The sequence below is a fragment of the Lutra lutra genome, chromosome 3, assembly GCF_902655055.1.
Source record: "Lutra lutra chromosome 3, mLutLut1.2, whole genome shotgun sequence".
Classification (NCBI taxonomy): Eukaryota; Metazoa; Chordata; class Mammalia; order Carnivora; family Mustelidae; genus Lutra; species Lutra lutra.
Window position 1 is genome coordinate 93,903,344 of NC_062280.1, and position 72,089 is coordinate 93,975,432.

The 72,089-nt window shown below is 38.1% G+C and overlaps 1 long non-coding RNA gene across 2 annotated transcripts; it reads left to right on the forward strand.

Annotated features, from left to right (window-relative positions):
* The first annotated feature begins 19,508 nt into the window (after positions 1 to 19,508).
* Positions 19,509 to 58,084, forward strand: LOC125096065 (uncharacterized). Of its 2 annotated transcripts, none has more exons than XR_007126048.1 (3): positions 19,509 to 19,540; positions 21,388 to 21,569; positions 57,779 to 58,084. It is a non-coding gene; the product is annotated as an uncharacterized LOC125096065 (long non-coding RNA). The 2 variants fall into 2 exon arrangements; XR_007126047.1 differs by lacking the exon at positions 19,509 to 19,540 and adding an exon at positions 20,328 to 20,406.
* Positions 58,085 to 72,089: the final 14,005 nt, after the last annotated feature.

The following is a 72,089-nucleotide window of genomic DNA, read 5'->3' on the forward strand; positions in this document are numbered from 1 at the left end:
CATGTTTAAAAAATGCATTTATTGGTAGCAAACATTGGAACAGGACATCAATATTATAAATTCCCATTCAGAGTTAATCATTCTATCAGAGCTAAGTTTAAATATGCTTTTAATATATGAATGAATAAACTTTGCCGAAAGTACTAGGATTATCAGTTTCCGAGTTTTCTATTGTGTCCATTGTCCTGTGTGTCTGTTTTTATGCCAGTACCACACTGTATTGATGACAGCAGCTTTGTAATCTAGCTTGAAATTGGAGTGTGGTGACTCCAGGTGGCTTAGTTGCTTGCTTGTTTGCTTGCTTGCTTGCTTATCAGTGAGATTATTTATTTATTTTTTATGTAGTTTACACTTGTATTCTAAATGTTTTTTTTCACTTCTTTTTTATTATGATCATATAATGTATTATTTGTTCCAGGGGTACAGGTGAGATCCTTCTGTTTCACACACCACACAGTGCTCACCACAGCGCATACCCTCACCATGCCCATCACGCAGCCACCCCATTCCCTCACCTTTCTCTCCTTCAGAAACCCTCAGTTTGTTTCCTGAGATTACGTATCTCTTTGCTTTGACTCCCTCTCTGGTTTCATCTTGCTTCCTTTTCTTTTTCCTATTCCCCTATGATCCTTTGTCTTGTTTCTTAAATTCCACATATCAGTGAGATGATAGGATAATTGTCCTTCTCTGATTGACTTATTTCACTTAGCATAATACCCTCTAGTTCCATCCATGTCATTCCAAATGGCAAGATTTCATTTTTTGATGGCTGCATAATACTCAATGGTATATATACCCATATAGCTCCATTCATCTGTCGATGGACGTCTGGGCTCTTTGCATACTCTGACTCTTGTGGGTATTGCTGCTATAGACATTGGAGTGCAGGTGACCCTTCAGATCACTACATTTGTATCCTTGGGGAAAATACCCAGCAGTACCATTGCAGGGTTGCAGGGTAGCTCTATTTTCAGCTTCTTGGGGAACTTCCACACTGTTTTCCAAGGTGGCTTCACCAGCTTACTTCCCACCAACCATATAAAAGGGTTCTCCTTTCTCCACATCCTCACCAATACCTGTCTTTTCCTGACTTGTTCATTTTAGCCATTCTGACTGGTGTAAGGTGGTATCTCGTTATGGATTTGACTTGTATTTTCCTAATAGCTAGGGATGTTGAGCACTTTTTAAAGTGTCTGTTGCCCATTTGGATGTCTTCTTTGAAGAAATGTCGGTTCATGTCTTTGGCCTATCTCTTGATTGGATTAATTGTACTATGGGTGTTGAGTTTGGTAAGTTCTTTCTAGATTTTGGATATGAGTCCTTTATCTGATATGTCATTTGGAAATATCTTCTCTCATTCTTTTTGTTTCTTTTGGGGTTTGTTGACTGTTTCCGTTTTTATGTAAAAGCTTGTTAACTTGATGAAATCCCAACTGTTCATTTTTGCTTTTGTTTCCCTCACCTTTGGAGATGTGTCTAGCAAGAAGTTGCTGTGGCTGAGGTCAAAGAAGTTGCTGCCTCTGTTCTCCTAAAGGATCTGGATGAATTCCTGTCTCGCATTGAGGTCTTTCATCGTCTTGGAGTCTATTTTTTGTTTATGGTATAAGAAAATGGTCCAGTTTCATTACTCTGCATATCGCTGTCCCATGTTCCCAGCACATTTATTGAAGACACTTTTTTCCCCCCCATTGGATATCCTTTCCTGCTTTGAGGAACATTAGTTGATCCCGGAGGTGAGGGTCCATTTCTGGTTTCTGTATTCTGTTCCATTGATCTGTGTCTGTTTTTGTGCCAGGATCATACTGTCTTGATATTACAGCTTTGTAATGGAGCTTGAAGTCTGCAATTGTGTTGCCATTAGCATTGGTTTTCTTTTTCAACATCCCTTTGGCTATTTGGGGTCTCTTCTGCTTCCATACAAATTTGGGGATTATTCATTCCAGTTCTGTGAAAAATGCAGATGGTATTTTGATAGGGATTGCACTGAATCTGTGGATTGTTCTAGGTAGCATAGACATTTTCACAATATTTGTTCTTCCAATCCATGACTATGGAACCTTTTTCCATTTCTTTATGTCTTCCTCCATTTCGTTCATGACTATGGTGTGGTTTTCTGAGTACAAATCCTTTGCTTTTTTAGTTAGATGGAGTCCTAAGTATCTTATGGTTTGGGGTGGGATTATACCTGGGATGGACTCCTTAATTTCTCTTTCTACTGTCACATTGTCACTGCAGACAAATGCAAGTGATTTCTGTGCATTGATTTCATATCCTGCCACTTTACGGAATTCCTGGATGAGTTCTAGCAATTTTGGGATGGAGTCTTTTGGGTTTTCCACAGAAAGTATCCTATTGTCTGCAAAGTGTGAGAGTTTGACTTCTTTGCTGATTCAGATGCCTTTTATTCCTTTTTGTTGTCTGATGGCTGAGACTAAGAATTCTAGTACTATGTTGAACAATAGCGATAAGAATGGGCATCCCTGTCGTGTTCCTGACCTGAAGGGAAAAGCTCTCAGTTTTTTCCCATTGAGAGTGATATTCTCTGTGGGTTTCCCATAGATGGCCTTTATGATGTGGAGGTACCCTCTATCCCTCCATGGTGAAGAGTTTTGACCAAGAAGGGGTGCATTAACTTGTCAAATGCTTTTTCTGCATCTATTGAGAGGATCCTATGGTTCTTGTTCTTTCTTCTATCAAGGTAGTGGATTCCATTGATTGATTTGCTGTTGTCGAACCATCCTTGCAGCCCAGGAATAAATTAGATTTGGTCGTGGTGAATCATCCTTTTAATGGGCTGTTGGATCCTATTGGCTAGTATGTTGGTGAGAATATTTGCATCCATATTCATCAGGAAGAGTGGTCCGTAATTCTCCTTTTGGGTGGGGTCTTTGTCTGGTTTTGGGATCAAGGTAATGCTGACCTTATCAAAAGGGTTTGGAAGTAATCCTTCCAGTTCTATTTTTTGGAAACGTTTCAGAAGAAGAGGTATTAAATCTTTAAATGTTTGGTAGAATTCCCCTGGGAAGCCATCTGGTGCTGGGCTCTTGTTTCCTGGAGGATTTTTGATGACTGCTTCAATCTTGTTGCTGATTATAAGTCTCTTCAGGTTTCCTGTTCTTCCCGGTTCAGTTTTGGTCATTTCTATATTTCTGGGAATGCATCTATTTTTTCAAGACTGCCTGATTGGTTGACATAGAGTTGGCATCCTATGTTCTTATACTTGTTTGTATTTGGTGTTGGGTGTGATCTCTCCTTCTTGATTCACGATTTTATTTATTTGGGCCCTTTCTGTGTTCTTTTTGAAAAATCTGACCAGGGGTGTATCAATCTTACTAATTCTTTCAAAGAACCAGCTCCTAGATTCATTGATTTGTTCTACTATTCTTCTGGTTTCTACTTCATTGATTTCTGCTCTAATCTTTATTATTTCTCTTCTCCTTCTGGGTTTAAGCTTTCTCTGCTCCTCTTTCTCCAGTTTCTTTAAGTGTAGGGTTAGGTTGTGTATTTGAGAATTTTCTTGGTTCTTGAGAAATGCTTGTAGTGTTATATACTTACCTCCTAGGACTGCCTTTGCTGCCTCCCAAAGATATTGAACAGTTGTGTTTTCATTCTCCTGTGTTTCCATGAATTTTTAAAATTCATCTTGAATTGACTGGTTGACCCATTCAATCTTTAGTAGGATGCTCTCTAGCCTCCATGTATTTGAGTCCTTTCCACTTTTCCTCTTGTGATTGAGTTTCATTTTCAAAGCATTGTGGTCTGAAAATATGCAGGGAATGATCCCAATCTTCTGGGATGAGAATGAACATGGCAGCTTCCCTATCTCTGGCTCCTCAGTGCACCCTCACAGAAAAGTGGTCAATCCTTCTTGTCTCCCTGGTCTCTGTCTGTACTCTGTGCTCACCGGTCCTATGACCAAGCATTTCTGTCTCTGGCACACACCCCAGTTTGGAGTCTCCAAACCCAGCAGACTCCTGAAGCATGCTCAGGTACCATTCCTCCTGGGAGAGGAAGGGGGGCTCTGTACAGGTGTGCCACTTCTTAGGGCCCTTCTCGAAGAGGAGTGGCCAGAGTGTGCTGTGGAGCACAGTTTCTGGCAACCTCCTACTTAGAGCCCACTCCTGGGCTCACTCTTTGTAGCTGGCTTCCTTGCTCCAATACCTGGGAGCTCTGCTGCCCTCAAACACCCCTGCTTTTCCTGGGACCCCGAGGATCCTGAGACTACACTGTCCCATTGAGGATTTTACCCCCTGTCCAGCTGTCAGAGTGACATCCTTCACCAGAGCAAACTTCTAAAAGTTCTGATTTTGTGCTCTGCTGCCCCTAGCACTTGGCAGTACCCGGCTGACAGAAGCACCCTGTCAGGTGGGTTTTTATCTTCCCACCTATCAGCTTAGACTGACTTTTCTCTACTTCCTACCTTGTGGAAAGTGGTCACTTTTCTGTTTGTTGTATTGCTGCTATTCCTGGAGCCCTGCTTGAATTTGCAGGTGTTCAGAATGGTTTGATAGCTCTCTAGCTAAATTCCTTGTGCCAGATGAAATGAAGGTATCCTACTCCTCTGCCATCTTGAACTCCCTCTCTCTCTTCTTCTTTCTTCAGAATGCTTTGGGTACAGTGGACATGTTAAGATTATTAACTCTTCCAATTAATGAGCTTCCATTTATTTGTGTCATCTTCCAAATATTTGGCCCATACATTCACCCACCAACATACACATATTTTTCCTTCCTTTTCCACCATGTCTTCAGTATACCAGGTCTTACTCATTCTTGGTTATTTTTAGTCTTAGATTTTTTTTTCTTGATGCAATTCTCAGTGGCATTGCTTTCTTAATCTTTTTGTGAGATTTGGTCATCAGTATATAGAAATACAAGTTAGGGCACTTGGGTGGCTCAGTCGGTTAAGTGTCTGCCTTCAGGTCAGGTCATAATCCTGGGGTTTTGAGAATGAGTCCAGCATTGGGCTCTCTGCTCAGCAGGGAGTCTGCTTTTCCCTGACTCTCTGCTGCTCCCCTGCTTATGCTCTCTCTGTCTCTTATTCTCTCTCTGTGTCAAATACACACATTCTTTAAAAAAAGAAATGCAAAATGTCTCCATGTATTGACTTTGTATCCTGCAGCTTTACTGAATTTATTTATTCTAATTTATTCAAATTTGTTTATTTGTTAATAAAATAATTTATTTTTTTTGTGGACTCCTTAGGGATTTCTACATATAGTATCATGTCATCTTCAAATAGTGACAATTTTCTTTTCCTATTTAGATTTCATATCTTGTTTCGTTTTGTTTTGTTTTTGTCTAAATGGTGTGGTGAGGGCTTTCAATATGATGATGAATGAAAGTGGTAATTGTGGCATCTTTATCTTGTTCTTGCTGGTAGTGGGAAAATTTTCAGCATTTCACCCTTGAATATAGCGTCAGCTGTGGGCTTTTCATATAGGGCCTTTGTTTGGTTGAGGTATGTTCCCTCAGTACGCAGATGGTTTAGAGTGTTTATCATAAATGCATATCAAATCTTGTCAAGTGTTCTTTCTGCATCTATTGTAATAATCCTAGGGTTTTTATCTTTTATTTTGTTAAGGTGGTGAGTGCTATTGGTGAATGTATAAATGTGGAATCATCCTTGCATCCCTGGAATAAATCTCACTGGATTACGTTGTGTGATTCTCTGGATAGATTGTTGAGTTGATGTTGCCAATAATCTGTTGAGGATTTTTTGCATCTCTGTTCATGAGGGATATTGGCCTTTCCTTTTCTTGTAGCATCCTTATCTTGTTTCGGTAGCAGGGTACTGCTGCCTTCATGAAATGAGCTTGGATGTATGCCTTTTTCCTTTCATTTTTATGTTTTTTAAAGATTTCATTTATTTATTTGTCAGAGAGAAAGAGAGCATGCACAAGCAGGCAGAGTGGCAGGCAGAGGCAGAGAGATCAGGCTCCTTGCTCCCCACTGAGCAAGGAGATCAGGCTCCTTGCTCCCCACTGAGCAAGGAGCCTGATCGACTCAAGACTCCATCCCAGGACCCTAGGATCATGACCTGAGCTGAAGGCAGTGGCTTAACCCACTGAGCCACACAGGTGTCCCTTTTCTCTCCTTTTTAAAAAACAGTTTGGGAAGGGTTTGCTCTTAATTCTTCTTCTACCATCTGGTTACAACTCCTCAGTGAAACTGTCTGGTCTTGGACATGTGTTTCCTGGGAGGATTTGATTATCAAATCAATCTTTTCACTAATGATCAGTCTGTTCATATATTTTTCTCTTCACAGTTCATTCTAGGTTGTTGTTAGGAACTTATCCATTTCTTCTAGGTTGTCCAAGGTGTTGGCCTCTACTTGCTCATAGTACTCTCTAAAGATCCTTTGTATTTTTATGATAATCCTTGTAATAGCTCAAGTTTCTTTTTTTCAAAAATTTTTTCAGATTTTTAATTTAAATGTAGTTAGCCAAGGTATAAGATTTGATGTAATGGTCAATGATTCATTAGTTCACATAACACCCAAGGCTCATCACAACATGTCCCCTCTTAATACCCATCACCCAACTACCCCGCTCCCCCACCTACCCTCCTCCAGTTTGTTTCCTGTGATTAAGAGTCTCTCATGTTTTGTCTCCCTCTCTGATTTCTTCCCATTCAGTTTTCCCTCCCTTCCCCTGTGGTCCTCCACACTATTCCTTATGTTCCACATATGAGTGATACCATATAATTATTGTCATTCTCTGCTTGATGGATTTCACTTAGCATAACCCCCTCCAGTTCCATCCATGCTGATGCAAATGGTGGGCATTCATGCTTCTGATGGCTGAGTAAAATTCTATGGTATGTATGTACCACATCTTCTTTATCCATTCCTCTGTTGAAGGGCATCTCAGCTCCTTCCACAGTTTGGCTCTTGTGGACATTGGTGCTTTGAACACTGGGGAACATGTGCCCCTTCATTTCACTCCATCTGTATCTTTGGAGTAAATACCCAGGAGTGCAAATGCTGGGTCTTAGGGCAGCTCTACTTTTAACTCTTTGAGGAACCTCCATGCTCTTTTCCAGAGTGACTGCACCAGCTTACATTCCCACCAACAGTGTAAGAGGGTTCCCTTTTCTCCACATCCTCACCAATTGTTGTTGTTTCCTGTCCTATTAATTTTAGCCACCCTAAAGAAGGTGGTATCTCATTGTGGTTTTGAATTCCCTGATGAGAATTGATGTGGAGCATTTTTTCAGGGACTGTGGGCCATTTGTGTGTCTTCTTCGGAGTAGTGTCTCTTCCTGCCTTCTGCCCATTTCTTGAGTGGGTTCTTTGTTTCTTGGATGTTGATTTTGAGAATTCTTTGTAGATCTTGAATACCAGACCTTTATTTGTCATGCCATTTGCAAATATTTTCTCCCTTTCTGTAGGTTGTCTTTTAGTTTTGTTACTTTTTTCTTTTGCTGTGCAGAAGCTTTTTACCTTGATGAACTCCCAATAGTTCATTTTTGCTTTTGTTTCCCTGGCCTTTAGAGACATGTCTTGCAAGAAGTTGCAGTGCCCAAGGTTGAAGAGGTTGTTGTCTATGTTCTCCTCTAGGACTTTGATGTGAGACAGGAATCAATTATCTTTCTTTCATCCTAGTATTTAAGCCCTCTCTCTTTCTTGGTGAGTCTAACTAAAAGTTTGTCAGTGTGGTTTATCTTTCAAAAAATGGCAGCTCATAATTTCACTGATCTTTAGCCTTTTTAGTATTGGGTTTATTTCCACTTCCCTTTTTGTTATTTCCTTCTGTCTTCTGATTTCGGGCTTTGCATTTTTTTTCTTTTTTTCCAATTCTATCCCATGTATATTAGGTTGGTTACTGAAGAGCTTTCAGATGGATTGATGAGGACCTGAATTTCTTTCTTTCTTTTTTTTTTTTTTATTTATCTGACAGACAGAGATCACAAGTAGGCAGAGAGGCAGGCAGAGAGAGAGGAGGAAGCAGGCTCCCTGCTGAGCAGAAAGCCCAATGTGGGGATCGATCTCAGGTCCCTGGGATCATGACCTGAGCCTAAGGCAGAGGCTTTAACCCACTGAGCCACCCAGGTGCCCCAAGGACCTGAATTTCTATGAACTTTCCCCTTAGAGTTACTTTGGCTGCATCCCATAACTTTTCATAGGTTCTCTTTTTCATTTGTCTCATGATACTTTTAAATTTTCTTTTGATTTCTTACTTGACTGTTGGTTGTTTACTAGCATGATATTGAATTTTAATGATATGATGATATATCATATATATTAATATTATATCATATTATCATATATATTATATCATATATATATAATATCATATATATTAATATTATATCATATTAATATATATGATATTAATATATATGATGATATATATTAATATGATAATAATGATAATGATATTGAATATATTTGTGACTATCCTATTTTCTTCTTGTGACTGATTTCTACTTTCATACTGTTGTGGTTGGACAAGATTTGAACCAGAGCATGAAGGGAACATTCAGTTTAAAGGTTAATTTCCTGGGGTATTTTCTGAGGGCAGACCATGACTTCCATGGGGACAGAGGAAAGTTTGGTGAGACTGGGGTCGGGGAGGTGGTCAACCCTTGTTAGAATTATTGATTACTACCATGAAGGCTGTGTACCACTATTCACACTGTAGCCCTGATGGACATGTACTTCCTTACAAACATTTTCCAGGAGGTGCAGGGTGGTCTTCTCTAACAGAAAGGTGCCATATGGGTTCATGGCATGGCCCCAAGTCATAAACTAGGATGTACAGTAAATTGGGGCATCAGAATCTGACTTTCTGTTGGAAATGACAGGAACAGGGCATGGTGAGTTTCATGACAATAGCCAAGGTCCCGAGTGAGCCACTGCATGTTGGTTGTGGGTGGTGTAGCGGGGCCTGTGGATCTGTCTCACCAGAACCTATGGAATTCAGGGACACCCTCCTGTCTGTTGTTGTGTGAAGACAGTTGAAGTTGTCTGAAGACAGGTAGACAGCAGTCTCTGGCCAGGCACAGGGGTCACATTAGACCACCACTAGAGGGAGCCAGTGCTCAGTTTCCATGAAAACCAATCAGGATCTGGTGACTGTGATTCTTAGCCGCAGCATGAGGAGAGGAGGGCAGTAGTGGTGCATACTTCCTAGGGTTGTGGTCAGCACTAAACTGGAGTCCACTGAAGTGAACAGTGCCTGGCACAGAAGGTGCCCAGTCACCGTAGCTGTGGACACTGTGCCCGTGACACTTTCATGCCAGGGCTCCCATGCTGCTGCCTCCTATTTTTTATCATCTTCATGGTCATGAGCCTCTGCTCTTGCCCCATGGGCTCCTGGGGTATTTCCCTCCCTCCATCTGGCCTCATCCTCTGCCTTGTGCAAGCTGATGCCAGGGTAGCCTTCTCAAGGGGCAGCTCTGTCAGTCCCCTGATGGAACACTTCCATGGATCCCCTGTGAAGTGAGGACAATGAGCTACCTTAGAAAGAAGCTGCAGGTCCCCAATCAGGATAGTCCCATCTTCCTTTTTGGCCTGGCCTGCCCTCCCCTCAGTCCCCCTCAGGGAAGCTGTTGTACTTCCTCAGGTGACAGCTCTGACCTTAAAAACTAATATTGTTTTCTGTTAGTTAGTTCATCCTTAGTTCATCCATGCCATGTCTTTCAAACCTCTCAGTGGGTTTTCAGCAGTCCTGCAAGGCTGCCTGCTCAAAGCAGGGATGACCTCAGAGAGCCAGCCTTCCCTGCCACTAACTCCCTGAGTCCTGGAGCCAGCTGCCCCACTAAGCGCTGAGGGACCTGAGCCAGCTCATCCTGAGCCCAGGCTGTGTCGGCAGTGTAGACTGATGTGTGTCAGGAGCAGTGGGCAGGTGGCATGGGCCAGGGGCAGGCAGTTTCTCTTTCTTATTCCTCTGCCCTCTTCCTTCCAGAGGAAGCTCAGAGCAGTTTCCACACCCCACATTACGAGATCTCTTTACCTGTGCCTCCAGCATTCAGCTGGGGAGCTTGGTGGCTTCCCGTTGTTCTGTCTCCCATACCCACAGCCCTGGATCAGGGTAGGAATCGTACCCTTGTCTGTACTTGACCCTCTTCCTATCCCACACTGAACCCACCCACCTTTGTGTCTTCCATGGATGTGCTTAGAAGCAAGCTCGTCCACAGGAAATCTAGTAACCAAATGGATCCAAGTAATGACCACTAAGTTAGTGATCCAGGATAGAGAACAGACCAGCTCTGAAACCTGTCCCACACTCTGTGAGCATCTCATACTAAAACAGAAACACTAATAGTTTTCTGGATTATGACATGGCATCTTTCTCTACTTACACTCTCTTGAATGCATAGGTGCTGATCCTGGATGAAAAGGGACCATGGCTCCCGTGGGCCATCATTAACTGGTAAAATATAAGAATTTAGTGAAATTTGAATTCGAGGTATAGAATGAATAAATATTGATGAGGAAATACTCCCAAGTAAGGCATATGAACATTGTGTATCAAAGCTTTTTCAAATAGGTTACTGAAAGAAAAGTCTTTTTTTTTTTTTTAATTCCATTTGAGTTAGCATACAGTGTTACATTAGTTTCAGGTGTACAATAGTGTGAGTCAGTAATTCTGTATATTACTCACTGCTCATCAAGAAAAGTGTACTCTTAGTCCCCTTCATCTATTTCACTCATCCCTCCATTCACCTCCCCTTTGGTAACAGTCAGTTTTTTCTCTGTTCTTAAGAATCTGTATTTGGGGGGCACCTGGGTGGCTCAGTGGGTTAAGCCTCTGCCTTTGGTTCAGGTCATGATCTCAGAGTCCTGGGATCAAGCCCTGCATTGGGCTCTCTGCTCAGTAGGGAGCCTGCTTCCCCCTCTCTCTCTGCCTGCCTCTCTGCCTACTTGTGATCTCTCTCACTCTCTGTCTGTCAAATAAATAAATAAAATCTTTAAAAAAAAAAAAAAAGAATCACGGAGCGCCTGGGAGGCTCAGTGGGTTATAGCCTCTGTCTTCGGCTCAGGTCATGATCCCAGGACCCTGGGATAGAGCCCCACAACTGGCTGTCTGCTCCGCAGGGAGCCTGCTTCCGCTTCTCTCTCTCTCTGCCTGCCTCTCTGCTTACTTGTGATCTCTGTCTGTCAAATAAATAAATAAAATCTTAAAAAAAAAATCTGTATATTGTTTTGTCTCTGTTTTCTCCTTTATTCATGTATGTTTGTTTCTTCAATTCTACACAAGAGTGACATCATGTGGTATTGTCTTTCTCTGACTGACTGATTTCACTTAGGATAATCCTCTCTAGATGCATCCATGTGGCAGCAAATGACAAGATTTCATTCTTTTTATGGCTGAGTAATATTCCTGTGTGTGTGTGTGTGTGCGTGCACGTGTGTGTGTGTGTGTGTGTGTGTGTGTGTACTTAATTCTCATCTCATTTAGCACTTTATCAATGGACTCTTGGGTTGCTTCCATATTGTGATCTTGTAAATAATGCTGCAAGAAACATAGGGGTGCATGTATCCTTTTGAGTTATTATTTTCATATGCTTTAGGTAAATACCCAGCAGTGTGGTTGCTGGATCCTAGGGTAGCTCTATTTGTAACGTCTTGAGGACCCTTCATACTGTTGTCCAGTGGCTGCAGCAGGTTGCTTTTCCACCAGCCATGCTCAAGGGTCCCCTTCTTCCACATCCTCCCAGCACCTTCTGTTCTTGTGCTATTGATGGGAGCCATTCTGGCAATATGTGCTAATATCTCATTATACTTCTGATTTGCATTTTCCTGAGCCTGGATGATGGTGAACATCTTTTCATAGGACCGTTGGCCATCTGTATTTCTTTGGAGAGATGTCTATTCATGTCTCTGGACAGTTTTTTAGCTGGATTGTTTGATTTTTGATGTTGAGCTGTATCCACTCCACATATTTTGGGCACTATCCCTTTACTGCATAGGATATTTGCAAATATCTTCTTCTTTTTAGTAGGTTGTCTTATTATTATTACTTCTTCCTAGTTCTTCTGCTGTGTGGAAACTTTTATTTTGATATAGTCCCAGTTGTTTATTTTTGCTTTTATTTCCTTCGCCTCAGGAGACAGTCTAGAAAAATGTTGCTTTTGTCCATGTCAGAAAGTGCCATCTTGTAGGATTTTTATGGTTTTAGGTCTTCCATTGAGGTCTTGAATCTGTTTTGAGTTTATGTGCCCATATGGTGTAAGGAAGCAGAGTAATGGCATTCTTCTGTGTATAGCTGTCCAGTTTTCCCAACACCGTTTGTTGTAGAGACTGTCCTTTTCCTTTTTGATATTCTTGTCTGCTTTGGGGTACACTAATTGGCCACACAATTGCGGGTTTGTATCTGAGCTTCTCTCCTGTTCCCTAGGTCACTGCGTGTATTTTTGTGCCAGTGCCATACTCTTAGGATGACTACAGCTTTGTAGTATAACTTGAAATCTGGAATTGTGACTCCTCCAGCTTTGTTTTTCTTTCTCAACATTGCATTGGCTGTTCAGTATCTTTGGTGGTTTGATACAGATTTTTAGGAGTGTTTGCTTGAATTCTTTTTGTTTAACTGAATGTCAATAAGCCAACCTATAGTACATCATTATTTTCAGATGTAGTGTTCAATAATAGAACAGCTGTGTATAACCCCCAGTGCTCATTGCATCATGTGTCCTCCTTAATGCCTATCACCCAGTTATCCCATCCCCCATCCAACTCCTCTCCAGCAACCCTCAGTTTTTTTCTGTAATGAAGAGTCTCTCATAGTTCTCCCTCTCTGATGACTTCCCATTTAGTTTGCCCTCCTTTACCCTCTGATCCTCTGTGGTCCTTCTCCTATTTCACATATGAGTGAACCCATGTGCCAATTGTCTTTCTCTGATAGACTTATTTTGCTGAGCATAATACCCTCCAGTTCCAGGCAGGTGGATGTGATGGTAAGTCTTCAACCTCTCTGATGGCTGAATAATATTCCGTTGTAGATATGATGTTGGAGGCTACAGCATGGTTGGAGTCGAGGATCAAACCAGGCCCTGACTTGTGTCTCCTTCAAAGTCTGGACACCTTGACAAGGTTAAGGACGGGAAAGTTGAGTAACACTAAGAAAGGGTCTGTGCTATGTGTCGTGCGCTCGCCTACGTGACTTCCCACACCCTCTCCCTACAGAAGGAAACAATGTGGTCAGGGTCATGAATTCTTAGTTGGTCCTTGTTGTTCCTGTACCTCCCATAACCCACTCCCTGGTTGATTGTCTACCTGGCATCACGAGGTTTGCTTGTAGTTAATGTAAACTTATAGTAGGAACTTGCGATCATCTGACTAGGTACTGATGTATTACTCCTCCTATTGTGGTCTGCCTTATAAATGATTGTAAGATGTGGAATAAAATCGGCACTGTTGGACATCATCTTCAGTGCTCCTCCTGCCCCCATCTCTTTGTGTCTTAATTTCTTTTCACCATCCTCTTACCCTCACATTTTCCTGGTCGATTTGTCGCGCTAGCCGCGACAATATGAGTCACATCTTCTTTATCCATTCATCTGTCCATGAACATCTGGGCTCTTTCCATAGTTTGGCTAGAGTGGACAATGCTGCAATGAACATTGGGGGACAGGTGCCACTACTTTTCACTCAATCTGAATCTTTGGGGTATATAACAAGTAGTGCAATTGCTGGGTCATAGGGTAGCTCTATTTTTAAATGTTTTTAAGTTCTGGGGTGTCTCCAAGATGGATTCTATCTCAGGAGTTCTGACTCCCATCATCCCCGCTCCTATGGAGTTCCCCTATTGGACACAATGGCTGTTCCATGGAGATTCCCCAGGGCAACACTGGACTAGCAAGTATCTTCAGGGTGTGCCTGCAGGCCATCTGATGTGGCTGAGGAGCCATGAGCAATCCTGAACCCAAACTAAGGTTTTGACTGTGCTGCCTTACTTGCACACAAATAGCAGTGCCTGACTCAGGCCTTCACTACAATCGCTGAGGCAGCTTAGTGAGGACCTTGCCCAGGACACTAGAACACAACACTATGAGGGCACAGAGAAGTCAGGAAATGCGACAAAAGATTCTACATAAGGGTAGGTGATGCAAGGTATTGTTTCACAGCAAACATGACCAAAAACATGTAAAGGACAGAATAGTAAGTAGTTCAACATACTCTATATGACAACAGTGATGGGAAAAGTGAACGATGGGCTCAGAAAGGAGAATGGGTGTTCCAAGAAGCAGGCTGGAGTCATCATGGTGTAGGGGGTGTCTCATGGAGGAAGGGACCAGGAGGCTCATCACGGGTTCCAACAGAGCAGCATCAGGATGTGTGCTCTGCCTGTCCCACGACCCCCGGGGGCCCTGGGGGCATTCTAGCTCCAGAGGATCTACAGTAATGCCAATTGCCCTGAGCAGAGCCTTTGTGGTACGTCTTCTTTGTTCCTAAGTGTGGCTCTTTCTCTGCTTCTGGAGGCTGTTGATTTTCCTTTGTTTTTCTCCAAGCTGTACTATTTTGCACTCTTTTATTGGTGTGGATTCAGTGCTGTTAGTTGACACAAATTCTTCCTGAAAAGAAGTGGAATAGAAGCCATCCTTGTTTCTTAAGTAGAAGTGAATAGATTCCATAGTCATAGCCCTTTCCCAGACCCCTGGGCCTTCACGTGCTCTCCAAGTCCAAGATTTTAGAGAATATTTTCTATTCTTAACAGGTTGAAAGAATTCATTTGGTTTTGAAAAAATTCAATAAAGTCACACTTTTTAGCATTTATACAATGACCTGTAAACATAGAATGAGCAAGCCTTGACAGGATGAAGGAAGAATGGGTTTTGCATTCTTCAATGGAAGTGCTCGCCAGGGGAGCACTATTTGGGGTACTATTTACTCACCGTTGCCCCAGTGCGGCCACTCTTCAGATAGCACATGGCCGAATGTATTCCCATTTACTGGATTCAAGGGAGAATAAGGCCAAAGAAGGTTGGTCCCTGAATTACTTAGCTCCTAAAAACCATCCTCTAATTTATGAGCAATATTTTAAGTTGAGTATATCTTAACTAGATATTAGGGTTAGGGTCAAGTTCAAGTCACATACCTTAACTATGGACAGCTTTGTGTATGTCAGTCTTACCTGCCTAAGGAGTTTTAAAAAAAATACAGTGGGAGAGGATATAGTCACCAAAGCACTGAGCACATGACCTGTCCCCAGAAATAGGTCACTATACATAATGATAGTTTCATCTTAACTGAGGACCAGGAGCTGGTCCTATAGGTACTTGGTGCATAGCAAATGTGGCCAGCTGGCCATCTACCCTCGACAGCCACACCCAGCTCATCCTATCCTCTGCTCAGCTCAAGGGCAGCAAACAGCGGACCAGGTGCAGATGGGACTCCCTCCTGCCAGGCATGGCAAGCTTCTGATAGGTAGAGAAGTGGACCAGCTCACATGAACATGACATGTTCCCTTGGTTCCTTGCTGTCAGCCTCTCCTTTCTGTCACCCTGGTCCTGAATATTTAGCTCCTGGGAAAACTTGGGTTTGCAGATTTCTCTTGATATTTCAAAGTGTATTTCTGTGTTGCCTTTGTTCTCTATCCTTGGGACAGAGATGAAGGCAGGAAAATTCTCCTACTCTGAAAGCAGCCAAAAGAAATATCCAGAAATATCTGAAGTTTTGCAGTTCTCATTGATCGGTTAACTCGGTCTTGGCTGGATGGTCTTGCTGATCTCCTTGGGGGAGGGGCCTGTTGCCATGATTCTCAAATGCCTTTGCCCGAGGTGGAATTGCGCCACCTTTGCCAGGATCCAGGCTAAGTAATCTGTGCCATTTCAGTCTCAGGAGCTTTTGTTTCCTGAAAGCTTTCCATAGAGATCTGGAGGATGGGAATGAAAATGGCAGCCTCCCAATCTCTGGCCCTGTAGGTGCTGAGAGCTCGGGACCCCACTCCTCAGTGCACCCTCAGAGAAAAACTGTGAATTCCTCCCTTCTTCTTTTCCTCCAGCTGCACTCCATGCTCACCCAGCATGTGACTGAGTGTTTCTATCACAGGAACATGGCCCCATTTGGAGTTTCCAAACCCAGCAGTTTCCTGCCATTTGCTCCCATGCCAGGAAGGCAGGGGTCTCCACAGATCTGCCACTTGTGGGAACTCTGCTTGAAGAGCAGTGGCCTGCCTGTGCATCAGATCATGGTTTAAGGTAAGTCCAAGCTGAGAACTGACTCCTTGGCTCTGTTTCTGGAGCCAGCTTCCCTGCTCCAATACCTGGGAGCTCTGCCACCCTCAAAAACCCCTGGGCTTTTTGACCCTGCAGGTCCTGAGACCACACTGTCCTTGCGAGGGCTATATCCCCACTGAGGCTCTGGAGCGACATCCCTTAGTGGAGCAGACTTCTAAAAATTCCGATTTTGTGCTCTGCTGCTCTTCCACTTGCCAGGAGCCAGCCCTTCCCTCCATGGTCTATCTTCCTGTAGGTTGCTTTGGATCCACTTTTCTGCACATCCTACCTTCCGGAAAGTGGTCAATTTTCTGTTCCTAGAATTGCTGCTCTTATTCTCTTCTACCTCCTATTGAGTTTGTAGGTTTTCAGAATGGTTTGATAACAAGCAAAACTCCCGGGACAGGATGATACTTAGATCTCCTACACCTCTGCCATCTTGCTCCTCCCTCCACACGTAGTGTTTTATTCTATCCTTTTCCTTACTTTTCTGAAGGGAAAATGGAGTGGTGACTGGAGCTTGGTTTCTGATTTGAAGGAATGGGAAATGAGATTTGAAAGAGCAGTGTTCATGCTGATGTGGTGCTCTGTGCCCAGTGAGTGAGGGTTTGAAGCTTAGAATTGGAAGCATTGGTGTTCAGGAAGGATATGGTCTGAGTTTCTTCCACACAGAGTCGCTCAGTTTGTCTGCCTAAATAGACCTGTTTCTGCTTTTTGAAGGGCAGTTTGAAGATGGCTCAAAACCCTATGGCGCTGGAGGAATGATCTGGAAGGGACACATCAGTAGACCAGTGTAGACAAACCCAGGGAATTCCAGAAACAATGAACACATTTCTGAGACTGAAGTTTGCTTCTCTGTGATAGCATTGCACTGGGGTGGAAAGCAGTCTCTGGGTCTTAGGAGTCACCATGTCAGCAGGTGTGAGTCTGGCAGGGCAGTCAGATCAGAGAGCTGGGAGACTGTGAGGCCATGGTGGTGGGCCTTTGCTGTTGATGCACAGGCCAACTTGTTCCAAGGACAGGGCTCTGCTTCCTGGCCAGGTTTCCTGCTGCAGATGTGATAGGAAATTTGCCTCCTGTTGGGTTCTCCAGCCCTCATTTCAGCGGGGGGCTTGGTGGGAAGTAACCCACAGACAGCATTATGGATTCTTGCCCAGTATGCCTCTTGCTTCCTCAGACGAGGCACCGCAGGTGTCTTCTGCCTGGTGTCTGTGAATTCAGCCAGCAGAAGCTCTTCTTCCAGAGCCACACCCATGAGAAATCCTCCACTTTCCTGTGCTGTGTGCAAGAGGCTGGTTTTCATTTGGAACTGAAATCTCAGCTCCCACCATGAGGTATACATAAAGCCTGATTAGAGACACTTCTTTTGTAAATGATCATAAACTTCTATTTCAAGTGATTAATTGAGAAAAGGATTTTAGTTATGAACAAGATTTTAGCTAGTTATAAATATAAAATCTAAGACCCCATCAAAGATACCACTCTTTCTTCTTATAATTTCTCTTCTCAGAGAAATAAGAGCTGGTGGATGAAATCTTCTTTTTTTTTCCCAATATGCACAATATTGACTAGATTGAGTTATAAATTCTTCATTATTTTAGAAAACAATGTTTATTAAAAAGTTTATTTTTATTTCATGTAGAACGGATTTAAATTTAATCACCTCACTTTTGTTTGGCCTCAATCCATACAATCATTTTCTTTATTTGAGATACTGATATGATGAAAAATATGATGACATAATACAGAATTATACTTACATTTCTAGACTGAATTTCTTGATCCTATTTTATATTCTTTTTGGCATCATATTTGATTTAATTTGTTATGTACAATTTTTTTATGCTTTTAAGTGATACTGATTTTGTTTTATTTTTAATCTTATTTTGTTACTATGAGCTTCTCAAGAAGAATTTTTAAGCTTTTAAAAAAATTCTATATAACCTGGAAGAGTTTCAATAGCCTAGGATTTGTCCTTTAATGTTTAAATCCCCTATTGGTAAGGCATTCTGGGTTTTATGTGGCTCAGGGAAATAAGTTTAAAGTTTTTGTTCAAATAATAGAGACATTTAAAGTTATAAAATATTATTCTGAGTTTAATTTGGTTATTCATAAGTTTTAATAAGAATAATTGCGTTCCTATTTTCACTTTCAAAGTCCTGTACCAATCCAGATTGTATTTCTTATTGATGTGAATTACTTGAGATTTCTAAAAAAATTCCAATAAGATATCTTGGGGAATTTGTTGTTCATTTGTTACTATTGCTCAGCTTAGTAAAATTTGGCCAGAGAATATTGGCACTAAAATTTTGTGATGTAGATTTTTCTCTATAGCTTACCATTTTATTTGTATCAAAGTTCTATGAGTATTAAAAATAATATTTGTACATTTTTATAAGGTTTCATGTAAAATCTACATTATTGATTATGTCATTCACATATCTATATTATCCTTTTGTTTAAATTGTTTGCAAATGACTGAAAGATGTGTGTTAAAATCAATTACTAAGAACCTGTTTTTGCTGTACATCATAAACAATACATTTATCCATTAGAAACCTTTTTATCCAATTCCATTATTTTGGCTTTAAGTCTTCTTCATCAGGCGTTAATATTGATGCTCATTTGTTCATTACTGATGCACATATGTGCCTATTCTTCCTCTTCCACACCAGCCCATAAAACCAGAGACTAAATTATTGCTTTATGATGAAATGTCAAATTAAACACTTGTATAGATGTGAGTAGCTACTTTTTTTCCACTACAAGGAAAGCTACACTGTTATGATGAGAAGTTTGATTGTAACTAAGGAATCAAGCAAAGGGAGTTAACTAAAATAACCCAATACTTAATGATATTCTGTTAAGGAAGGCAATGCATTAGCCTTTGTATTGAATGACTCAGAAAGGGAGAATCTTTATAGTTTACAGGCTATGATTGTCTTGTTAGGGTCCATAATCAAAGGAGCGAGACTGATACAAAGCAAAGGTCAAGCAAAGCTTTATTTCGCGCCAAGCATCAAGAATCAAATTGACCGGTCAGGGCCGTCTCTTGCAAAGAGGCGACCCCTCCCAGCCTCACAGACTAACTTTTATAGAGTAAAGGCCATGTGGTTGAGCCTGGCCACACACAGGTGGCCAATGAGATTACAATACTGCACAGTCATGTTAGGTCACACACGGGCGGCCAATTGAATTACAATTCACCCTAGTAGATATAAGCATGCCCCACTGATTGGATGTCTCTACCTGGCCTGACCCACCCTTGTATCTGGGCTTTGCTACCTGGGGCTGGTAGCTAGGGAGACAAGTATGCATGCCCCACTGATTGGCTATCTCTACCTGGCCTGACCCACCCTTGTATCTGAGCTTTGCAAGTAAGTTCCTCTGCGAGGGGCAGGGTCAATCTAAGTTTACTGCATAAACAACAAAATGGCTCCCTCTGATTAAGTAGGCCCTTATAGTCTTTCTTTTTTTAATCACTCTGTTTAATTTTCTCTTTTTACATGTTAAAAGTTTGAGTCTTATAAATAACATACTATAAGTTTCTGACTCAATATGAAATAAATTCTTATGGAGTGGCTGCAGACACTGGTTGCCTATGTCTGAGGACTCACTTCTCCAAGTAGAAGGCTGGGTTCTAGCTTTCACGGCCATAAAATATGGCGGACCTCAATGCCCTCTGACTGCGGCCACTCACTTTCTTCTTTTTTAATGTAGACTAGTAATTTAATAATAATTATTTTGTAATTGTAATCTTTTTAAATATAGGTTTATTTTGTAATCATAATCTTTTTTAATATGGGCAAATAATTTAATAATTATTATTTTTAATTGTTGTAAAACAGATTGCAGCTATATAGAACGTAAGTTTCTTACTTTGACACAATATCATCAGGTATATGGTTATGACACAGTTTCTATCAGAGTATTCTGATTATTCTATTCAGACACTTGGGTCTCAAAAAAAAAAAAAAAGAAAGGGTGAAAACACATTTAGATTATAGTATAATGATGCCAGATAAGATACCCATTTTTGCGTGTGTGTGATTAGTTTGGAGGAAGCATTGTGACATTGTGCTAAAGTTGTCCTATCATGTTGATTGTTACAAACCAAATTACCTGGAATACCACTTTTCTTCTATAAGATGAAGGATTACAGTGGCTGACCCTCCACTCCAATCACATATACACAACCCCCTACACATGGAGTCCTGCATCCCACAATGAGGGCAAGCTGGGAGTGAGTATATTTTCTGTCATTCTGTGTACAGCTCTGGAATACTCCTCTCAGAAGAACTGGAGAGCTTAATTCTTGCTGCTCATCTACTGCCCTTGCCCCAGCACCCAGCTTCTGAACTCAGAGGCATGAGATTCTGCTGGTTATCTATGGGACTTTGAACTTACCCATGATGTCTTAACTTTGCCCAGCCCTCCCTCATTCTGGTCTCACCTATACTATATCTTGCAAAGATTCTACAAAATTTCTGGTATGTGGCTGGTACTTGTCCTCTATTTCCAATGTGGTATAAATATTTCCCTATGGATGGAGGGAATGGGAGAGGTGGTAGGGAAAGTAGTCAAATGAGCAAGGTCAGTTTGCCCTGTTATATTGAAATAGGTCATTTAGTCACTTCAGACTGTTTAATTAATTAACCATATTAACCTTTTAATGAATTGCCATGTAATAGTTAAAGTGTATTGGGCTGAGACTAAGGATAAATAGACCTGTTAAAAAACCTACTACATGAACTACAATTGACCAGAGCTTCAGGTTCATTACCTGAAATATGAGATAGAAAGGGTTTTGATCTCTAAAGTTCCTTTCACTTATCTTAATTAATGACTGTGTGTTTTTTTAGTGACACTAGTTTTTAATACTGCATTTAACTACAACATTTCACTAGGACTACATTTCATTGCAGTTTGACTATTATGAGTTAACCCTGACATGGATGTAAAAGTCTGATCCTAAATAAGAATGAGTGTCATTGCCTCTGAATTTTGAGCAGACTGTAGTCATAACAAATGACGTCTATGCACCCACTTTATGTATCTATCATGTGATAATCATTCATTTATGTTACTTGGTACTGTAGATACTTTAAGGGCCATTTCTCCTGGCTATTATTGATGAAAAATATTATGCTCCATTACTCAGCATTTAGAACTAATGACTGCTCCTCTCAGCTTGTTGTCAACCAGCTTCTTCTTCTATCTCCAGAACACTTATGATGGCAAAAGGCATCTTTTGAAAGATTTTAAAGTCAGGAGAGGTCATGTTCATGAAGTCCCTGTTCCTTGTCAATTCTTCAACATAATATTTAGTCATGTGAGAGTTTGCCCACCTGGAAGCTCCAGTTCACTAAGGAAATAGCAAACAAGACTGCTGCTTATAAAAATGAGGTAATACTTGTGCTTTCCTAGAAGTCTAGTTAATTTCATTGCTTCATGCCATGATAAGTCATGCAAAATTGTCAGATATAGAAAATTTGGGGGGGGATTGGTATATATATAATGACAAAACCAATTATATTAATGAAATTGACCAGCTAATTTTTCAAATATCTGAATTATCTAATAGCCAAAGAGGACTTTTTAAAATTGTGGTTTGAAATAGATTTGGCTCTTGGAAAGGATCATAGGTGTTACCTTTTACTCCATCCCAACCAGCCCAATGAGTTCTTCTAATATAGCCATGGCAGGTGGCCATCAGCCTTTGTTAAGCATGTCTCATTATAAAGAAATCTCTATTACCAATATAAATATTTCTTTTTTTGAACATGTTTTTAAAAAGTTAGGTTTACTAATTTCCTCTTGTTTTTACCAGTTGGTCCTAATTTTTCACCTACACCCTCATCCTCAAGCTTATCCTCCTCCTCTGTATCTCCATTGAGAAAGGAAAGCTTTTCCTCTTTCATTCACAGGTGTAGTCATCTGACAAGTCAATTATTGGATACATAATGTGTGTGTATATATTTAATACCTACTATATATTAGGTATAATACCAGATACTAGAGTAAAATAGTGATTATGGTAAAAATTGTAGCATCCCTCCGAGAATTTCCTGGCTAGGAGTAATGTGGACTAAATGAACTGTTCATTTTAATATATGGTCAGTGTTTCCAATCTTTGAATATGAATTTTGGGAAATACCTTTGCATAGAATAACCTTATATGTGTTCAATCCTCCCACCCCACAAATTAATAATTTTGATGTTATATTGCATTTTAAAAGTACTTTAAATATAATATTGTATTGTATCTATATAGTACTTAAAGGAATAACAATGATCATAATTGAAAGTACAACTTAATAGTACTTTAATGTGTATTGTTACCTTGGCTTCATTTTTAAGGAAAGGAAACTGATTCATCCAAGTGACTCATTCAGAGTCATAGAATTGATGAGTGAAATAACTAGATCCGATACTCAGCTCTCTAACTCAGACCTCTGCTGAATATTAGCCATTGGGAAAGAATCTTTGCATTTGCATGGGGAAGAGGTACCCTCTTTTTTGAATCAATCCTATCCAGTGACACTAAGTAGCACAAAAGGCAAGCAGCTCCCACAGCAGAATGGGCATTTAAAAAGGACTTCTTATAGATTCATATTTAAAATAGGAATCTTTATAACAAAAATTATTTTAATTCATGCTCAAATAGTAGTGATATGGTTATTAGAAACATGTATCATAATTTTAGATGTGAATAATTTGAAATATGTTTAAAGAAACAAAGACATTTCATTAGATAGCTCTGGAAATAAGTATTGAGGACATCTACATTTACTATTCCAGTGGACTCCAGGGTTCAGCCAGTCAGAGAAGCCTACTGCAAATAAATTGCAAAGATAGCTATAAAGTACGTACCCCCCAAATCACAGAACATTTGGACTTCATAACTCTCAGAAAGTTATCTTGACTCATTTTGAGAGTGAGTGGTATCTGGTACCTATAGATTGTCCTGAAATGTCCATCAATGACAGAAGAGGCAGGGGTTAAATCAGTGAGTCCTAGGTTATTCTTCTGTGCAGAGTTCTTTCATTCAATTTTTGCTGTTAAAGATTGATTGACTGATTTGAGAGAGAGAGAGGGAGAGACATGAGAGGGCAGGGGAAGAGAATTTCTAAGTAGACAACCTGATGAACATGGAGTCAGTCCCTGCAAGGCTGGATCCCAGGACCCTGAGATTATGACCTGAGCTGAAACCAAGAGTCCAGTGCTCAACCAACTGAGCCACCCAGGCAGTCTGAATTTTTGCTGTTAATGAATGCAAGTGACCAAGAAAATTAAACACACACACACACAACTAAATAGCTATATAGACTCTTCTCCTGCCATGGAAACTTGCTTAGAACCTTAGAAATAAAGGCATTTAAGTTTCCCTTTCTTAGGCTGAAAAATAACAGAGAGAATTTATATTTAATTGAGAAGGCTTAATCATCACCATTTCTAGTTAACATCAAAATTACACAATATGTAACACACACACACACACACACACACACACACACACACACACAGATACTTTAAATGAATTTCTAATTCCAGAAGTGAGAAAGTCCAGAATTCCCTTAACATTTTCATGGATCCATTGATTCTTTAAAGTTCATGTTTGCAAGTGCATTTCAATTTACAAGTGACTGTGAAATAGTCATAAAAAAAACAAGTACACTATTTACCCTCAGAGCCTTATTTCAAATATTTTCCACAATAGATAATAGTATGACACTTAAGGCAAGGCAATTTTAGAAAACTTGAGAGAACCAATATCACTTGTTGGATAAAACAAATAATTGGAAGTTATAGAAAACAATAGATACATAATTCATTCACTTTATATAATTCAACAAAGAATATTTAAAATCCAATTTCTTTCCTTGTAAGTCAGGCAAATGCATCTGATTTCCTTTACTCACCCTTTACATAATTCTGACTCTAAAACTGAGGGTAAGAGGAAGATGGAGAGAGTTAAGGTTGAAGAAGGAAGGTTTTCTGAATTTTCATAAATAAGTATGTAATAAGGTATGTAGCAATCTGTGGTATAACTTTCTCACTTCAAATAGTGCATAGACATGTTATACTCCCTTGCATATTGTAAAAGCTTTTTTCCCATTCCCCAACCCTGCTCTCTTCTGGCAATCACCAGTTTGTTCTTCATTGTTATGAGTATATTTCTGTTTTTAGTTTGTTTGTTCATTTGGTTTATTTTTTAAAATTCTGCATAAAAGTTAAATCATATGGTATTTGTCTTTCTCTATCTGACTATTCACTTAGAATAATACCCAGTAGGTACATTGATGATGTTACAAATGGCAAGATCTCATTCTTTTTTATGGCTCAGTAATATCACATTGTGTGTGTGTGTGTGTGTGTGTGTGTGTGTGTGTGTGTGTGTATACGTATATGTATATATGTATATGTGTGTATATATGGGTATACTATATACATACAAATATATATAGTGGTATGTTATATATATATATATATATATATATATATATACACACATACCACCTCTTTTTTAAGTTTTTAACTTTAATTCCAGTTATTGTTAACACACAGCATTATATTAGTTTCAGGTATATAATATGGTGATTCAACAATTCTATATATTACTCAGGGAATGTGATGATAAGTGTACTCTTTAATCTCCATCACCTATTTTACCCATCTCCCTACTCATCTCCCCTCTGGTTAACCAGCAGTGTGTTCTCTATTCTGAAGAGTCTCTTTCTTGGTTTCTCTTTCTGTCTTCTTCTTTCCTTTGCTTGTTTTGTTTCTTAACTTCCAATTAGGAGTGAAGTCTCATGGTATTTGTCTTTCTCTGACTGAGTTGTTTTACTTAGCATTATACCCTCTAAATCCATCCATGTTGTTGCAAATGGCAAAATTGCATTCTTTTTTATGGCTGAATAATATTCCAGTCTGTGTGTGTGGTGTGTGTATGTATGTGTGCATCATAGCTTCTTTATCTGTTCAACTACCAATGGACACTTGAGCTATTTCCATAATTTGGTTATTAAAAATAATGTTGCAATAAACATAGGGGGACCCTTTATTGGATATGTCATTTGGAAATATCTTTTCCCATTCCATAGGCTGATGTTTGGTTTTGTTAATTGTTTCATTCACTGTGCAAAATATTTTATTTTGATGTAGTCCCAATGGTTTCTTTTCGCTTTTATTTCCTTTCCTCAGGAGACATATCTAGAAAAAGGTTGCAGTAGCCAATGTCACAGAAATTACTGCCTAGGCTCTCTTCTAGAATTTTTGTGGTTTCAGGTCTCACAATTAGGTCCTTAATCCATTTTGAATTTATTTTTATGCATGATGTAAGAATGTGGTATAGTTTCATTGTTTTTCATGTTGCTGTCCAGTTTTGTTTCCAACATCATTTGTCGAATGTCTTTTTCCTATTGGATATTCTTTTCTACTTTGTTGAATATTCATTGACCATATAATTGTGGGTTCATTTCTGGGTTTTCTATTCTGTTTTGTTGATCTATGTGCTATTTTTGTGCCAGTACCATACTGCTCTGATTACCACAGCTTTGTAATATAACTTGAGGTCTAGAATTGTGATGCCTCCAGTTGTTTTTTGTTTTTTTTCTTTTTCAGGATTGCTTTGACTATTTGGAGTCTTTTGCAGCTCCATACACATTTTGGACTGTTTGTTCTAGTTCTGTGAAAAATGCTGGTGGCATTTTGATAGGGATTGCATTAAATCTGAAGATTGTTTTGGGTAGTATAGACATTTTAGTAATATTTGTTTTTCCAATCCATGAGCATGAAATGTCTATTTATTGTGTGTCATCTTTAATTTCTTTAATTAATATTTTATAGTTTTCAGAGTATAGGTCTTTCACCTCTTTGGTACTTTATTCCTAGGTATTGTTATTTTTAGTACTATTGTAAATGGGATTGTTTTCTTAATTTCTCTTTCTGCTACTTCATTATTAGTGTATAGAAATGTAATGGATTTCTGTACATTGATTTATATCCTGCGACTTTACTGAACTCATTTATGAGTTCTAGTAGTTTTTTGGTGGAGTCTTTAGGGATTTCTATATGTATAGTATCATGTCATCTGCAAATAGTGAAAGCTTTACTTCCTCTTTGCCAATTTGGATAATTGGATAATTATCCAATTTGCCAATTGGATAATTTTTATTGTCTGATTCCTGTAGCAATGTTGAATAAAAGTGGTAAGAGTGGGTATCGTTTTCTTGTTCTTTACCTTAGGGAAAAGCTCTCACTTTTTCCCCATTAAGTAGGATGTTTGCTGTGGGTTTTTCATATACAGCCTTTATTATGTTGAGCTATGTTCCCTCTAAACCTACTTTGTTGAATGTTTTTATCACAAATGGATGTTGTAATTTGTCAAATACTCATTCTGCATCTATTGAAATTGTCATATGGTTTTTATCCTTTCTCTTATTGATGTGATGCATTGTGACGATTGATTTGTGACTATTAAATCATACTTGTATCCCAGATCTAAATCCCACTTGATCATGGTGAATGACTTTTTTTTTTTTTTTTACTGTTTTGTTGGATTCAGTTTGCTAGTATTTTGTTTTATTAGGATAATGCCTCATAGAATGAACCAGGAATTTTTCCTTCCTTTCTATTTTTTGGAATAGTTTGATTATTTAAACATTTGGTAGAGTTCATCTATGAAGCCATCTGGTCCTGGCCTTTTGTTTGTTAGGAATTTTTTTTATTACAACTTTTTCTTTATTCATTTATCAATTGATGGACACTTGGGTTGCTTCCATATCTTGACTATTATAAATAATGCCACAATGAACATAGATATACATGTATTTTTTTCAAATTTGTGTTTTTGTTTTCTTTGGGTAAGTACTGGAACTACTGGATTGTATGGTATTTCTGTTTTTAACTTTTTCAAAAAATTCCATACTTCTTTCTATGGTGGTTGTACCAATTTACCAACAGTACATGAAGATTTCCTTTGCTCTACATCCTTGCCAAGACATTTCTTGTCTTTTTGAAACTATCATTCTGACTGGTATGGGGTGGTATCTCATTGTGGTTTTGTTTTGTACTTGCCTTATTATTAATGATAGAGAACACCTTTTCATAACAGAACACCTGTTTCTGTTAGACATTCGTATATATTCATAAAAAAAAAAAAGTCTATTCAGGTTCCCTGCCTATTTTTAACTGGTTTATTTGGTTTTATTTGGTGTTGGGTTATATGAGTTCTTTATCTAATTTGCATATTAACTGCAATTCAGAGAAGTAATGCTTGAATTAACAATACTGAACAGGAGAATAAATTAATTGGTTATATTTCTAACTGTACTGGCTGAATTTATGTCATGTAGATACTTCATTTTATGTATTAATATATATAATATTATTTTAAGTTATATACATTTACATTTAATTTTTCCCCTTCAGATTGTTAATCAAATGTCATCTTCTCAGTGAGTGGCCTTCTTCTATGGCCTTCTATGTAAAAGGATAATACCCTTCTATCAAAAAATATAATCATTTCTCTCTATTGCTATAATTTTTTCCCATAATACTTATCACTATGTATTTTATATATTTACCCTATTTAGTATTTGTCTCTAACAATAGAAAATAAGTTTGACAAAGCAGACGTTCTATCTACTCCATGTATATCTCCTGTACTCCTGGTACAGTACCTGTTACATGGTGAGTACTCATAAATGCAAGCTATAGAAACCAGTAATGTCACCACTGAGTTCAGAAAACTTCCCTGCTAACTAGATTTATGTAAGCAAGGACTTTGATTTTACTTAGATTGTTGAAGATTAAATGGAGTTCTTTGTTTATTGTCATTTAGCATAACAATGAGTAGACTAAACTCATCGTTTCATCTCTCCTTGATTATAAGCCGCTATTGACTGATGACGATCTTGAATGCAGGTAGATTTGCTTTTCCTATTGAGGGTACTGAAAGTTTCTGCTGGACTCTTCATAGTTACAAAATGACAAGTTCTTTTCTGCTCAGTGAGGCTAGCCAGTCTGGACAGGAGAAAGATAATTTGAATAAAGCTGTATAGACCAGATATGCTGAGAAAGATGAATAATGCACAACTCATCAGAAATGTGGGATGTAGTGTAAAGAAAAATCTAACATTCTCCTTCATGATTTAGCTTCATTTTAAAGCAGTTCATCCTAGTACTAACCATAGATTTAATGTGCATGCATTTAAATTTTCAAAGCCCTTGCAAACTGTTACCACATCTTATTTGTGTAATTTGTATAACTAAGTTCTTGCAAGTTTTCTTCTGTCATACCACTAACTCTGGACCTGACTCCCTTATAGTCTCTAATGCATTGAAGGTATGGATTATGTCTTCATTTATGTGCCACTTAATTATAATATATTTTAAAATTCTTTATTTAAATTCAGTTTAGTTAACATACACTGTATTATTAGTTACCAGGGTAAAATTTAGTGATTCATCAGTTGCATATAACACCCAGTGTTCATTACATCTAGTGTCTTCCTTAATGCCGATCACCCAATTACCCCTTCCCCATCACCTCCCCTCCAATAACCCTCAGTTTGTTTCCTAGAGTTCCATGTTTCTTTTAGTTTGGCTTCCTCTTATTTTTCATCTGATTTTTATCTTTCCTTCCTTTTCTCTATATTCATCTGTTTTTATTTCTTAAAATTCCACATATGAGTGAAATCATATGATATTTGTCTTCTGACTGATTTATTTCACTTAGCATAATACCTTCTGTTCCATTCATGTCATTGCAAATGGCAAGATTTTATTCTTTTTGATGGCTGAGTAATATTAGTTTTATGTAATACATTATATAGCATTTTTATGTGTAATTTATATTATATGAAATATATATAAGTATACATATATATACACAGAAATATATATACACATATATGTACATATATATAAACTATTTCAGTGGTAATTGTTGATTTATTGTTTCTTAGACTAGGAATTGGTAAATCAGTTCTTTCTGTATACTTCCAGAGACACAAAGAGACATACTTTTTTATTTCATTCTGTTATGTATAAATTTAATATTGACAAATATTAAATTTATCTATTTAATATTCAACTAAATTGAATCTATTTAACAAATAGATCTATTTGTTAGATCTATTCTGACTAAACAAATCTATTCAACTAAAAATTATTGATAGAGGTTATGAAAGTTATGACTTATTCTCATTTGTCAATCACAAAGTCTTACTGAAAATCTAAAAAGTCTTAGCACAATATTAGATAATTGGAATGCTTTTTTGATACTACAAATTTTATATGCCTTCAAGAAATATATAGTTAGTGACCACTTTTAACTACCCCCTAAAAGTCAGAGGCCTATCTACCAAAACAGAAATTTATGCTTAATGTGTAGAAATGCTTCCAATTTGGGAGTTAATATTGCTTCATTGTGCTAAAATTCAATTCATTCTGCTAATATGCCTAGTGTTAACTCTTTTGCCTTATGGATTTTACAAAAATTATAATTTAAATTATTGCCATAAAGAAAGAAATGCAAGTACTTTATTCTTTTTTTAAATTCTAATATGAGTATAGTTGACACACAATATTGAACTAGTTCAGGGGTACAACATAGCAATTCATCTTCTCTATTTGTTATGGTGGATTCACCATAAGTGTATCTACTGCCTATCTGCTATATTATATCTATTATATAATATATAGTGTAACACAATAGTTTTATATCTACTATATAACACTACTGCAATATTATTGACTGTATTCCCTATACTATGCCTTTCATTCCTGTGATTTATTCCTTCTGTAACTAGAAGTCTGTATCTCCCACTCCCCTTCACCCACTTTACCCATTTCTCCATCTCTTCCCCTCTGGGAATCATCCGTTTGTTCACTGTGTTTATAAGTCTGATTTTGCTTTTTGTTTGTGTGTTTATTCATTTTTTTAAAAAAATTCCACATATGAGTTAAATTATGTGGAATTCTACATGAAATAAGTCAGATTGAGAAAAAAAAAATGCAAGTACTTTTACATGCATTCCTCCAACCCAGATTTTATCATTAAAATTCCAAGAAGTGTCTTTAAGAGCCTACCAGTCATCTTAAATACTAACTGCTTATTGCTGTTAGCTTCTTGGGAAGAAATCCAAAGGGGCATTGCTGATTTTTTTTCTGAGGCATGTCATTGAAAAGACTTTGAAAATAGGTCCAAATGAGGGCCTACAAGGGCAACTTGTCCTTATTTTCAAAATTTATTTCACTGAGCACAGACTGGTCCCTAGGTCAGATGATTGACTAGAGTTTTTTCCCACTCTGGATTATGTACCTGGCAGGCTGCCACCAACACCCTCTTAAACACATACTAGAAAATTTTAAAAGAGATGGTCCTGTCTTTGAGTCCTAGTTTTCAGGTTGGTAACCAGATGCTCATCTCCACAAGCTTTCACCAACATCGTCTGTTCATTCCAGCTGTACAAAGAGTATTGAATTCTCTCAGTGAAGGCATTTGACTTGGCTGTTTGGTGACATGCAGCAATGAATGATGCTTAAGAAATTGTAAAAGTTTTCATTGTGAGCCAGTATGTGTTCTGTTTAGTATATTAAAGGATCCTAAAACAGAGTGTTGGGTGGTCAGACCAGCCAGTGTCCAAGCTGACATAAATTGCCAGATATTTCACAGCTTTGTACTTATAGCTGGCCTATTTTCAAAGTTGCTTTACTCAGGACTACTGTAATTGCAATACAAAGGGAATGAAATGTCTTTATAGTGAAGTTCTAGTTCAGCCAGTTAGACTAATCCCAGCCCAAAGACAAGAGATCCCTTTGGAGATAGGCTACCTAAGAAGAGGTAGAAAGCAACCCAAAGGGAGAAGCTCAACCTGGATGATAAGCCCTTCTAATAGATGTCACACAGGGCTACACAGTCACATGCATATCACGGCATATAAGAGAATGTATGTTTATGAAAAAAAGAAAAAGAAAATATGTGCTTCTGTAATGCATCAACTTGCGTAAATCCATTAACAAAGGAAATAGAAATATCAAAACAGAAAAACTTAATTAATTATGTATATTTGGAATATATTAACATATGTACTAGATCTTACCATTGAATAATTATACAGAGAGAAGCAAAGAACTTCTTATAATTTGCATATCAGCTTTACTTTCAGGAAACAACTCATTTACTCTAAGCTATATACGATAAAACCTAAATGTCAAAGAAGGTAAAGACCAGGGCTAACACTTCCAAAGTTACACAAAGTCACTAAGTCACAAGCTTTAGCCTACTTGCTCTGATTGTCACCTTACTAGAAATGGAATGACCTTTAATATCACGGTTTCAGTTTCACTAGAGTTCTTATAAATATTATATATAATTTGTTAAACATGTTTATTTTCATGTAAATATTTAGCAGTCTATGTATAGTATATTCAATATTTTGTATAATGAATTTATCAAAAATTTATCTCATTACCTGTATAAAAGGCTGAGTTATAGAACATTTCCCATTTTGCCTACCTCCCAACCCCCCACCTCTGATAACTACCAGTTCATTTTCTATATCTGTGAGTTCAGGGTTGTTTTTTTTTTTTAATATCTTTTAAGTTTTAATAATTTTTAAAAAGACTTTTATTTATTTATTTGACAGAGAGAGACACACAGAGAGAGGGAACAAAAGCAGGGAGGAGCAGGGGAGGGAGAAGCAGACTTCCCACTGAGCAGTGAGCCCAATGTGGGCCTGGATCTCAGGACCCTGGGATCATGACCCCAGCCGAAGGCAGCCACCCAACGACTGAGCCACCCAGGTGCCCAATAATGTTTTTGGTAGAAAAACTTTTCTCTCCATCCCGGGGTTCTTGAATTTTCTATTTATTTATTTATTTTTTTTTATAATTTTTTTTTATTTTTTCAGCATAACAGTATTCATTATTTTTGCACCACACCCAGTGCTCCATGCAATCCGTGCCCTCTACAATACCCACCACCTGGTGCCCCCAACCTCCCAACCCCCACCCCTTCAAAATTCTCAGATCGTTTTTCAGAGTCCATAGTCTCTCATGGTTCACCTCCCCTTCCAATTTCCCTCAACTCCCTTCTCCTCTCCATCTCCCCTTGTCCTCCATGCTATTTGTTATGCTCCACAAATAAGTGAAACCATATGATAATTGACTCTCTCTGCTTGACTTATTTCACTCAGCATAATCTCTTCCAGTCCCGTCCATGTTGCTACAAAACTTGGGTATTCATCCTTTCTTTTTTCTTTTCTTTTTTTTTTTTTTTTTACAGCTTTATAAACATATATTTTTACCTCAGGGGTACAGGTCTGCGAATCACCAGGTTTACACACTTCACAACACTCACCATAGCACATACCCTCCCCAATATCCATAACCCCACCCCCTCACCCAACCCCCTCCCCCCATCAACACTCAGTTTGTTTTGTGAGATTAAGAGTCACTTATGGTTTGTCTCCCTCCCAATCCCATCTTGTTTCATTTGAATTTTCTATTTAACATCTGTCTCATTAGCAACAACTGTTATCACAGAGTGATGTCATATTGACTCTGACAGACCTTTCATACTTTTCTTGCTCTAAGGTGGCCATAAATGTATAGACTGACAACTGATAAGGGGGAGAATAAGATGGAGTAAGCATTGCTAACAGAGTTATTTAAAATGGAGCTGGGAGGACACTGAAGATATGAGGCTTATACATGTTTCCTATTTCAAATCCTCAGACTTGTTGAACTCAGCTAAAAGGCAGGGCCTCTGCTGCATGTTATAATGGACAGATAATTATCTGACCATGTTGATTTTTTTTAATGTGACATTTTATTAACTAAGCCCATTTACAAAAAAATTATATATGTGGCTTACTTACCCTATCACATAAAGTACTACAGCTAGTAATAGGTAAATATCGATACACTTTTTTTAGAATTAGTGTCTAGTAGAGGAAAAATATGGATTAAGGATAATAGACTAATCCTATCCCTCCATCACTTCTCTCTCCTAATTACCCATTAAATGATTATAGATAAATGTTTAAAAGACTAAGTCCTAACAGCGAGAGTAAAAAAGAGAATCATTGGTGAACATATAGTTTCAGTAAATTCTGGGATATGGATAGCATAGCAATGGCTAATAGGAAAAGAGAATAAGCAGGAGCCAGGAACAAGATGTAGTGAAAGAAAAAGCAAATCTGACAGTAAGATGTCAGATAGCATATTAGAGATCCATGAGAAAGGGAGGGCAAAGCAAGAAATTAATTCAAAGTATCTGTGGGGTAAACATCCCAGTTTTTTCTTTGTATTTCCCTCCCATATATTTATAATGTAGAGACTACTTCCAAGAAAAAGCTGTAGGGCTTTTTCCTGAAAAAATAAAATTACCTGTTTGGGAATTAATGGTAATTAGGACTGGTTTTGGTGCTCTCCTCTTTCTGGTATGTGCATGACACACAGGTTGTTCAGATTCCCATCCTCCTACCTTAAAAAGGAAGGCTGCATTTTATACACATAAAGCCTTTCTAGTCTTTTTGTGGTATATGAGAGGAAATTGAAAGTCACAGATACAAAAGAAGAGGAAACCACTGCAACTTCCTGGGAAAATCAACCCCAAAACAAGGATTACTCTCTATATACACTTGACTAAAATCTTGAAAAAATAAGATAAGACACAATTTTAAGTTCGAAATGCATTACTAGCATCCCCTCTTCATCTCTTTCATAAGCGTAGACAGCCAAGAAAACAAAAAACCAATCCCTGATTCATAGTTTTTGCCAATTTCTGAGGTATATATGTTCCTGCCATTGGAGATTTTAAACTATCATTGTGACATTTTTTAACACAAAGTTGGGAATTACATCATTAGATAGTATTCAAAATACAGAAATAATACATATAAATACCTCAATAGCATCAATAATGGTAAAATGTACTAAATACTTAAGTGATGAGTTTTTAATATATTTCACTTGTTCATCTAATTTAATGTTTAATAATGATCATGTTTAAGAACCAGCTCACAAAAGTCTGAATAATTTAACAATTGGATTTATGAACAATTACAAACCAGCTCCCGCACATCACTGCATCTTTTTTTTTTTAAAAGATTTTATTTATTTATTTGACAGACAGAAATCACAAGTAGGCAGAGAGGCAGGCAGAGAGAGAGAGAGGGAGAAGCAGGCTTCCCGCTGAGGAGAGAGCCCGAAGCGGGGCTCGATCCCAGGACCCTGGGATCATGACCTGAGCCGAAGGCAGAGGCCTTAACCCACTGAGCCACCCAGGCGCCCCACATCACTGCATCTTAAAAACTTTACCCCTGTTGGTAACGCTTCCAGGATTGTTCTTTCCCCAGCACTTTCAATATATTGTTCACCTTCCATTTTTTAATAAGGTCTACTCTGATTACTATTTAATACTGCAATCTGATAACCCCTTGAATACTCTGTTCTACTTACTGTACTCCACTTATTCTTTCTATGTAATTTCCCACCTTGAATATATTATGTTTTTTATTTATTGGTTTTATTTATATTTTCACCTCTCTATTGTATCTGAAGTAGAAGCTCAATGGGGGTAGGGATCTCTGTTCATCTTCGCAGGATTTTGGCCAATAATCTTAAACAGATATTCGACTTATAGTTTCAACTCATGTTACTTCTTCAGTGAATGCTTAAAAATCCCAAACACTTCCATAGGCCACTTAAATCATACTTCCTGTCTGTCTTTGAGTCTGTTTGACAATGTGCCTTGTCTGTTCTGTCAAAACAAATGGTTGAAAATGTTTAAAACTCAATCAAATTATTTTTATGAACTTACAATGAGAATAAAATGTGGAGTATTTGACTATATTAAACTAACTCTTCTTGGGAAGATTGTATGTCAGACAGCTCTGGGTCATATCAACACAATCTGTGCTTTCATAGATAGCCGTTAAAATGAATACAACCATGATATGTAATTGTAATCAGATTTATCTTCCAAACACAAGACAATCGATAATTCTTACATGTACAAAATTATTCTTTTTTTTAAAGATTTTACTTACTTATTTGAGAAAGAGAGACAGAAATAGTGATAGCATGAGGAGGAGGAGAAGCAGACTTCCACCAACCAGGGAACCCTAACATGAAACTATCCCAGAACCCTGAGATCATGACCTGAGCCAAAGACAGATGCTTAACCAATTGAGCCACTCTCCCCAGAATTACTATTATCAAAGTTGCTAACTGCTTGATGAGATGTGGTCAGAGACAATGAATATGCATTCATACAACCAAGTTGGTTCTGTATTAAAATTTGGAGCTAATATATTCTTTACAAAACCATTATAGTGTGGGTTGTGGGGGGGTGTGAATCCTACCACCTGTTTATTAAGAATGTTTTTAATGCATAAATATTAATCATTACCCATTTACCAGAGTTTAATGAGCTTTTTTGTTAGAAAGCATCACTTAATTGGTTTAAAAAAAAAACCTTAAATATCTTCAGGAGACTGAAAGTCAACATGGTCAGATAATTAAGCTTACAGTTTACTTGAGCAGTATACATTGTACATTGATAATTTGTTTATTTTAATTGATAAGTTTTTCTTCCAAAAAATGTACAATTCAATAATTTTTAGTGTATGTACAAGATTGTACAACTAACATCACTATGGAATACCAGAATATTTTCATTAACACCAAAGCAAACCCTGTACTCAACAATAGCCACTCTCTATTCCTCCCTTCTCCTAGTCCCTGGCAAGCACCAATATACTCCCTGTCACTACTGATTGGCCTGTTTTGGACATGTCATGTGAACTGAATTACAGAATATATGGCATTTTATGTGTGACTTTTTTAATTTAGCAGAATGTCTTCAAGGTTCATCCACATTGCAACATGTATCATTTCTTCGTTTCCCTCCTACCCCCCTTTTAGGAAGCTTTATAGAGATACAATTTACATACCAGACAATTCACAAATTTAAAGTGTAAAATTCAATGACTCTTAGCAAATATATACAGTTGACTATCATCACCAAATCAATTCTAGAACATTTCAATTGTTCCAAACAGAAGCTCTACTCCCCTTAACCATAACTCTACAAATCTCCCAGTCACCCTCAAACAGTCTTAAACAACTACTAATATATTCAGGTGATCCTTTGCTGGGTGAATAACAACTGTTATGTCCTCTTATTGAATTTATCCCTTTATCATTATGTAATGTCCTTCTTTGTCTCTTGTTACCACCTTCATTTTGAAGCCTATCATAGTGTCCCCTGGTAGTGTCCTTTGAAGCACAAAAAGTTTCTTCTTAGAGGAAAAGCCTTCAGCTGTTCACATTTGAATATGTTAGCTACAGATTTGTCATATATGGCCTATATCAGGTTGAGGTATTTACCTTCTGAATGCACTTTGTTGAAAGTTTTTTATCAAGAATGGATGTCATTTTGTTGAATGCCTTTCTACACCTATTGAGATGATAATACTATTTTTTTCCTTCATTTTGTTAATATGGCATATCACATTGATTAATTTGCAGATGTTGAACCATCCTTGCATTCCTGAAATAAATCTCAGTTGATCATGGTGAATGATCCTTTTATTGTTTTGTTGGATTTGGTTTGCTAATATTTTGTTGAGAATTTTTGCATCTATGTTTATCAGGTATACTGGTCTGTAATTTTCTTTTCTTGTAGTGTCTTGTTTGGATATCATGGTGTTGCTGTCCTTATAGAATAAATTTGGAAGCATTCCTTCCTCTTCTATCTTTTGGAATATTTTGAGAAGAATACATATTAAATCTTCTTTAAATGTTTGATAGTTTCCACCTGTGAAGCCATCTGGTCCTGGACAAAATGTTTTGGGTGTTTTTTTATTGTGATTTAGTTTATTGCTGGTAATTGGTCTGTTCAGATTCTCTATTTCTTCATGATTCAGTGTTGGAAGATTGTATTGTTGGTTATGAATTCCCTCCTTTCCATTTCTTCTTTTGTTTATTTTTTTCCTTCTCTCTTTTTTTCTTGATGAGTCTGGCTAAAGGTTCATCAATTTTATTCATCTTTTCAAAAAATGAGCTATTGGTTTCATTGATCTAATTGAGGTTTTTGGTCTCTATTTCATTTATTTCTACTCTGATCTTTATTATTAACCTTCCTTCTATTAACTTTGGGCTTGTTCGCTCTACTTTTTCTAGCTCCTTTAGTTGTCGGTTTAGATTGAAATTTTTCTCATGTCTTGAGGGAAGTCTGAATTCCTAGAAACTTCCCTTTTAAAACTGCTTTTGGTGTGTCCCAAAGATTTTGAACCACGGTGTTTTCATTTTCATTTCTCTCCAGGTATTTTTTATTTCCTCTTTGATTTCTTTGTTTACTCCTTGGTTATTTAGTAGCTTATTATTTAGGTTCTATGTGTTTATGTTTTTCCAGGTTATTTTCTTGTGATGATCTCTAGTTTCATACTGTTGTGATTGGAAAAGATACTTGATATGATTTCAGTATTCTTAAATTTATTTTATTTTATTTTTTTAAAGATTTTATTTATTTATTTATTTGACAGAGAGAGAGAGAGATCATAAGTAGGCAGAGAGGCAGGCAGGGGGGGTGGAACAGGCTCCCCGCTGAGCAGAGAGCCCAATGTGGGGCTCAATCCCAGGACCCTGAGATCATGACCTGAGCCAAAGGCAGAGGCTTAACCCACTGAGCCACCCAGGTGCTCCAGTCTTCTTAAATTTATTAAGATTTGTTTTGTGGCCTAATATGTGATGTACCCTGAAGAATGTTCCATGTGCACCTGAAAAGAAGTGTATTTTGCTGTTTTTGGATAGAATGTTCTGCAAACATCTGTTAAGTTCATGTGGCATAATGTGTCATTTAAGGCTGATTCTTCCTTAATGATTTTTGATCTGAATGATCTACCCACTGATGTAAAAGAGATGTTAAATTCCCCTAGTATTACTGTATTACTGTCAATTTCTCTTCTTATATCTGTTAATATTTGCTTTATTTATTTAGTTGATCCATTACTGGGTGAATAGATATTATAGTTGTTAAATCCTCTTGCTGAATTTATCCCTTTATCATTATGTAGTATTCATCACTTCACTTTCATTCTGTATGTGTCTTATCATCTGAAGTAACTCTCTTGTATGCAATATATATATGGATCTCCTCTTTTTATCCATTTAGCCACTGTATGTGTTTTGATTAGAGAATTCAGTCCATTCACATTGAAAGTAATTATGGGTAGATATGTGCTTATTATCATTTTGTTTATAGTTTTTGGCTGTTTTGTAGTTACTTTCTGTTCCTTTCTTTTTCTTTTCTTTTTCTTTGTTGCTTGATGACTTTCTTTAATGGCATCCTTATAATTCTTTTTCAATATCTTTTGTATATTTACCCTATGTTTTTGGTTTGTGGTTACAATAAGGCTTACTTATAACAACTTACATCTATAACAGTCTATTTTAAGTTGATAAGAGCTTAAGATTTTTACCCCAGTCTAAAGCTGAACATTTTTACTCTTTCCTCCTCAATTTTATATTTTTGATGTTTATGTCACTTTTGTTATACTTTAATCATGTGTTTTAATTCTTGTGGTCATATTTTTACTACTTTTGTCTTTTAACTTCCATATTGGCTTTATAAGTGATTAACTTATTATCTTTACTATATGTTTACCTTTCCAGTAATATTCTTTTCTATGTATTCTTGTTACTAATTAGGGCCCTTTTTCTTTTCAGCTTAGAGAAGTCTCTTTAACATTTCTCCTAGGGCTGGTTTAGTAGTGATGAACTCCTTTATTTTATTTTTTTTTTATTTAATTTTTTTTTTCAGTGATCCAAAATTCATTGTTTAGGCCTCACACCCAGTGCTCCATGCAATACATGCCCTCCTTAATACCCACCACTGGGCTCACCCAACCCCCTACACCCCCCTTTCCTCTTTAGCTTTTGGTTATGTGGAAAACTCCTTGTCTTTCCTTTAGTCTGAATGATAAGTTTGTCAGGTAAAGTACTCTTGGTTGAAAGTTTGTTTTTCTTTCAGCAGTTTAAATATATCATGCCACTGCTTCTGGCTTGCAAAATTTCTGCTGAAAAGTCTGCTTGTAGTCTTATGGAATTCCCTTGTACATGACAAGCTGTTGTTCTCTTGCTCCTTTAAAATTTTCTCCTTGTCTTTAACTTTTGATATTTTACTTATGATATATCTTGGTGGGGTCTCTTTGAGTTCATCTTATTTGGAACTCTGCACACTTCCTGGATCTGGATGTGTTTCCTTCTCCAGGTTAGGGAAGTTTATAGCCCCTATTTCTTCAAAGAGTATTTCTGCCCCTTCCTCTCTCTTTTCCTTCTGGAGCCTTATAATATGAATGTTAAACAGTTTGATGCTGTCCCTTATGTTATCTTCACTTTTCTTCATTGTTTTTTGTGTTTTGGGGGGGCTGTTGTTGTTTTGGGGTTTTTTTGTGGGTTTGGGCTTTTTTTGTTTGTTTTCTTGCTCTGGTGTGTTTCACTGATTTGTCTTTAAGTTGACTGATTCTTTCTTCTGCCTTTTCTAGTCTGCTGTTGAAACTCTCTAGTGTATTTCTTAGTTGTTTTATGTATTCTTCAGCTATGTGACTTCTATTTGGTACTTATATTTTCCAAATTTTTGTTGAATTTCTCACTGAGGTCATCCATTTTTCTCTCTAATTTGGTAAGCATCTTTGAATTCTTTATCAGGTAAATTATTTATCTCCATTTCATTAAGGGTTTTTAGGGTTTTGTTGTGTTGTTGTTGTTTAGTTGTTGTTATTATTTTCTAGAGTTTTATCCTGTCCTTTGGTTTGGAACATATTTCTTTGGTTTTTGTTTTTTGGGTTTTTTTCTTGACTGTGTTGGTATCTATACAGTGATGAAACAGCCACCCCTCCTGGTCTTGAATGAGTAGCCTCATGTAGGAGATGAACCTTGTTGTTTAACCCTTCTCGGTTCTTGGTTGTCTTTCAAACCTTTGTGCTTTTCCAAGCAGCCTATTACATTTTCAGTAGCTCCAGTATTTGAGGATGTGCCAAGTCCTGTCAGTGTCCTAAAGAAGATCTCAGAAACTAAACTCAGGTTGGCTGGAAATCAGACCCTCAGAAATCAGCCTTTAAAAGTATTCAGATATATACAGTCCTGTGGAACCACAGGGATAAACTGTGCTGGGCACGAGAGCCAGGAACTCTGAGATATTCCCCTGGGAAGCAGTCACAAAAGTCAGGGCTACAGAGAAGTATAGAAGTTCTTTTCTTGGACATACCATTGATCTGGAGTAAGGAAAAGGGAGAGCACCAGCATGACACCCCCAGCCTACGTTCCTTAATACTAGTCAGTAGACCCCTAAATGTTTGACAAGACTGAAGCCTACTCCTTAGACTGAAGCTCTAGGATAAGCAAAGAGTCCTCTTTCAAGAAAGACTAGGCAGAGGGGTGCCTCGGGCTGCTATCTGTGCAGTACCCTAAGATGATAGTCTTCCAAGAACCATCTCTCCGATTTCCATAGTGCTGTGGGACCCAGGTATGTAAGCCCTGCTTGCTACAGGTGATAAAGGGCCATCCTGTGGGTAGCAGCTGCAAAAATTAGGGTACCAGATGTGTGTAAAGCTCCCTTCTAGAAAACACTGGTACTCTACAGCAAGGAACAGGGTGAGCAAGAAAATGACACTTACCCTCTGAGGTCTCTTGAAAGGATTATAGTCACCCATTAAGTATGTTTTAAATTAGAAGACTGCCCCTTAAGCCACAACCATGATAATTACCTAATAGGTTTCCTTCACAGAAAGACTTCCTGTGTCTGTTGCCTCTCGGTGTACCCTGGGGGTGGTTGTTTTAGGACTCCTTCTCCATTGTTTATGGTTCTATAGGACCCATAAGCAAAAGCCCCGCTTGCCACCAGAGCCAGATTTGGAGGTGTTCCCAGAGAGCAGTCATAAAAATCAGGATTGCTAGACAGGGATATGAGCTCCTATTTGGGTGACACCGGTTTTTCCTGTCCCATGGGACCAGGAACATAAGCTGCCCTGGCCTCCAGAGCCAGGCAGTCAACAGGGATCTCCTCGGCAGCAGCTACAAAAAGCAGGGCTCCCTTCTGGAAGACACTGGTGTGCTAGAGCACAGGAAAGGGAGAGTGCAAAGATGGTACCTGCCAGTCTCTGTCCCAGAGTATGTTCCAGCAGTCTTCTAGATGTGTGTGTTAAATGTACACTTACCCTCAGGGAAACACTTTAATATAAGCAGTGGAAATTCCTTCACTTCAAGTCTGAGCATGATCAGCTGTCTCTGAGCTGGAATCTAGGCACATGAATCCTTTAAGAGCCATTTCTCAGATCATGAGTCTTGTGGGTCTAGGGACATGAGCCCCATATGTTTCTAAAGTTAGATTTTTGGGGGAAGGTTGCACTCATCTCTCAGGTGCATGTCTTAAAAGTTGGGGTGCCTGATGTAGGGTTCAAGTGCTTTACTCCTCAGGGAGCAGATCCAGGTTTTAAGTTCCCTCCCAGGTGTGCATCCCTGCTCCTGGGATGGGGTTTATGGCAAGACTGTGTCTCAGCCTCTCTTACCCACTTCCATGTTGTTTTCTACTCCTTTTCTTGGTGTGTAGTCATCACTCAGCCAGCCTTTACATTTTTTTTAAAGAGGAAATTATTCCATATGTAGCTGTAGACTCATTGCGTCCATAGGAGAAGGTGAGTTCAGGATCTTCCGACATTATCATGTTGAACTGGAACCCCTAAAATGTTTTTTGTTAATTGAATTATATATATATATTTGACACATAATGTTATATTAATTTCAGGTGTAGGACATAGTGATTTCACAAGTCTGTTCATTATTCCTAAAAGGTTTTAATTTTGATGAATATATTTTGTCCATTCTTTTATTACTCCAGATTTTGTGTTATATCTGAGAAACCATTACCTAATATAAGGCCATCAAAATTTATATATAGTTTTCCTCTTAGAATTTAAGCTTTCACATGCAGGTCTGAATGATTCTGAGGTTGTTTTTCTATAAGGTTTGAAATATATATATATATATATATATATATATATATATACACACATATATATATCCCAATGACTTTATTTTACTCCTCTCGTATTTTTCCCTTTTTCCATGTTTTAAATTTACATGTTTGCTTTATGTCTGAGCACATTGCATTTCCATTTTATTCTTCCATGATTACCCACCTTTGAGTCTTAGATCTAAAATTAAATATATAGTTCTTTCCACCAATGACTTTGCCACTTTCCTTAATCATCTCTTAGAGGGAAAAAGTTATCTGCTAGTTATCTGCTGTTAACTTCTGTAAATTTAATGTCTGAAAAAATATTCATAGATTCCTAAGGGTTTATAACTGTTCTTTTTATTCCCATAGCCTGATATTATAAGGAAAACTGAGTTGAATATAAAATAATTAGGTAATTTTTATTGAGTTTCTTGAAAATATTTCTCTTTTGTATTACTTTCCATATTTTTGTTGGAGTCTAATTTCAACCTAATTTTCTTTTATTTTTAAGTGATGTGATTTTTTTTTTTACCTGAAGTTCAGAGGAGTATTTATTCATTTTAAAGTCTAATAATTGAATTAAGAAACATCTAGGAGTTAATAATTCAGGTTTTTTTCAGGAAACTTTTCTTGAGTTACAGTTTTAAATATTGGTTCTGTTTATATTTTTTCTTTTTCATAAATTCCAATTTTATATGTATGTTAAAACTGCTTTGCCACTCTATCACTTTCATTGGACTTTTCTAATTTTTTATGTGTTTTGGCTTCACTTTTTTTGCTCTTCTTATTTCCATTATTTATACTCCTATTGAATTTTCAGTTGTACCTATTTTCCCTTGAGCATCTTGTAACTTTTCCTTTTCTTCTGGGATGAGCTTGTTCATTTATCTATCTGTCTATTTTAGAGTCAGACTTTATTTCACATATCTGCTGGCTATGAGTTTTCAAGTTTATAATTGAAAGCATTTATACTTCTTTTCCTTGTTCAAAACAGTCATACTTCAGGGCCCTCTCTTGAGCTGCTTCCTAGCTTCCTTTCATTATTTAATAAAACAAAACAAAACCAAAAAAACCTCCCCTGGGTTGTCTTCTCTGGTCCTTCACATATTCCATTCCTTTTTTCTTTTCTTTTCACTTTCTGGTAGTGAGTGCTCTGATATGCCAGATTTCAGATCTATTCGTCATATTTATCCACTCGCTGGCTTTCTTACGAGAGTCAACCATAATTGGTGTCATCTATGTTCTCCTATGAGAATCTCATGCATTTCCTGTCTTCTGTGCTATCCACACCTGACTTGCCACAAATGCAAGGACTCCATATCCAACTCTAATGGTCTGGCTTATTTATTTGCCCACTAGGATATAACTGGAAGTTCTGGTATTTTCTGACTTTTACCTCTCTGTGGGTGTTCAGTTTGGGATATTTTCATAGTTAGTCTGTATGAGATTTTTAATAATATGTGTTTACACATATTACATATATTTACACATATTGAAATTAGGTGGCCATCATCTTTTCAAAATCCTTCTTCATGAGGAGTTTCTAAATTAATATATTTATTTTAGTTTTTTATGTTAATTATAGTAAATTCTGAATTTGTGATTAAATTAACGACTTAATAGAATATTAGTAATAGTAATAAGAAGAAAATATATAGAGCCTTATTTTTTAATTTTCCAGTGTTTTCAGAATTTTTAAAAGTTGTTAAAAAGATATTTAACAAGACTGGAACATGTTATTATGACTTCATAAAACTTCAGATAGAGTCAGTAGAATTGTTGATAAGCTCTTTGATCTGATTTCATGTAGTCCATTAAGTTGTATTAAACAGCACATTGCAGCTTGTCAGAATAAATAAAAAGAGAAGGAAAAGTAAGCCGTGCTAGTCTGGGGGAAATGTTCACTTTATAATGATTTTTTGATAATCAAGTTGTGATTTAATTTCCCATATTCAACCTACTTGGTTGAATAATTTATCATGTTTTTGAATAATTTATCATGTTTTTGACCCTTCTTGGTCTATCCCTCAATACCATTTTATAAGATGTTCATATCTAGAAATATTGGGTAATGCAGATTTAATTATTACTCCAAGGTTATCATGGTATTTAGAAGGCTGTAATTTAATTCAATGTACTGCCCTTTCAACAAAAATTGAATATTCCAGATTTAACAAATATAAAATGTCATCAATGAAAACATCTTGTCATTTTCTTTGCAGGTTTCTTCTAACAAAAGTGATCAGCTCATTTCCCTTTGTTATTACCTGGACTTGTGTTACTAATTTTAAATTTTTTTTTCAAAAGAAGATAGTAACCTGAAACTTTGAGGTATATAATATGAATGAAAGGCAAAGATATTTTTTTTAACTGAAAGGCAAAGATTTAAAATCTATTTGGATATAAAATTAATCGTATTTAAGTTCTCTTTCAAAAGCTAAGAAGAATTGAAGGAATCCATTAAGAATACCTTCATTTGTTACTGTTAATATTTAAGGGTAAAAATTATTCAGATGTACAAAAAATTATGAGGAGAAAATTTACAAAACTGAAATCTGTTTCTGAGAAAACTAATGATGACTGACCAAGGTGATATTTTCTTTTTCCCCGGTTAGCCATGACATGATTAGATTGGTTTTCTAACTCCAAGCTCCCTCTCTCTTTTTCTATTTAATTCAGTGGTTTTAACCAGAAGACTGCATAATTATCACCTATGAAGATTTTTAAAAATATATATGGAAAGTTGTAACAACCTTTTGGAGAGCAATCTGTCACTATCAAAATATACATTATGCATGCTTGGAGCCCAGCATTTCTATTTCTACAAATTTGTGTGACATGTATATATGTAGGTGTTTATTTGTATATTTCTAGGAAAATATTTAGAAACTAAAAAATAAATATCAATAGATTGGTTAAGTACATAATGGTATAAATATATCAAGAAATACTATGCAGCTTTAAGAAAGGATAAAAGAAATACTATGCAGCTTTAAGAAAGTGCATAATGGTATAAATATATCAAGAAATACTATGCAGCTTTAAGAAAGGATAAGAAAGAACAAAAATATGTTTTCAATTTATGTGATAAATAAATTGCAAATCAATATATATGGGCATAATGCCACTTATGTAAATATATATGTGTGTGTAAATATAGTCATATAGATATATGCATGTATAGAGACACACATGTATACATAATAAAAATATACAGTATACACACAAACCAGTAACAGATGGGAAGATGAATTCAGGAGAATTATTTCATATCCTGTGTGTTAATGCATTTTTTTTAAAATGAATAACATCTATTTCTTCTCTAATATTGATAGTAATATTTAATACAAGTACTTGAGTTAAACACACAGAGATTCTATTCTGGCTCAAAAACTTAAGGTCTGGCTCAAGCACTTTTACAATTCTAGAATCTCCACAGCCAGATTTTTATGCACACCACCTTGATTTTCTGAGCACCTATTTTTTTTTAAGATTTTATTTATTTATTTGACAGAGACAGACACAGCAAGAGAGGGAACACAAGCAGGGGGTGTGGAAGAGGGAGAAGTAGGCTTCCCGCCAAGCCGAGAGCCCAATATGGTGCTCACTCCCAGGACCCTGGGATCACGAGCTGAGCTGAAGGCAGAGGGTTAACCCACTGAGCCACTCAGGCACCCCTGAGCACCTATTTTTGATAGGAACCATCCAGCACTGTGTAGACAATTGTTGATCCAAAAACAGACATAATATGCACACACAAAGCTCCTAGTCTAGGGGAGTATATTACCCAGTTTAGGCTGCAGCAACAAATCAACCCCGAAATACTCGGGATTTACCATTGCAAGAAATTATAACAATGAGTAGGACAGCTCTGGGACCCATGCTGAAGGAGCAGCAACTCTCTGGGGTCCACTCTTTTCATGACACACGCCAGAAGTTATAGTTAAAACAGGCAGAAAGGGATAAGAGCATTGAAAGCATCTGCTCTTTTCCACCCGAAAAAAAACCAAAGTTGTTGCTTTGGCTAACAAGACTACATGATTTGTTTATCAGATGTGTTATTCTCTATCTCCCCCTTCCTCCCTCTACGGTAGTTGACTCTGGCTTTGGCTATTCTTCAGACACCACAGACATGCTCACATTGTTGCACATCTGAAGCTGTGATTTCTTCTCCTTGAATCAATTACTTATTATTTGCAAAAAACTCGAGTTGAGAGAAGACTTTTTGAATCTCAGTTATTCAATATTAATTTTTAACCTGTTTAAAGTCAAACAGAATGATTTGGGGGTTTATAATAGAAAGGGTGGTTTCTGGATTAACCAATAAAATGAGTTACTTTTCAAAATTTCATTTACTCAAATCCAAAAGAAATGACATTCACTTAGTATGTTCCTGACTGATATGTAGGATTCCTGAAGAGTGGCTCTTGGCTTATCATACAGACATTATTTGAATTTCAAATCTAGTAAAATCTTTCTACAAAAAAATAACAACAACAACAAACAAAAAAACCTTGCAAAGTATAACTATAGCTTACATATTATCTTCTTTATCACAGGGAATAATGGGACAGCTGAAAATTGTTTCAGCCTCATGACAAAGATGGGAGAATCACTTTATGGTTTCTAATTATACTCTCTGGAATAGACATGTGAATTCTCCCTGAAATATTCTAGTTTTTGCAGAGCCTTTGCTTGAATCTTATAAATACATTTCCAATACGGTTGAATAGTTAAGTGTACTTCATTTTGCATATTGTTTCCTGTGATATTTACATGACAATGGTGAAGTAAGGCATAACCAGAAGAACAGTGATGTCTTAAATAGAGTTCCTTTCAAAAGCACAAATACCTTATATTTCAAGGAGGCACTAGCATTGGTTGTTCTGTTCCTGTATCACTTGCTCTTTCAATATGGTCAAAAGAGAGCATTGGCAAAAGGTCAGAGAGCAGAAGAAAACGTTCCATAATCCTCAGGCTGCCTGTTGCAGTTGGGCAGTGTCTGTGTTTCTCCATCTGCAGCAGCTCCTGTCAGGTGGCTGCTCTTTCTAGCGTTAGCCCTTACAGGTTTTGGCTACTGCTTCCCCCTTCCCTTCAGACCCTGAGGGGGTAATGGCTTTATACTCTTGTATTCTTTTGCTTCATTCACCTTTTCATTTCCCTTAACTCAGCCTCTGGCTTTCCAAATTGTCCCTTCATTAAACTCTTTTAGTAGTGATCCTGCTCACTGTACCATTTGCTTCCTACCCAGGACCATGACTCATATAATCGTCTATCATGCTCTGTGTCCTATGAAAGTTTTCAAATGAAAGTGGCAAGGATGAGAATAAATTATACTTTTCTAACTAGCAAGTCTAAGTGAGTTGGAGGAAATCAGAGGGGGAAACAAACCATGAGAGACTGTGGACTCTGAGAAACAAACTGAGGGTTTTGGAGGGGTGAGGGGCTGGGAGGTTGGATGAGCCTGGTGATGGGTATTATGGAGGGCACCTATTGCATGGAGTACTGGGTGTGGTGCATAAACAATGAATCTTGGAACACACACACAAATTAAATTTTTTAAAAAGCCATGAGCAAGAATTAAAAAAAAAAAATCAGATCATGAAAATAGGATTCAGCAGGGGCTCCTGGGTGGCTAAGTAGGTTAAGTATCCAACTCTTGATTTCCGCTCAGGTCATGATCTCAGGGGTGTGAGATTAAGCCCTACATTGGGCTCTGCAAAGGGTATAGAGCCTGCTTAATATTCTCTCTCTCCCTCTCCTCCTCCCTGCTCATGCTCTCTCTCTTTCAATTAAAAAAAAAAAAATGGGATTCAACTAATCTATTCCCTTCCTAGTACACTTGCCCTTGATGTTTCTCTAACAACTGGGCTGACCTTAGTCTTGCTAATCCTCTTCTTCAGTCTAGTTTCCCCACCCTTTGACTCTCTACACCTCCTGGAACCTGATGTCCACTGAGTGAAACCATGAGGCTTACCTGCTTGCTTGGATGTTTTTAGCATGTTGGGGTAATTTATTTACTTTAAAAAAAAAAATGCTTCTCCATAGGCAAAGGATTTTTCCTATGGTTATTTAAAAACATTAGTCCTCCTTTTTAATGACATAAGTAATACATGAATATATGACTGTTTCATAATCATATGAAAATATTATTTCAAGTAATATAAAGTATACAGAGTAAAATGTAAAAAAGCCCTCTTTGTTACTTCCCAGTCTTGCTTCGGTCCCTAGAAATATCTGCTCTTTGACAATCAGCTAAGCCTCCTTTCAGATTACCTATCTAATTTTTGTTTTTAACATTAATAGAATCATATTGTATGTATAGTTATGTGTCATGTATGTTACATAAATGTCTTATATTTGTATGTTACCTAAAGGCATGTCTCTGTATGTATATTGCTCTATATCGTATACATATTATCATATAAAAGGAATATCTCTATCTCAAATCATCTGTATGTCTGGTCAACTATAGATGCCTTGGGTCACTTTCCAAGTCTTACATATTATTATAATTGGTAAGTGCTGCATAATATTCCACAGAATTAATCTATTTTCTCACTATAGCAAATAATGCAATAATAACTTTCTCATATATGTTTAATTATACTCTTACTTTGGGATAGATCTCTGAAAGGAGATGGCTGAGTCAAGAAAATGTGTTCTTTAAAATTTTTGATAGATATTGTCAAATTGTCATACCTAGTAGTAGTCACTCCCAATTCCCCCTTGGCCCTAGACAACCACTAATCTACTTTCTGTCTCTGTATATTTGCTTATTCTGGAAATTTCACATCAATGGAATCACAAACTTATTATCAACATCAAAATGTTTCCAAGGTTCATCCTGTTGTAGCATGTGTCTGTACTGTATCACTTTTTATTGCCAAATAACATTCCACTGTATGAGTATACCTTGCATTTATTTATTCATCAGTTGGTAGAAATTTGTGTCATTTCTACTTTTCAACTGTTATAAATGCCACTATGATCATAATGTATGAGTTTTTGAGTAGACATATGATTATACTTTTCTTTTTTTTTTAAAGATTTTATTTATTTGTCAGAGAAGGAGAGAGAGAGAGAGAGAGAGCAAACACACAGGCAGAGTGGCAGGCAGAGGCAGAGGGAGAAGCAGGCTTCCTGCTGAGCAAGGAGCCTGATGTGGGACTCGATCCCAGGACACTGGGATCATGACCTGAGCCGGAGGCAGCTGCTTAACCAACTGAGCCACCCAGGCGTCCCTGATTATACTTTTCTTGAGTATATAGTAGACTTGATGGGTCATGTGGTAACTATATGTTTAACATCTTGAGAAATTTTGCCAAGAATATTCAATAATTAAATTATTCAATATTCAGTATTATCAATATTCAATAATATCAAGAATATTCAATAAATAAAAAAATAAATATTTCTAATTGTGTTAGTATATTTGCTATGCCATCACTGAGTCTATGAAGTAGGTAAAATTTTATAAAGATCATCAGTGTTTTGTCTGTATAATTAATCAAGAGATTATAATTGTGTTGGAAATGTAGATTTGCTATTCCAAAAATATTCATAGGAACCATAAAAAAAAAACTGGAAAGAATATAGTCTTTGTTTTGAACCAATGCAATTTAGATGACAGTACACGTTGAATGATTATTAGACATGTTTAGAGTTTGAATTCCAAAGATTTATAGATCTTTGAAATCATTTTTAATGTCTTTATTTTGCACCTGTGAAAATAAAATAATTATTGTCCAAATATGATAAACTTAGAGATAAAATTTGGGTTTCGTATTATAAAAATCTCACTTTGGGGGAGGAGTCAAGATGGCGGAGAAGTAGCAGGCTGAGACTACTTCGGGTAGCGGGAGATCAGCTAAATAGCTTATCTAAAGATTGCAAACACCTACAAATCCAACAGGAGATTGAAGAGAAGAAGAACAGCAATTCTAGAAACAGAAAATCAACCACTATCTGAAAGGTAGGACTGACGGACAAGTGAATCCAAAGCGACGGGAAGATAGACCGCGGGGGGAGGGGCCGGCTCCCAGCGAGCAGCGGAGCAACGGAGCAAAATCAGGACTTTTAAAAGTCTGTTCCGCTGAGCGACATCGCTCCAGAGGCTTAACTGGAGTGAAGCCCAGGCGGGGTCAGCGCGGCCTCAGACCCGCAGGTTCGCAGAAGGATCGGGGGTGTCTGAGTGTCGCAGAGCTTACCGGTATTGGAGCGGGGAAGCCGGCTACAGAGACAGAGCCGAGGAGTGACTCTCAGCTCGGGGTTGCCTTGAACCGGTCGCAGGCTTGGTCAGCTCGGAGCACGGCCGGAGGCCAGGGTGACGGGAGTCATTGGGCGCTGTTCACTGAGGGCGCACTGAGGAGTGGGGCCCCGGGCTCTCGGCTTCTCCGGGCTGGAGACCGAGAGGCCGCCATCTTCATTCCCATCCTCCGGAACTCTACGGAAAGCGCTCAGGGAACAAAAGCTCCCGAAAGCAAACCCGAGCGGATTACTCAGCCCGGCCCAGGTAAGGGCGGTGCAACTCCGCCTGGGGCAAAGACGCTTGAGAATCACTACAACAGGCCCCTCCCCCAGAAGATCAACGGGAAACCCAGCCAGGACCAAGTTCACCTACTGAGGAGTGCAGTTTCAATACCAAGGAGAGCGGCGGAATTCCAGAGGAGAAGAAAGCAAAGCACAGAACTCATGGCTTTCTCCCCATGATTTTTTAGCCTTGCATGTAATTTAATTTTTTTTTCAATATTTTTTTCTTTTTCTCTTCTTCTGCTAAATTTTTTAAACTTTTACCGTTTTCTTTTTTAACGTTTTTTAAATAGTTTATCTAATATATATATATTTTTTTCTTCTTTTTATATTTTTTCTTTATCGGCTTTCTTTTTTTAAATAGTTTCTTTTTTTTTTTTTTTTTTTTTTTTCAACGCCTTTTTATCCCCTTTCTCCCCCCTCACAATTTGGGATCCCTTCTGATTTGGCTAAAGCATATTTTCCTGGGGTTGTTGCCACCCTTTTAGTATTTTACTTGCTCCTTCATAAACTCTTATCTGGTCAAATGACAAGGCGGAAAAATTCACAACAAAAAAAAGAACAAGAGGCAGTACCAAAGGCTAGGGACCTAATCAATACAGACATTGGTAATATGTCAGATATAGAGTTCAGAATGACGATTCTCAAGGTTCTAGCCAGGCTTGAAAAAGGCATAGAAGATACTAAAGCAACCCTCTCGGGAGATATAAAAGCCCTTTCTGGAGAAATAAAAGAACTAAAATCTAACCAAGTTGAAATCAAAAAAGGTATTAATGAGGTGCAATCAAAAATGGAGGCTCTCACTGCTAGGATAAATAAGGCAGAAGAAAGAATTAGCAATATAGAAGACCAAATGACAGAGAATAAAGAAGCTGAGCAAAAGAGGGACAAACAGCTACTGGACCACGAGGGGAGAATTGGAGAGATAAGTGACACCATAAGATGAAACAACATTAGAATAATTGGGATTCCAGAAGAAGAGGAAACAGAGAGGGGAGCAGAAGGTATATTGGAGAGAATTTCCCCAATATGGCAAAGGGAACAAGCATCAAAATTCAAGAGGTTCAGAGAACCCCCCTCAAAATCAATAAGAATAGGTCCACACTACGTCACCTAATAGTAAAATTTACAAGTCTTAGTGACAAAGAAAAGATCCTGAAAGCAGCCCGGGAAAAGAAGTCTGTAATGTACAATGGTAAAAATATTAGATTGGCAGCAGACTTATCCACAGAGACCTGGCAGGCCAGAAAGAGCTGGCATGATATATTCAGAGTACTAAATGAGAAAAACATGCAGCCAAGAATACTATATCCAGCTAGGCTATCATTGAAAATAGAAGGAGAGACTAAAAGCTTCCAGGACAAACAAAAACTGAAAGAATTTGAAAATACCAAACCAGCTCTACAGAAAATATTGAAAGGGGTCCTCTAAGCAAAGAGAGACCCTAAAAGTAGTAGATCAGAAAGAAACAGAGACAATATATAATAACAGTCACCTTACAGGCAATACAATGGCACTAAATTCATATCTCTCAATACTTACCCTGAATGTTAATGGGCTAAATGCCCCAATCAAAAGACACAGGGTATCAGAATGGATCAAAAAACAAAACCCATCTATATGTTGCCTACAAGAAACTCATCTTAAGCCCGAAGACACCTCCAGGTTTAAAGTGAGGGGGTGGAAAAGAATTTACCATGCTAATGGACATCAGAAAAAAGCAGGAGTGGCAATCCTTATAGCAGATCAATTAGATTTTAAGCCAAAGACTATAATAAGAAATGAGGAAGGACACTATATCATACTCAAAGGATCTGTCCAACAAGAAGATCTAACAATTTTAAATATCTATGCCCCTAACGTGGGAGCAGCCAACTATATAAACCAATTAATAACAAAATCAAAGAAACACATCGACAAGAATACAATAATAGTAGGGGATTTTAACACTCCCCTCACTGAAATGGACAGATCATCCAAGCAAAAGATCAACAAGGAAATCAAGGCCTTAAATGACACACTGGACCAGGTGGACATCACAGATCTATTCAGAACATTTCATCCCAAAGCAACAGAATACACATTCTTCTCTAGTGCACATGGAACATTCTCCAGAATAGATCACATTCTTGGTCCTAAATCAAGTCTCAACCGGTATCAAAAGATTGGGATCATTCCCTGCATATTTTTAGACCACAATGCTCTAAAGCTAGAACTCAATAACAAGAGGAAATTTGGAAAGAACCCAAATACATGGAGACTAAACAGCATCCTTCTAAAGAATGAATGGGTCAACCAGGAAATTAAAGAAGAATTGAAAAAATTCATGGAAACAAATGATAATGAAAACACAACGGTTCAGAATCTGTGGGACACAACAAAGGCAGTCCTGAGAGGAAAATATATAGCGGTACAAGCCTTTCTCAAGAAACAAGAAAGGTCTCAGTTACACAACCTAACCCTACACCTAAAGGAGCTGGAGAAAGAACAAGAAAGAAACCCTAAACCCAGCAGGAGAAGAGAAATCATAAAGATCAGAGCAGAAATCAATGAAATAGAAACCAAAAAAACAATAGAACAAATCAACGAAACTAGGAGCTGGTTCTTTGAAAGAATTAATAAGATTGATAAACCCCTGGCCAGACTTCTCAAAAAGAAAAGAGAAAGGACCCAAATAAATAAAATCATGAATGAAAGAGGAGAGATCACAACGAACACCAAAGAAATACAGACAATTATAGGAACATACTATGAGCAACTCTACGCCAACAAATTTGACAATCTGGAAGAAATGGATGCATTCCTAGAGACATATAAACTACCACAACTGAACCAGGAAGAAATAGAAACCCTGAACAGACCCATAACCAGTAAGGAGATTGAAACAGTCATCAAAAATCTCCAAACAAACAAAAGCCCAGGGCCAGACGGCTTCCCGGGGGAATTCTACCAAACATTTAAAGAAGAAGTAATTCCTATTCTCCTGAAACTGTTCCAAAAAATAGAAATAGTAGGAAAACTTCCAAACTCATTTTATGAAGCCAGCATCACCTTGATCCCCAAACCAGACAAGGATCCCAACAAAAAAGAGAACTAGAGACCAATATCCTTGATGAACACAGATGCAAAAATTCTCGCCAAAATACTAGCCAATAGGATTCAACAGTACATTAAAAGGATTATTCACCACGACCAAGTGGGATTTATTCCAGGGCTGCAAGTTTGGTTCAACATCTGCAAATCAATCAATGTGATACAACACATTAATAAAAGAAAGAACAAGAACCATATGATACTCTCCATAGATGCTGAAAAAGCATTTGACAAAGTACAGCATCCCTTCCTGATCAAAACTCTTCAAAGTGTAGGGATAGAGGGCACATACCTCAATATTATCAAAGCCATCTATGAAAAACCCACTGCAAATATCATCTCAATGGAGAAAAACTGAAAGCTTTTCCACTAAGGTCAGGAACACGGCAGGGATGTCCGTTATCACCACTGCTATTCAACATAGTACTAGAAGTCCTAGCCTCAGCAATCAGACAACAAAAGGAAATTAAAGGCATCCAAATCGGCAAAGAAGAAGTCAAACTATCACTCTTTGCAGATGATATGATACTCTATGTGGAAAACCCAAAAGACTCCACTCCAAAACTGCTAGAACTTGTACAGGAATTCAGTAAAGTGTCAGGATATAAAATCAATGCACAGAAATCAGTTGCATTTCTCTACACCAACAACTAGACAGAAGAAAGAGAAATTAAGGAGTCCATCCCATTTACAATTGCACCCAAAACTATAAGATACCTAGGAATAAACCTAACCAAAGAGACTAAGAATCTATACTCAGAAAACTATAAAGTACTCATGAAAGAAATTGAGGAAGACACAAAGAAATGGAAAAATGTTCCCTGCTCCTGGATTGGAAGAATAAATATTGTGAAAATGTCTATGCCACCTAAAGCAATCTACACATTTAATGCAATTCCTATCAAAGTACCATCCATTTTTTTCAAAGAAATGGAACAAATAATCCTAAAATGTATATGGAACCAGAAAAGACCTCGAATAGCCAAAGGAATATTGAAAAAGAAAGCCAAAGTTGGTGTCATCACAATTCCGGACTTCAAGCTCTATTACAAAGCTGTCATCATTAAGACAGCATGGTACTGGCACAAAAACAGACACATAGATCAATGGAACAGAATAGAGAGCCCAGAAATGGACCCTCAACTCTATGGTCAACTCATCTTCAACAAGGCAGGAAAGAATGTCCAATGGAAAAAAGACAGCCTCTTCAATAAATGGTGTTGGGAAAATTGGACAGCCACATGCAGAAAAATGAAATTGGATCATTTCCTTATACCACACACGAAAATAGACTCAAAATCGATGAAGGATCTCAATGTGAGAAAGGAATCCATCCAAATCCTTGAGGAGAACACAGGCAGCAACCTCTTTAACCTCAGCCGCAGCAACATCTTCCTAGGAACATCACCAAAGGCAAGGGAAGCAAGGGCAAAAATGAACTTTTGGGATTTTATCAAGATCAAAAGCTTTTGCACAGCAAAGGAAACAGTTAACAAAACCAAAAGACAACTGACAGAATGGGAGAAGATATTTGCAAATGACATATCAGATAAAGGGCTAGTGTCCAAAATCTATAAAGAACTTAGCAAACTCAACACCCAAAGAACAAATAATCCAATCAAGAAATGGGCAGAGGACATGAACAGACATTTCTGCAAAGAAGACATCCAGATGGCCAACAGACACATGAAAAAGTGCTCCATATCACTCGGCATCAGGGAAATACAAATCAAAACCACCATGAGATATCACCTCACACCAGTCAGAATGGCTAAAATGAACAAGTCAGGAAATGACAGATGCTGGCGAGGATGCGGAGAAAGGGGAACCCTCCTACACTGTTGGTGGGAATGCAAGCTGGTGCAACCACTCTGGAAAACAGCATGGAGTTTCCTCAAAATGTTGAAAATAGGGACGCCTGGGTGGCTCAGTTGGTTAAGCAGCTGCCTTCGGCTCAGGTCATGATCCCAGCGTCCTGGGATCGAGTCCCACATCGGGCTCCTTGCTTGGCGGGGAGCCTGCTTCTACCTCTGCCTCTGCCTGCCATTCTGTCTGCCTGTGCTCGCTCGCTCTCCTCTCTCTCTCACAAATAAATAAAAAATCTTTAAAAAAAAATGTTGAAAATAGAACTACCCTATGACCCTGCAATTGCACTGCTGGGTATTTACCCTAAAGATACAAACGTAGTGATCCGAAGGGGCACGTGCACCCGAATGTTTATAGCAGCAATGTCTACAATAGCCAAACTATGGAAAGAACCTAGATGTCCATCTACAGACGAATGGATAAAGAAGACGTGGTATATATACACAATGGAATACTATGCAGCCATCAAAAGAAATGAAATCTTGCCATTTGCGACGACGTGGATGGTACTAGAGGGTATCATGCTTAGCGAAATAAGTCCATCGGAGAAAGACAACTATCATATGATCTCCCTGATATGAGGGAGAGGAGATGCAACATGGGGGGTTGAGGGGGTAGGAGAAGAGTAAATGAAACAAGATGGGATTGGGAGGGAGACAAACCATAAGTGACTCTTAATCTCACAAAACAAACTGAGGGTTGATGGGGGGAGGGGGTTGGGAGAGGGGGGTTGGGTTATGGATATTGGGGAGGGTATGTGCTATGGTGAGTGCTGTGAAGTGTGTAAACGTGGCGATTCACAGACCTGTACCCCTGGGGATAAAAATATATGTTTATAAAGCTGTTAAAAAAAAAAAAAAAGAAAAAGAAAAAGAAAAAGAAAAAAGAAAGGATGAATACCCAAGTTTTGTAGCAACATGAACGGGACTGGAAGAGATTATGCTGAGTGAAATAAGTCAAGCAGAGAGAGTCAATTATCATATGGTTTCACTTATTTGTGGAGCATAACAAATAGCATGGAGGACAAGGGGAGATGGAGAGGAGAAGGGAGTTGAGGGAAATTGGAAGGGGAGTTGAACCATGAGAGACTATGGACTCTGAAAAACGATCTGAGAATTTTGAAGGGGTGGGGGTTGGGAGGTTGGGGGCACCAGGTGGTGGGTATTGTAGAGGGCACGGATTGCATGGAGCACTGGGTGTGGTGCAAAAATAATGAATACTGTTATGCTGAAAAAAATTAAAAAAATAAAAAAAATAAAAAAAATAAAAAAAAATCTCACTTTGTCTTGTGAGGACTGTATGATTTTTTGTTGTGTATTTGTTTTACTTGTTTGGGAGTTGTCTGCTCAAAATCAATATCCCCTTTCTTATAGAAAAGAGATGGTTTGAGGGTACACAAAGATTTTCCAATAAAGCTTGGTCTGTTTGGTATTGGATAAAATACTGTATACACATGATGGGCAAGCTTTTGATGATGATAAAATATATACAATGACCTTTGATTTTTTTTAAAGATTTTATTTATTTATTTGACAGAGAGAGAGATCACAAGTAGACAGAGAGGCAGGCAGAGAGAGAGAAAGAAGGAAGCAGGCTCCTTGCTGAGCAGAGAGCCCGATGTGGGACTCGATCCCAGGACCCTGAGATCATGACCTGAGCCGAAGGCAGCAGCTTAACCCACTGAGCCACCCAGGCACCCTGACCTTTGATTTTTATGTAGAAATTTTAGTTTATACCTATCTAAAAAAATTCCTTCAATATAATAGTGTTTCTATATGCTAAACACCATGATAAATGGTGATTTTAAATCTTTATTTTATTTTTTAATAAGTTATGCCACAGATGTTACTGTGTTTATGTTTGAGGTAGAAACTACATATTGAGTTGTGATTGACTTGTTTAGTGGTAAGCAGCTGTAATTTGAATCCTCATCTCTAAATGCCATATCTAGTTTTTTATATCACTGCTACAAAGACTTAGAGATGGAGAGGAAATTCACTTTCTAGATTAATTGCCCAAAACGAGTGACTTTCAGTGAACTGTGTGTCCTTCGTGAGAATATTATTTAAACCTTATTGTACCTTTACAGATTGCCTGGGAACAATTGTGGTTCTTCATCCTGTCAGATGTGGAACCTCTACAAGGGACCTGCTAGGATCAGAGAACACATTCCAGGGCTTCGCAAGGGGTTGGTGGCACTGAGATTCCTGTAATTACAGCCTTATTTGAAGGGCTGTGAACACTCCTAGGGATGTAATTTGGGATAAAGAGAAATGCTTTAAATCAAAACTATGTCCTCCACTGGGTCACAGTTACAGTTGTTCAATAATATTTTCTAAAAAATTCTGACATTTAATATTATAATTTTCATATCAAAAGTCCTCAGACCACCATCCTTCATCCAGATATTTTTATTTTCTTTTTTAAAATTGTAACTCCAGTATAATTAACACAGAGTGCTAGTTTTAGGTGTGCAAGACAGTGATTCAACAATCTGAAATAATTCTCTTTTTAATAAACATTATCAACAAAAGATGTTAGAAGTGATGACTTGTAAGGTCTATAATGCTGGTTTCATAAATTCAGTATCTTCTGGTCTCTCTGAGGATAGCAAAAGCATTAATTTTTTTTTAAATTTTTATTTTATATCCTATTCTTTGAAGGAACTATTTTATTTAGCCCCCTGTCTGCCCTTTCAACCTACCTTCATTTTTTGTTTACTTTTGCTTTTGTAGCATTTTGTCAACTCTTCTTGCATGACTGTAGATTCTAGGTTTTCTGTTCATTTTTAAGTACAAGACAGTTGAAGAGGTGTTGCGGGTTTTGGCTTACATTAATGGGGGTTGTTAATTGGCAGGAATACCTAAGAGAGAAGTAGATGAACTATTTCACTGGTAGGGGAAATTTTAAATGATTGAAGTTGGACTTTGAGCCAGAGCACCAATGCCCACAGTAGTTGAGCTACTTCACCAAATGGTATGTTTAGTTATTGCTGTGTGTTCTTATCTTAGGAAGAAGGGAAAATATGGTCAAGCCACCATCTGGCAACACCTTATTTAACACCTAGTTACATTATTTTGGGAATTGCTGGGCTAAGGGATGTAATCATAAATCTTGAACTCTGCTCTAAAATAAACCTTTACTGTTTTATTTCTTTTTAAGGAAAAACTCATTTAATTACTGAGAACTAATGTGTTCTCTCATTTTTACGATTTCTGTTAGTGGTCCTACTGCTCTCGTTGTATCCCTTAGTCAAACACCTGAAGTTGTTCTGACGCCTTCTCTCTTCTGGAATTCAGTTTAGTAATTTATCTTATATCTGTTTCTCATTTCCATTTCCCCTGGAACCAACCTTTGCCTTGGTTCTTTTAATAAATAAATCATATTTGTCAAGAATGAATCCAGACTTGAAGGAAGATAATGTGTATACTCTAGAGCCAGGAGAACCAGGTTTAAATCCTGGCTGTATCACTTATTATCTGTATGAAATAAGGTACTTATCCTTTCTAAACTGCTATTTCCTCTTCTATAAAGTTGAGATAACCATAATTTCCACCATATAGGTTTTTGGGGGAGGTTAAATGACATAAAAAATATAAAGCACTTCACCCAGTGCCTGATACACAGTATGTACTAAAAATGTTATATATGGGTATTTGTTTATTTTGCATGTCAATTTTCAAATATTATATTTAATCCAATATTCTTAATACATAAAATAAGAACTACGGTTATTCCTTTCAAATACTTCTCTTTTGCATAGCAAATCACTTCTAAATTATTAATGACAAATCAAGGGCTTCCAGCATTTTTAACCACTTACAATCCACATTCTACTTATAATCTAAAAACCACAGATTTTCATAATGCCTTTTCACATGTCAGTCTCATACTCAGAAATCTTGATTTTTCATTATTATCCAGTCGCCTGGAAAATAAAGCCAAGATGTCTTAGTTGATACTGAAGGTACTTTCCTATCTGTCTGTACCTACTTCTTATTCTCCATTGATGCCCTGTTATTTCTGCATATGAAGGAACCATTCATTCTGGCAAAATTTATCTGCTTATTGTCTGCAAGTATACTAGTGTGTATTCCTGCCCTTGTCCTTTTTTCTGATGAAATGATATAAATTATTCCTTGAATTCCCAATTCTAGTTTCAATTCCTACCTGAAGTCCAGAATTCTATGGTTTTTAGTTTCTGCATCATTTTTTCCCACATTTATGGCATGCCTATGCAGTACTCTTGTTAATCTCTTTTACAAATATGACAAATCTCTAAACTTAAAGTCAGGTACAGGGGTAGTTTGACATTATCAGTAAGTGGAGGGTAAATAAGGAGAGGGCAACTTTTTGTGATAAGGTGTTATAAAAAGTTCACCCCAGTGATGCAGCCAATCCAGTTGGCAAAATCTAGAATGAAGAATAGCCCACAAGGCAGAAACAGTGTTATGCATTCAGATATTCATTCAAGAGTGTGTTTATAACTGCAAAAATTTCAAAACAACCTTAATGTATAACGAGTTCCTTAAGAAATCATAGATCATTTGTTTTAGTGAATAAATATATATTATTAAAAATTAGATTGTAATCTGTCTGAGAAACAAAGAGAAATGCCTCTGCTCATGCTCTGTACCATTTATAAAACATTTACTCTATGCTAGAGTTGAGAGGTGACACACATCCATTACTTTATTCTCTCCAATCACCTGATGAGGTTGGTATTCCTGTTTTGCTACTTATCTATTTATAGCACTGTAGCCTCTACATTTTTCTTTAAAGATTTTCTTTATTTATTTGAGAGAGAGTGAGAGAGCATGAGAGGGGAGGTCAGAGGGAGAAGCAGAGTCCTCACGGAGCTGGAGCCCAAGCTAGGACTTGATTCCGGGACTCCGGGATCCTGACCTGAGCTGAAGGCCGTCCCTTAACCAACTGAGCCACCCAAGCACCCATGAAGCCTCTACATTTGCAAACACTCCGAGAAAACTTGCTGACAATGTAAGTAATAGTCACAGGGCCAGTCTGCCAAGTAAAACGCAAAAAAGTAGACCTTTTTGTCTTTTGACCTTCTTTTGAGGGGACTTGTCTTCATAGGTTGGGCTGTTATAGTTGCAGATAGAAGTTAGGTTGCATTCTTATGTTACTGCCAAGATAGGTGACCTGGTGTCATTATCTTGCTGTGGTTCTAGATTTCCCTAAGGGTAGTCACCCATTAGCAGAACAAGTGATGTCTGTAATGTATAAAAATTAATACAGCATGGACACTGGCCAATCAGAACAGTGCCACAGCTAGTTAAGAATGAATACTTGTGTAAGTAAGTCATAAGGTCATACCTGTGCAGGGGGGAATACCCACCCTGGAGACTGGGAACTAGAAAGTTACTTATGCTACCCTGTGTCCTTTAAGTCACACTTCATCTGTAAGCCCAGAACTATTAGACATTTAGGAATCAACTTGTGTTTCCACGGATGGCTGAACAAAGTTTTAATGAGACACTCCTTTAATATATCGAAAGTAGTTTCCTCATAAAATCCCAATAACCAAGGTAAGTAGGGTTTCCAACAAATTATACTGGGAAATCTGTACAGAGTTCTTAATGAAGTGGCAAAGGTAATTACAGACTTCTAATTAACTACTTAATTGCTATGAATTAGTAAATCTCCCAGTTTGGATGGCTTTGACTCAGTTTTGTGGTTGAAAAAATACATTCTCTTCAACTTTCTTCTTGTTCTTTCAGTGTAATTAACCATTTCCTTGTACCACTGACCTTTTCTAAGAGACATTTAATTACTGCTAATCCTTAGCTCTTGTTTTTAATCATCCAAAAAAATTAATGGCTTTAGCAGCAGTAAACACCTTAGCTTTGAACTGGTTCTGTGTAAATTATAGACCCTGAGTCATAAGGTCTTGAAATTAAGATAGCCTATTTTGTAAATAAATGAGAAACCATTCCAAACATTTTTACCACGAGAAGGAAAGCATTAGCTAATATTTTATGATACATTCTGGTCCTTGTTATGTGTTAATGCATCTCCCCTCATCATCACCTTCTCATTATAAAAGAGAGAAGTGCATCATAATGAGACAATTGAGTTTCACCTTTAATCCAGGCCAATGAGTGGAAAAACATAGAGTCTCCTTCAAAAGAATCCTTTACTTAGACTCATTCACAGAAGCTTGACTAAAGAGTCATTGATCCCTTTCTATTGATTGTAGGAATTTTAAAAGAAAATCACAAAATAGAAATGAAATTTTCATCCAAGTTGTCGATAGAGGAAACTAAGAAATTTCGTCATAACTAATATATGACATGTAATAGGAGTTATTACACATAACACATACACAATATGAGTTGTCTTCCTCAAGCTTATGGGGTGGCATAATACATTCCACTGACTCCCACTTCCTCCCACTGGTTACTTTTAACACTTACTGCACCCATTTGCTCATCTCCTCTTTTCTTATTTTATTTGATAAACTTGTTATCATCTGGATGATCTCATCCAGAACAAAGGGAAAATGATAGTTCCTGACACATTTTGAGTGCTCCTGATAAAAATCCATCCTATTAATACTCCAAATGAGGCCTCTCTCAGAATCATTTCCTACAACTTAGCAGGGAGGGTATGAGATATAAGATGGAGAGAGGACAAAGAAAAATTGTGTCTGAGGAGACTGATTGGCTGAATAAAAATTAGAACAGTCAAATATGTTTAGGATTTACTTTTTTTAAAATTTTCTTGTTTATGTATATTTGTCTGCTGTGTTCCTTCATAACTAAGGGAAAACCAGAGGGGTTTAATATGCAAGGGGAATGTCAATACTCATTTTTACTCTGTGGGAACCTGGGAAGTTTGAGTTCTGTAGGCCTCAGATTCATCAAGGATTAATTCTATCCACTTTACAGTGCAATTAATAAGTAATGTATATACATCTCTTAGTAGAGTGCTTGCCATTTATTAGGTACTAAATAAATATTACCAACCAGTCCAACCTAAGTTTAATTGAGCTAGCTGCTTCTCTCTAAAATGTAAACTGTATGTAACTTCAGTTTTCAGAATTTCCCAGTGAGACAGAGAGGAACAAAATATGATGGATTCTGGGGTAAATCTCCTCCCCCATGCCTCTGGCAGGGCTCACTAACTCCCAGCTCTGCTGGGATGTGGCCTTAGCTCCCACCAACTGGACTGAGCTGACAGTCTTGTCACACTGAATTAATGTGCTTGCCTTGGCATTTACATGGAGCCGAGGGTTGAAGACTTGTCAAATGCAGAGCTCCGTGACTGTCTCTGAGGGAGGTACTTACATGCACAGGAGTACCACAGAATGTTCTTTCCATGGTACAGTCTGCCATAGCCTCATAACCCAAGCTGCGACTGCCTCCCCACAAGTTCAGACTCAACCTCAGCTGTGTAAACTCAGGGTGGAGGTTGGGTTTGCCACGCTACCTTTAAAGTCCGCATGATGAAGTCCCAGGGATATAATGAACGTTAAGCTTGTGCAAACATGAGGTGCAATAATGGTTGCAGGTTCTAGGTTTTCTAGTCACAACATAGACCTCCAGCTCAAGAGGTTTACAGAGATGCCTCTGGGGGTGAACTGTAACCACACCCAAAATCCAGTGACCTGCAATGTGACCACTTAAGTGAGAATGGCAAACCCAGGAAGGACCCTTCACAGCTGAATCTTTCCCTTTTGTTCAAGAAGGTCCAATAGGCCTGGAGGGAATGTTTTCTAATCCTGTTGTGGGAATCAAAGGTAAAAGTAAAACTTACAGTTTTTGCATCCTTTCTGTATTTTTAATGTGCAAATAGCATTTTACCCCATATTTCCTATTGTCAAGGAATTCATTCATGATAGTTAAAGAGTTATGTAAAATCCAAAAATAAAATGGTAAAATGTATTAGATACTACAAATTCAGAAATATTTACTGTAGTTGCAGAAATTGCTTTCTCCAATGAACATGTTCCTAAGTAAATTTATTATTAAAACAAGATTAAAAGAGACATAGATTTAGTCCATCTAAAATCATGACTTTTTTTACATCTTAAGTACATTGTGTATGGGTGGCTTATAACCAAGGAACTTTTTTTTTTCTTTTTCTTTTTTTTTAAGATTTTATTTATTTATTTGACAGAGATCACAAGTCGGCAGAGAGGCAGGCAGAGAGAGGGGGAAGCAGGCTGCTTGCTGAACAGAGAGCCCTATACGGGGCTCGATCATAGGACCCTGAGATCATGACCCAAGCCGAAGTCAGAGGCTTTACCCACTAAGCCACCTAGATGCCCCTCAAGGAACTTTTTCATTCATTATTTCAGAACTTCCACTTAAAAATAAATTTAAATTTATTTAAAAATAAATAAGATTTTAAAAACAGTTTAGTTTCATTGCCCCAAATTTACTTCTTATTAGGGTAAAAATAGATTTCAGTATAACTTGATGGCATATGTGTGTGTATGGTAGCAATACACACACACACACACACACACACACACACACACATGCACACAGGACATTGTTGCCCTTAGCTTTAGGACACAAGGCAAAACGACCATCTTTCAGGGCACCTGAGTGGCTCAGTTAAGTGTCTGACTCTTGGTTTCGGCTTGGGTCATGATCTCAGGGTCGTGAGATCAAACCCTGCACCTGGTTGCATGCTCAGCATGGAGTCCCTCAGGATTTTCTCTCCCTTTCCCTCTGCCCCTCCCCGCACTTGTGTGCATATGCTCTCTCTCAAATTAATAAATAAATCTTTTTTAAAAAAGGAATGACCATCTTTCTGTGTATACTCATACAATATATAAAGTCCCTGAAGTATTGACATTGGTATACGTGTTCTAGACAACTAAGGACAGGAAAGAACGAAGGAAGCATGGTCTTCCTCTTCCATGTTCTCTTCAGATGCTCCCCACCTGAAAGTGTCTGACTGGGCAGAGTCTATCCCTGTACATAGTCTGTGTAGTACAGAAGGTACAACGGAAGCGTTCATTTACCGGCCTTAGAAGAACCTCACGTCTTGGTCCCTGATTCCACTGTACTGCTTGTTGTTAACTGGGTAAAGATAGGCATTTCCCTTTCCCTGTCCCCCAAGCACCCAGTGCAGTGTTTAGTTAGGTGGCTAGTTAATCTCCCTTTGAAGATTGGATGGAAAATCCTCATTCTCAGAAATTGTTCCTTCAGACTATCTGAGATGCTCATGTATACCACATGCTCTGCTAAGTGCCTTTTGGAGACGTATTTAAGCCTTACAGTGATACTAGGAGGCAGGTATTATACCCACTTTAGGGATGAAGAAACTGAGCATAGAAACACTAAGTAACATACGCAAATTTTCACATTAGGAGAGGAATCTAGGATTTAACCTTAAGTCTATCTGAATCTATGCTCTTACCTGCTTATGAAATGTGGCTGGCCAAAAGTGCAGGTAGAATTTCAGGGTAAGTGTGTCCTCCTGCATGCTTATAAGGCTCCTTGCAGTTTGTGAAGTGGGGAGGGTATGGGAGGGGAAAGGACACAAAATGCCTTCCCCATCCCCAGAGATGCCTGTACCTTAATTTCTGGAACACGAGACTATATTACATTAAGGTAGCAGATGTAATTGAGGTTGTTAATCATTTGTCCTTAAAACAGGGATATTGGTTATTACCCTGGATTATTGTGGTGGGTCCAAGGGGTCCTGTAGAGCAGAAAAGGGAAACGAAGGCGAGAGATCAGAGAGAGGGCATTGTGAGTAGCCCTGGGGCGAATGCTGCTGACTTTAAGGCAGTCTCTAGAAGCTGGAAGAGGCTTATAGTCCCCTGGAGCTTCCAGAAGGAATGCAGACTTCCTGACACTTTGATTTTAGCCCATGAGACCCATTTAAAGAGTTCTGACCTCTGGAACTATGAGATAATACTTATGTTGTTTTAAGCCACTAAATTTATGGTAATTTGTGACAGCAGGATTAAGAGACTAATAATAATAAGTATTTATTTATTTATTTATTTAAGGTAGGGGCAGAGGGAGAGAGAGAATCTTAAGCAGGCTCCAAGTCCAGCATGGAGTCCGGCATGGGGCCCGATCTCACAATCCTGAGATCAAGACCTGAGCCAAAATCAAAAGTTAGACACTTAACTGACTGAGCTATCCAGGCACCCCCTAATAAATGTTTTAGATACCTTAGAATGTATATTTAATAATGGGGCGATTGGAGCTGCACCTTCTTTTTTTCACACTTAAACGGAGGCATTCATCATTGTGTTACCTGCAGGATGGTCTTACTCCAACAATCATCTCCCTGGGCACCACCAGTACTATAGTCAGCTCTGCCGTGGGCTCAGTATAGAAGCTATTTCTGGTGGAAAGAAATAGTGTTTTTAGTTATGAAAAATGGTTAAAGATAAATTGATTAGTCATTTCTGCCTGAATTCCTTGCTAAAATTTTAGTCAAGTTAGTCAGTGCCAAAGGGTCACAATTTCATTAGTGGGGAGTCTGGAGAATGCACATCTTTGCTCGTGATTTTAACAATTGCACATTTGCGGTCATGATCCAAGTGTGGAAGGTGCGTCTAGTACTTTCACTTCCCTATTACACAACATATAAATATGTGAGACAGGTGGACAGAAGGAGTGTACATGTGTATATGGATGCAGGGGCAGGAATTTGATGTTGATTTGGATAGGGTCTCAATTTAACAAATAAAATATTTTTTAATTTTTTTTATTTCATTTTATTTAAATTCTAGTTAGTTAACATATAGTAAAATTGGTTTCAGGTGTAGAATTTAGTGATTCATCCCTTACATATACCACCCAATGTTCATCGCAACAAGTGCCCTCCTTAATACCCTAAAAAGCAAAATTTAAGTACAAATACCCAAAAATTAAGATGCCGGAAATGGTATCTTCTGCCATTAATTATTTTCCCACTAGATGGCAGTATAGTGTAAGCAAAAAGAACAGCTGATTCCTTAGCCTCGGGCTTCTCTAGCTGCTAGTAAAGCTTTTAGCTCTTTCCAAGGAGGAGTCAGCCAGATTAACAATCTATTTAGAGGGGTGGGGCTGATCTAGACAGATCCTAGTGCAGTGAAGTCCTAGAAAGGGCGTGGAAAGGGCCTGGCCCTCAGCGCCTTTGATTCCTAGCTATAGGATCCTGGCCGGTTACTTAATGTCTCACGGCCTCAGTTTTCACATTTGTGTAATGGGTGTGAATGTTACTGTCTTCCTTAGAGGGCTGTTATGAAGATAAAATGAAGTAATATAGTTAAAAATCTTAGGACATGATAGGCAGTCAGTTACCAATAGTCCTTTCTCTCCCTTGCCTAAGGGGAAAAATAAATACATAGAGTATAAAAATGGTGCACCTTAAGCTCCTACTGTCTCCAGTGATGGTTGGGATGAAATGAAGAGTCTTGAAAAGCAAGGAGAGATGATTTATTCTTTACTGTGCTTTCGTCTGATGAAGATTTTCCTAAAAAGCAGTGCTCTCAAATGCAGTTGCTGTCTGCCCCATGGCTCTGTCAATAACGAAGTTTATCTCCTGTAAGGAGGCTTGTCAACTTTCCCTGAGGTCTGCAGTGCTGGGCTAACATCCCCTGCCTCCCGTGACTGCAGCAGGTTGGCCTTCAGTCTGTGGGTGCCCAAGAATGCTGCCCAAACAGTGTCGTGAGTGGAATGGTGATTCCCAAAAGACAAGTCTCCAGGAGCCTGTGAATGTGACCCAGTTTAGAGACAGGGTCTTTGCAGATGTAATTAAGTTATGGATCCTGAGATGGATCGCCCTGGACTATCCAGATAGACTCTAAATCCCATGAGAAACATCCTTAAAAAGGTCGAGGGAGGTTGAGGCAGAGAGAAGACCCTGGGAGATTTGGGCAGATGGGAGAGAGGCAGCACCACAGAAGGGGCGAAACCCCTGCAGCCCACCAGGGGCTGGAAGAGGCAGGAACTATCCTCCCCTGGAGTCCTCAGAGGGAGCGGGTCTCTGCTGACACCTTGATTTCAGACTTCTGGTCTCCACACTGTGAGAAAATAAATTTCTGTTGTTGTAAGCCACCAAGTTTGTGGTTATTTGTTACGGCAACCCTAGGAAACTAATACAGATTTATATCAAGAAAATCCCTGTCCCCAGATATATTTCTGCTATTGCTAGAAATTCCATCATTAGGAAATTTATTTCTTTGGTTTAAATTGCAGCCTCTTTTAAAATAAAATACATAAGGTCCCTTAAGAAAGGTAACATATTTTGGAGAATGCTTTTTTCACATTATGTACTCAGTGAATGGATGGCTTGGACCTGCAGAAAAGCACTGGGTACTTGGAAGGGAGTGATTCTAAAAAGGTAAAGGGAATTGGCCCTAAAAGACCAGCTTGACTTGCAAAGCAACTTGTCTGGCATTTGGCCCAGGGATTTTTTTGTCAATGGTTCTCAATGACAGAAGACAAGATTTGGAGAACTCTCAAGCAATATTGCCATCTAAGAAGATTCCTCTCCATACTAATTTCCTCTCCATGCTAATTTCGGTATACCCCTTGCCATAAGATAAGGCTCCATGAGGCCAGTGGAACATGGCCTTAGAACTAGCACCTTCCCTTCCCAGACCATGGTGCAGTACCAGAATCCCTGAATCCTTTGCCCAAATAACCCCCAAGTCATTTTTAAGGTTCCCACAGCTTGCATCTCTGTGTCTACCTTCCCTAGGATGGATCACACCACCAGCATGCACACCTGAGGAGATTTTTCAGTATACAATGGAACCAGAAGTAGAGACAAGTTTACTGGAACCCAGGACCTGTCTCTTTAGGAACTTGATAATTCTAAACTCAAATATGGTTTTCTTGGTCTTTATAAAGGTGTGTTTGTCAAGTATTGAACATATTTTATTAAACAGTGTGTCGCTTGGTCTGTAAATATTTAGACACACAGACTGTAGGCCTATATTCATACCTTTCCCAGAAGCTAAGGGCGGCCCTCCTTCTGAGATAGGCAATTCTCTAAAAACACTCTGTGAAGGTGGAGTAGTGAGCCAACAGCAGTCCATAAAAGGCAGGGAGTAAAAACGGAATCACAGCGCTGGAAGTGCCAAGAGGGGGGAAAAAAATACTTGGAAAGGAATTGGTAGTAAAATCTAAAAATCGCACCAAGTGTGCACATGACTACATGGTAAAAAGCAGATACAGGCTCCATCATCTTTCAGTCATTTCACTTCTGAAAAAAGGACACTGAAAGTCTTTGATCTGCTGGTTCTTCAAATATAAAATTGGGTTCATTAAACCTACACCGAAGACTTACTATAAGAACTGAGAAAGGAGTGAATTAAAGTCACTGCTTTCAGTGAGGGCCCATACAGCATGCCGTATAAATTGTGATCTCCTTGTCATTACTGTGAACAAGTCCTCTCATGGTATCACTGGGGCTTGGTAGAAAGAGACTCACACGGGCTACCGCCCTGTAGTGGGCACATCGCTCTGGGAGTCAGCTGTTTCAGAAGGTGAGACAAACCCCGCTCTCCCAAACTCACTTCTGCTTGGCCATTCACCTATGTATGATGCAAATAAGCAGCCTTAGACAACATTGTTCATCTGGTCTGCTCATACGAAGCCTCAGAGTCATAAATGTAAATCTTAAATGGGAGTTTTAGTTCGGGTTAGCTCAGACCAGGTATCTCTCTGACATTATACAGGGAGCTGTTGTTATTAATTTTTAATAATTGGGTACTTTACGAGGAAATAGATGGGCTGCTTTGAAAAGAAAACTATATGTAGTGTATAGAAAAGTAACTTGAGAATAATTGCATATATAAAAGGAAGAGTTATAAATGACACACTCTTATATTTCATTCTGTCTCTGCTAGTTATCTGGTGAATCCTAGGTCAGCTGGGACTGCTGTGGGAATGGCTTTTGTTTTGGTTTAGCTCTGAGTTTCTTTCTGCTGGCAGAAAATGTAATTTCCTTGGTGGGCTGCCTCCCTCTGGGTCCTTCTCAAAGGCTGGGATGATTGCTTCTTTGTATCACAATCTTTGTTGTAATTGCAGAGTGTTTTTTTTTTTTTTCTTTTTTTCCCTTCTATAACTACAACCACTAAAAGATTTTAGGTAACAAAGTCTTTACCAGGTGTTTCCAAGAAGGGCTCTTCCTCCATGAGGTTTGCAAAAAACCCACTGGCTTGCTGTGGGTTATTTGATGGCAGGAATGAATGGCCCCTGTTTCTGCTTTCTTGGGTCGATATCCTTGTACTGTATGGACCCCAGGTATTTGTTCTCTGTTCCACCCAGTTGACTCCATGTTTTTCATAAAGCTATGGCAGTGGGTAAGCTTTTTTTTTTTTTAAGATTTTATTTATTTATTTGAGAGATTGTTCCTGTCCCAACATCCGCAGGGACAGGAAAAAGAGAGAGACAGAGAGTCAGAGAGGGAGAAGTAGAGTTCCCACTTAAGCAGGGAGCCCAACTCGGGGCTCTATTCCAGAATCCTGAGATCATAACCTGAGTTGAAGGCAGATACTTATTGAACTCAGCCACCCGATGCCCCAGGGTTTTAAATGAACATTTTTTTCTTTTGATATCAAAGAGGAACTCCCCAATTATATCATAGCTTAATATTGATTCTCTATTAAGCAGGCATGTAAATACCCTTTTATTTCCTGTGTAATAGCATTAAACATCCTCCATCAAAATTTCATGATTTTCAGTTTTGTCCCTAATGGTCCTTTGGCTGCTGAAGCACCCAGGATAGTACAGGGTGAGAAAAAGGGAAGAGGATGGCCAATGTCCTCTTATGACCCAAGAATGCTATAGCTTGATGGTGACCAACAATTTCAATTCTAAGTTTTAGGTAACATGCAGGACACAATCTTCCTTGGGAGCTTATCAATAGCTTGAATAAAAATACTGATGAATGTAGAAAGCTGAAAGAGGTAGCTAACACATGAAACATTCAGAATCGGGAGACAAAAATATCTTTATAGTGGAATGATGAGTAGAAACCAACAATGTCAAATGCAGAATAGATCCATGTAAATTCCTCTTCTGAAGTTGGAAAACCTGTCATTTCAGGGGCAGGTGGAGAGCTACATCTTAACGGGTGGGCATTTACCAGAGGCTCAGTGTTCACATCAGCATTAGAAGCCAGTGTGGCCTTCAAAGCCCTTCATGCTCTGGCCTTTACCTTCTTGTCTAGTCTCATAGCTAATGACATTTTCTACCAACCCACTGTCTTCCCACAGGTAACGGGGAGGTAGATTTTAGCTCAATGAAAGGAAGAATTTTTTTAACAACAGAGCTGTCCAAAAATAGAATGAACTTTCTTCAGAAGCAGCCAGTCTCCCCAGCAATAACAGGGTTTCCAGCTGAGGCTTAATAACCTTTTGCAAGGTAATTGGAAAGAGGACTGAAAGAGTATAACTAAGAAAATAGACTCTGGAATAAAAAAAAAGTTCAAAGACTTAAATAGATGCATTATTTGGGGCAGAGTCGTGGTTTCTGGAGCTTGTCAGCCTGGTGTTCAATCCCGGTCTGACATTTCCTAGCTGTATGAGTTTGGCATGTCATTAAAGTTCTCCCGGCCCCATTGGGCTCATCTGTAGAATGTGGACTGTAGTACTTTCTCACAAAGTACTGTTCTCAGCATTGTCTGAGGCTGTAGCAAGTTAACAGACCTACTAACACTTTTAGAACATTGTCTGACATATAATAAGCATTTAATAAATGTTCATAATAATTATTATCTAACAACTTAAGCCCAAGTTTTCTCCTTGTTAAAAGATTGTTTGTTTTTGGGGCGCCTGGGTGGCTCAGTGGGTTAAGCCGCTGCCTTCGGCTCAGGTCATGATCTCAGGGTCCTGGGATCGAGTCCCGCATCGGGCTCTCTGCTCAGCAGGGAGCCTGCTTCCCTCTCTCTCTCTGCCTGCCTCTCTGTCTACTCGTGATCTCTCTCTGTCAAATAAATAAATAAAATCTTTAAAAAAAAAAAAAAAGATTGTTTGTTTGTTTCTTTTTTAAAGAATTGAAGTACGGGGAGCCTGGGTGTCTCAATGGGTTAAGCCTCTGCCTTTGGCTCAGATCATGATCTCAGGGTCCTGGGATCAAGCCCCGCATCGGCTCTCTGCTCAGCGGGGAGCCTACTTCCCCCCTCTCTCTCTGCCTGCCTCTCTGCCTACTTGTGATCTCTCTCTCTGTCAAATAAATAAAATAAAATATAAAAAAAAAAGAATTGAAGTACAATTGATATAGTGCACAACACACTAAACTATGGTTATTAGTTTAATGAAATATTTTGCAGTGTATAATAACTAACATTACTCATCACCCTATATTGGTGATGAAATCACTCATCAACACCCAGATGCCGGCGGAATTTTTCCAGCATATGCCGTGGAGGCAGATACCTCTAACTTGTGTGTAGAAGCAAAACAATCCATC